The 72,089-nt window shown below is 41.0% G+C and overlaps 2 protein-coding genes across 3 annotated transcripts; one reads left to right on the plus strand and one right to left on the minus strand.

Annotated features, from left to right (window-relative positions):
- The first annotated feature begins 557 nt into the window (after positions 1–557).
- atg5 (ATG5 autophagy related 5 homolog (S. cerevisiae)) lies at positions 558–21,896 on the plus strand. 2 transcript variants are annotated; one of them, XM_053651231.1, is made up of 9 exons: positions 558–795; positions 1,298–1,342; positions 3,399–3,552; positions 4,048–4,175; positions 4,397–4,475; positions 4,578–4,740; positions 6,475–6,569; positions 12,431–12,548; positions 19,376–21,896. In XM_053651231.1, exons 3-9 carry the CDS (start codon positions 3,445–3,447, stop codon positions 19,510–19,512), a joined length of 828 nt encoding a protein of 275 aa, XP_053507206.1. In that variant the 5' UTR covers positions 558–795; positions 1,298–1,342; positions 3,399–3,444; the 3' UTR covers positions 19,513–21,896. The 2 variants fall into 2 exon arrangements, with proteins under 2 accessions (XP_053507206.1, XP_053507205.1); XM_053651230.1 differs by lacking the exon at positions 1,298–1,342 and having other exon boundaries at positions 560–795.
- Positions 21,897–28,308: 6,412 nt separating this feature from the next.
- Positions 28,309–40,222, minus strand: prdm1a (PR domain containing 1a, with ZNF domain). The gene is made up of 7 exons (XM_053651229.1): positions 38,978–40,222; positions 37,136–37,384; positions 35,486–35,605; positions 33,994–34,246; positions 30,893–31,809; positions 30,646–30,774; positions 28,309–30,540 (listed from the first exon to the last, which is right to left on the minus strand). Exons 1-7 carry the CDS (start codon positions 39,002–39,004, stop codon positions 29,977–29,979), a joined length of 2,259 nt encoding a protein of 752 aa, XP_053507204.1. The 5' UTR covers positions 39,005–40,222; the 3' UTR covers positions 28,309–29,976.
- Between the last annotated feature and the right edge of the window lie 31,867 nt (positions 40,223–72,089).

The following is a 72,089-nucleotide window of genomic DNA, read 5'->3' on the forward strand; positions in this document are numbered from 1 at the left end:
AAGGTAGAGTAATAATTCATTAAACAATTTTAGGCATAGTTACGCAACGAAGAAGAATTTGTTCAAACTTTGGTTTAGCCAAAAAAAAAAAAAAAAAAATGGAAATGAGCCGTTTCCGAGAATGAAAGAGTCGACTCCTTCTTGTTGAGCCGAATCAAATGATGTGACTCACTGTATAGAGTCGGAATTCCCATCATGACTACACACACATTGAAGCTCGCGAGTCTGACGAGAATAAAGAGGTCACTGAAGATGGATGGATTGCTGAATGAATGAATGAATCAATCAATCAATCAATCAATCAAGCAATCAACCCGTCAATGAATCAGTGCTCTCGGTATTCTGTATAAACAGTGAATAGGGTGCAGTTTCTGACCTTGACCTCTAGATGGCGGTATTATTACAACCATCCTGTTTACACGTTACCAAAACGTCGGCGAAGAAGAAAAAGGGCGTACCGAAGGCTGAATCCAAAATCGGTTCTTATTGGACTACATAGTGAGTGGTCCACTACATTCCAAGTACCCTATGTAGTGCACTTGCATAGGGAATATGTAACAATTTGGAACTAATCTTGACACCTCTCTGCTAATGGATTAGCAAGCGTTCGTTACCTTCCTTTAGCTTAGCCTAGTTACAAAAACCTTACGGATGAACACAGAGCTGTTCGGTGTTTATTGTTTAGGTAAATATGTCGTAAATGTTTCCAACTAGCCATGTTTGCATTTTTTCGCTCTGTTTGTAAATAAAGGAGGTTCGGAAGCTCGCGGAGAAGATAAGAAGAAACGGTTGGAGGTAAGCACGCACGCGACGCGAGTCGATTAGCCATTGCTAGCTAGCAACGCTTTGCTCAACCAGCGTTCATTCTTCCGCAGAGACGAAGCTCGGCTGTTTGTTTGTTTGTTTGTTTATTTATTTATTTATTTATTTATTTATCTATCTATCTATCTATCTATCTATCTATCTATCTATCTTTAAGCTAGCAAACTTGGTTTCGTTGTTAGTAACCTGACTAACTAGCAGCCCTTAGCTTGATTTGGCCGGTTCACGGAAGTAAAAAGTTAAAAACTGACGAGTTTCATTAAACATCCAGCCAGAATTATTACCTGTAACTCACTAGCATCAGCTTTGTGATATTGTGTATATATATGTAATATTTAAGAAGGAAATGTTGAGTGTTTGCTAATTGTGTGCCTGTTTTTAAGTTGTATCCTGGACACTTTGTCATGCAAACCCTTATCATCATATATGAATCACTTTTTTATAAATTTGTAACTTTAACTTTCTCCGTCTACAGCCTTAATTAAAGGAAAACCTCATCCAAAAACTCCAAACACATTAGGTATGTGTATACTGAAGGGTTGTGATGTGTTTAGTGATTCACGTTGGTTGCTTGGTGGTGTATTTTCATTGTTTCTGTGAGAAGTTAGTACTAGGGTTGTCCTGATACCGTAAACATACATTGCGATACTACACCAGATGAAGTATCACGATACCACACAGTATTGTGTTCATTCATAACTCAAAGCTACAAAATGAACCAGATTTTACACAAACGTGTCGATTTTTAAATCAATGAAAACACACAAACCGGTTTTTCCTTTTGTAATTAATCATTCATAAGTGTCGCGTATTTCATCTGTTGTTCCCCAGAGCCGTGAAATCATGCGACTGGATTTCTGAATTGTCGTCAGAGAACTAAGAACGAACACAAGGTTAGAAATACGTAACTGAGTTTGGAAAAAAAATTCGGGGAGGTTAGATCGCTTATTAGAAAAGAGGAAATCTTTACAGGTTAAGGTGAAGAATTTCGGTTAAAATGATGTCTCTGAGCTTTGTGGATTCTGCAAAAGCAACGATGCGTGTCGTTTTAGCGAAAATAGTACTAGCTGACGAACGTATGACATAATTTGCGGTACGGACGGTTAAAAATATACAGTGGCATCGGCGGTATTTTGACGCTTTAGTATCGCGAAACTACCGTAGTACCGGTGTACCGTACAACCCTAGTTTAGTGTTTGTGTGCCGCTCTGACATCATGGGGTGAAGTTCGAGAACGCAGCGCGCTTATGTGACGTATTTTCAGTTTTGTTTCCACTTTGTTGCTCAAACACGCTCAAAAATGAGGCACGATTCCGACTTTCGAGTTACGTCAAATGCAGAATAAGACTAGTATCCGCCTTTTTTTCTACGCTCCGTGACTCTTTGTGTGAATTATGGCAGGTGTGTTCGTGTCAACCGGACATCGGGGTGCTCATGTATAGTATCGCTGGGCATTGTGACCAATTTGACGATTCCGATTCTTGTTTATATGGTTTCGTTTCGATTCAATATCGATTAATTATCAATATTTCATCTAAAATGTTAGTTTTGCAGACATGGAATCCATGTTTTAATATAAATGCTGATAACTGAAACCCTCCTGCTTAGCTATCTTACTGAAATCCACATTTACATTAACAATAGGGCCCACCCAATTATGTTTAATTACTTCTTATTTTTACTTTTGAGTATCATTGTAACAAGAAATCATAAATATGTGCATACAATACACACAACGTAAGTACAAACTGCACATTACTGTAAAAAAAATAAATAAAACATTGTAAATGTGCAACAGAAAAATTTAACAGCTTGAAACGTTTAAAAAATAAAACCGTATTCAAAACACGAGATGGCGACATCTTCAGGACGAGAGGCGAACTACAGATAATATTCACGTCCTCAAATAAAGCATGCGCATTAATGAATCAATTCAGGGATTTCCCGAATCGATATCATTTCGTTAAATTGTAGATGATTAAAATCGGAGAATCGATATTTTTTACCCAGCCCTAATGTAAAGCAGGTCCAGGGCGCTTTTGTAGTCACACAGCTGCAATACTGTGGACGGTCATTAAATTAAGGATAAAAAAAAAGATTACGACGATGATTAGTAGTAGTAGTAGCAGCGTTATCTGAGCTCTGCTAGTGTTTTATAGCTACAGCCCTAGGGAGATAAATTAATAAAGAGTAAGAAAGACTGTTGTTTCCTCTATAGAGGTAGAGAATGCAGTAAGGTAAAGCAAGACAGGCATGACTGTACAATCGCTCACAGGAAACGTCCACCTTAACCTTAGGTCTGTGTGTGTAGCAACAAATGAAGTTTCGCCTGGTCGTAAGCGCAGCTACGAACAGCACATGTTCCTGAGCTTCGTAACGTAATTTCGTAATGATACGAAGCAACAAACGGTATTCGTTTTTAACGCACACGAATCACGACATAAACAACCCCTACTGCTTTCAGAGCAAGCCAGTCAACGCTGCGCTACTACTTCCGGTATAACTTATAACGTATACCGTAATCGATTTTATTTTTACATAAAAATTTAGTTAGTTTGTTTTTTGTTTTTCAACAGTGTTAAACCTGAGCGTATCATATGTGTCACCTGGAGGGCTGCGACAATGGCAGATGACAAAGATGTACTTCGAGACGTGTGGTTCGGCCGGATACCGGCGTGCTTCATGCTTTATCCAGATGAAGTCACGGAGAGAGAAGCAGAACCGTTTTATGTGAGAATCTCCAGCACTCTGTATAACCCTGGGATCGATGTACTGAATCACTTTAATTGCTCGACCCTTGTACAGGAAAACGAACGTGTGCAGGCATCCCATTTAGGATTCTTTACAGTGAATTCATCGCTGTTGGTATACTGTGCTATTTCATGGTTTCTCAGCTTAAAGAAAAATGATTTTGTCTTTAATTCCTCCATATAGGATTAGTAGAAGCTTCTTATCTTATAAAGATAAGCCTCTAAGATGAGTCTTTGTGTCAAACAAGCTAAGACTAATAGTTCCTTGAAGGCTCTCTTCTCCCGGCATATAAATGGGATGGGGGTTTATTCTCAACACCGAAATCATCTGTCTGCTCTTTGGTAGTTTTATACAAATGAATTGTACAAATATTACTCGTTTTTTTTTTTGATGCATCGTTAACCATGATTGTGTTTTTAGGCTGAAACGATCCTCTAGCTAGCATAATGATCGTTTGTTCCACCCTTTCTGCAGCTCCTCCTTCCGAGGATCAGTTATCTGACGCTAGTGACCGACAAGGTCAAGAAGCACTTTCTGAAAGTCCTAAAAGCCGAAGACGTAGAGGAAATGTGGTTCGAATACGAAGGCACGCCTCTGAAATGGTAGGAAATCCCAGAGTTTCTGATTCATTGCATGATGTGTGTTTAGAGGAGCGTCAGGAAAATATTTAAGCCGGTTATGGATTTATATCAAACACAGAGGTATTACCACAAGGTGGCAGCACAGACCAGGTTTTATAATATTAAAGCAACGATTCCTATTACGCACCAGTTATGTTAATGCTGTTCTGATTCCCTTTGGGCATTTGTTTGTGTTTTTAAAGGCACTATCCAATCGGAGTATTGTTCGATCTCCATGCTTCAAATACTGCTCTCCCTTGGAGTATCACTGTACACTTTAAGGTACGTGATCAGCTATCACTAGATTATAATTGCTTGGTGTTTTTCCCCCCATTAAGCAAGCAATTGCCAAATAATATTTGAACATCATGATGCATATTACAGCATTTTCCTGATCGAGACTTGCTCCGCTGCTCCTCGAGCGTCGTGATAGAAGCCCATTTTATGTCCACCGTTAAAGAAGCAGACGCATTCAAGCACAAGAGCCAGGTCATCAACGACATGCAGAAGAAAGATCACAAGCAGCTGTGGATGGGCCTGCAGAACGGTGAGTCACGTAACTTTAGTAGCGACTTCGTTCACGTCCGCTCTGTTTAGAGCAGTAATTTGTGTCTTTGGGTCGTTTAAAAGGGGACCAATCCCGAAACGCAGACGTGCACAGGCGAAAATCTGCGACCGAAAACTAAAGCAATACAGACGAGGGGAAAACGGAAACAGCTTGCTGTCTAATTTGAATAATTTAATACTCACTGTTGAAAGTGAAAGGGCTAGATGGAGTTTCAGGACACAACTGTCTTGGTGATGTTTAGCTTGGCAGCATGTCGTAAACATACTGACCTTGCATGTCTCCAAAGAACAGGAAGAATCGATAGGGAGGGAAACCGGGACAGGAAATGGAGTGAAAGTTACAGTAGCGGACCTGGGATTGTAACGTAAATCACCAGCTGAGACCCGTCTCTGTTATTTCCTGCATTCACCAGCTGCAGTATAACAAATTGTCAGCCAAAAAACAAACACACACAACAGTGAACACATTGCTAGCTGATTTCTGGCGTGCACCACTTTTATATCGTGACGTTATTTTACATTCGAGTGTTGAGCACTGGATTCTGATTGGTCAGTAGGGCAGAAGTTCTGAGAGTAGTTCTGGCTGCATCTACAGTATACGTTAGGGCTTGGCGATATGACCAAAAAATACCATATCACAGTACTTGGGTACATTTCTATAATATTCGATGCACATCACGATATGTAATTCAGCTAACAAACTGTCTGCAAAACGGTAGTAAAATAAACGAAATAACGTTAAACTGCCTTTGATGGTACTTTTTTTAAATCCCTACAAAGACAAAAAAAGTTGTTGTTTTTTTAATTACGTCAAATCAGTGGCATCTGTTCAATACTGTTGAATTATTAAACACATCAGAAAATACGTCACTATACCAACAATATCTTTGAAAAGTGTATCGTGTAATCGTTTATCACAATATCAATATTGTATCGATATATCGCCCAGCCCTAGTATACATACGTTATTATAATTTTTATTTATAGTAACAATTACACAGTATGGTGGATGCACCACATTAACAGGTTTATGAAAGGGTGGAATCATCGATATGGTGAAGAGACATTTATTTAGCGTTTATAGAAGGAGTCTCCGATGTTAGTCGGAGGTAAAAGCTATACTTTAAAGTTTTACGACACTGTAAAAGTCTTGAGGACGGAAGGCTTTCCGGTTTCTCAGTAACATGGCAAGTTGTGTGTGGTTGGGGTTTTTTTTTGGTCTTAACATTAAAAGAGAGACTGGTGCAGGAAGGACTGTTTATAGCTGCTTTAATGTAAATGGTCATTTGCTTTCACAACATTACATGTAACTCAAAACGGTACAAAGTATGATGTCTTTAATTATTAGTAAAAAAAAATTTAATCATTGGCAAATTGCTGCGGTATAAGAGGAACAGAACGCTTCAGGACACAGTGTTATTGGAAAGTAATAAACTTTAGGATGGTAACAGTGGGTTGGAGGAAACGTCCATGAACATCCACTCAGCACTTGGATGTGGAAGAGTCGCTACGATCCTGCTGTTTATAAGACGTGTAACCAAATGAACAGAAATTTTTATCCCTGGACTTCTGTGAAATTAGTAATTTGGGATTTAGTAATTTTTGTGTTCTTGGTGTGTGTCGTTTAGGGTTTGTTTGTTTTTTTGCACTTTTGTATATTAGTTTAGCAGCTACATATGATGTTTTTTTTTGTTGTTGTTGTTGTTTCTTACAGATAAATTTGACCAGTTCTGGGCCATAAATCGCAAACTGATGGAATATCCAACTGAGGAGGGCGGCTTTCGATATATTCCTTTCAGGATATACCAGGTAATTTATCTTGTATACTGAAGTGCATTTTGCGAGCAGCCTGACACACATGAATGGCATGCCGCAGTACACACGTTACCAGTAGATGGGGCTCTCAGTTGTGTTTTTGCAGTTTGTTATGGTGGAAATTAAAAGGAAACTTGTAGTATTTATTGAATAGGAAATCATCACTGATGGAATTAGTTAGGCCAGGAATAGTCTTCTCTGTCTAGAAAGGTGGTGTTTGATTTAAGACATCTGGTATATGTTTATACTTTAGCGTTGGTCCCCGGAGAAAACGCTAAATGAATGAAGAGCGAATTGCAAACTGCTCTCTCATAATATTGGAAAACCTTTAAAGTCGACTCGTGCATCGGTTAATTATTTCTTAATTTGTACTTGCTTTGAGCGTTTCAAGTAGGACCAGTTCACTTGCCACTGCAGGTGTAATAGGCCATGGGTTTCAGGATTTAAATAAAATGCTTTTTTAAAGGGACGTTTTGGTATAGTTACAAAGTATACGGTAAAATTTTCGTAAGGATTATAAATCGTCTGATCTGTCTGTTTTTACACTGAGTAAACGTGTAGACTTGTGTGCATTTTAGATTTTTTTTATTATTTTTTTTTTTTACACCAGAGTTTCTAAGAAGCTGACATCACTTAAGTTACTGGGAATCCCTAAAAGTGTTAATAATATATTAGAAGTAATTATGTACAAATTTCTAACATACTATATATTTAATAAAGGTAATAATAAAGACCAAAAGCTACAAATATGTGGGGATAGTGTTTCTAATGTGTTGTCATTTAAATGGCTTGCAAATTTACCCATAATCCTCCACATTGTTGCTATGTTCGCTATTATACTAAACCTGTATATCAGCATGGTTCACATTTTACCTGGACAAAAAGGGTAAACAAATGTATTAAGATATAAAAAGTTTTTTTGATTGATTGGTCAAATGCTGTCATACAGAGATCCTGATAAACGTCTCTGGCTGAATTGATGTCTCTACTGGAACAAAAATCTTCAGTAAAAGTCTAGTGGCTGTCTGCCAGCCACAATTTGTTACTCTTGGAAAGTTTAAGCAAGGGATTATCACTGTTGTAATCTGCCATCTTCTAGGGTAAAATTACTTCCATTTGGCCTCCTGTTCACTTTGTTTGCACCCTACGTAGGATAAAATGCATTGGAGCTGACCATCCTAATGAGTGCCCTTATGCATAGTGTTGAACTATATTTGAGATTCAGCCACAGGTGCACAGCTCCATGCGCTTTTGTTTTTAGCATCTGATAGGGTTTGCACTCAAACGAGTATGTATATGAGCCACAAATCACAGATCACGTGATGCTTGTGAACAACTACTCTACCTATGGCTTTTTCATACGAGATTCTTTTTTAGTACACCTTGGTGACTAGGAACAGGAAATTGTTCAACCATGATTTCATGTTTCACAGGGGTATAAATAAGGTAAAGCATAGGCCAAATTTCCTTAGTCATTCGTAACAATGGGTAAGACCGATGAATATAGCTGTGATGTGCGGCAAAAGGATGTTGAGCTTCACAAAATGGGAAGTGTCTAAGAAAATAGCAGAAGAATTGAAAATGCCCATTTCCCCCCATCAGGGCAATAATTAAGAAGTTCCAGTCAACTGGAAATGTTATGCATCGACCTGGAAGAGGGCGTGTGTCTATATCGTCTCAACGCACTGTGAAGAGGACGGTTCGAGTGGACAAAAAATCTCCAAGCATCACAGCTGGAGAATTGCAGAAGTCAGTTGCGTCTTGGGGTCAGAAAGTCTCCAGAACTACAATCCGAAGTCACCTACATCACCACAAGTTGTTTGGAAGGGTTTCAAGAACTCTACTCTCATCCAACAACAAACTCGAGTGTCTTCAGTTTGCCAGACACTACTGGAACTTCAAATGGGATCAGGTTCTATGGTCAGACGAAACCAAAATAGAGCTTTTTGGTAATAAACACCAGAGGTGGTTTTGGCGCACAAAGAGAGGTAGCCATATGGAAAAGTACCTCATGCCCACGGTTAAATATGTTGGTGGCATATTGTAAACCTGCCAGAAAGCTTCAAATGGGCCGTGGTTGGATCTTCCAGCAGGACAATGATCCAAAACTTACATCAAAATCAACACACAAATGGTTTACTGACCACAAAATCAAGGTCCTGCCATGACCATCCCAGTCCCCTGACTCGAACCCCATAGAAAACCTGTGGAGTGAACTGAAGAGGAGAGTCCACCAGCGTGGACGTGTGAAGTGAAGTGTGAAGGATCTGGAGAGATTCTGTATGGACGAATAGTCTCAAATCCCTTGCCGTGTATTCTCCAACCTCATCAGGCATTATAGGAGAAGACTTGGAGCTGTTATCTTGGCAAAGGGAGATGGCATAAAGTAAAAGGGTGCCAATAATTGCTGCACACCTATATTTAACAAAGTTTTTTTGTTTGTTTGTTTTGATAAACCTGTATTGTTTGCAGTTGTTTGAGATCCTTGAGAGCAGAGTATTTTTCTAATAAAGAAAAAATAATTAACAAAAGATCAAAAGGTTAAACAATGAAGACAATTTTTCACAGCTTTCTTTGCTCATATTTACCAAGGGTGCCAATATTAGTGGAGGGCACTGTACATAAATCGCTGTTGAGCCAACTATTTGACTTTGTAGCTGTACTGAGTCGTACCTAATTTGCATAGCACTAAGAGAATCTCAATTCGTATGTTGCTTGTTAACCTGCGGCGTTGTCGCTGTCGCCAGTATGGTGGCACACTTGCAAAGAAAATAAACATGTCAACGCAGGATAAACATTGTCAGTCCTTCAATTATAATTAGATCAATTATAATTAAAGTAATTAAATTCTAAACAGTTTAATAGATGATAAAGCTATGATTGTGTCCTCAGTTAATTTCAGTTGTTGGCAATGCGTCGTTCTAAATCGTCTGATCATTACACCCCGTAGTTTAACATCAAATTAAACTGCTTCGATGCCTTTTAAAAATGAGACGGTTCACTATTGATAATTAATACTTTTTGTTGTTTACCTATTTATAACTTAATTGCTTAAAAACGATTGTTGCCGGTTCGTTTATCGGAACCTTCCGACATGCTGATCTTTTCCAAGACGTCACGTGATATTAGGTGACCTGAAATGGCTTCTAGTTCTGAATCGAGGTCCACATCTTACTCTGAGTGGAAAACGTATGCGATTGTGTTTAGACTAATTACATATAGCGCATCCAAATTTAGTGTGCGTTTTGAAAATTGTTTACACGCTAGTGATGAGCTTGAAATCTTGAATTTTTGTTGATGTTTACAGTACAGACTGGGATCACATGCTTAGGGGACACAATGTTCACAACGTGACTCTCGTTCAACCTCCCTAAGTAGATTTCTACATTAGGATCTCCAAGCAAGAAGCCGAAGCTTTACTTAGGAACAAAAGGTCAGTTTGAAGCGTACCCTTCCCTGCACTCTGTGTTCGGATAAAGACTAACAATGCTTCATTACCCATGTGGTCTCTTGCCAGCTTGTGTGTCTGGGAACTGAAAAGAAAGTGTCTGCACACGCAGTATCACACTTCTCATCAGTATTAATGATCCTCTACGCCAGTATTGGCCTTAATAATTGATTGTGACGTTTTAAAAATGCATCAAAGTAGCTGTCACTTATCGCACTCTCTCCGCTCGGGCCCTACGGATAACCGTACGCAAGTCGCCGCTAACTCATGTGGTGAGTCAGGTTTTCTGGTAAGGCGATCTTGCAACGACGTATCCTGAGCCACCTTCTCTTCCTGGAGCTCGGGGATTTTAGTTACAGTTGCAACACCTGAGCCATCCATGTCGATGGTTTCCTTTTCACACTATTTCACACCGTTGGCTCATATTGTTAGTCAGCCTGCTGTTTGACATCGTCAGTCGCTGACTGCCTGTGAAACCGGGGCGAAAAACTGAACCTTTTCCAGCACTCGACACCTCGGAGATCAAAAGGCAAGGCCTTGCACGGAAGGAGCGTTTTATTTCCAACCAGGCTTCTCAATTCACGCTTGATTGCACCGAGTTGTTTTTAATGCAAATAAATACAGACCATAATTTAAGCCAGCTGTCAAAGTTCAGTTTAATAATTAGTCCCTCTAACGGAAAAACTAATCAACATGAAATTGTATCCTCTATCCTCCTGTGTATGCAAATCTTTCTTCTAGCGATCATACAAATTTTTGTAACTGATGTAAAATCTCCTTACGCAGGCTCATGAAGAGTTCGGTCCAGGTCTCAATATTTTCTCTATGAAACGTAACTGCACTTAAGTCAGGCTGTTTCAATGTGTATGTTATTTGGGGTGTGGTGTTGCCATGGTGTTTTTTTTTTTTTTTTTTTTTGTAAAAGGACATTTCCTCTTTGGATCCCTGATTTAGTTTCAACGCAGGATGAAACCGGTTCTCACACAAATATTGCTAGACACTGTTTAGTCATTGCACAGTGCTAACATGAAGCTGGATAACACACGCCCAGTCACGATGATGTGGGGATCCCCGGCTTCCCGCTCGGCCTGCAGCCGGGGGCGGATCTGGCACATCTGTACGATTACGAATCCACAAATAGTTAACCATTTTCCCCTATGACTTGCCAAATAATGGGGAGCAACGCACTGTGAAATGGATTTACTGATTTGGAAACCAAGCTGCTACTTTTTTTTTTGGTTGGTGTTTTTTTTTTTTTTGATAGACTGATGGGGTGTAAATATGAAACACAAAAGTGTGTGAACGTTGTTCTTTGAAGTGAGAGAACACTTTTGCATTAGATCTGACTAAATGATACTTGAAGCTGGCTCCTCATGTTCTGACAACACCGCTAACGTGTCTGCTCAGAGGAGAGCATCCAGTCTGTATGGTACCCCAGGGTCTGTAAAGAGTAAACTATCCGGACCACCAACATCTGTCCCACTCGGGACAAGGAGGCGTCTTTTCGCTCCGGTCAATCATTTTGCTCCGCCTCTTGCAGTAACATTCCTCCATTCTGGAGTCGGAAGAATAAACGGCGTTGCTCGGAAGAGAATGGTGGATAATGGTGTTATTTTGAGAATCAAGCCGGATAGGGTTAATTAACTTGGACCAAAAAACCTCTGACTACCTTTACGTGTCCTGCTGTCATTCTGACACTCAGAGTCATTCCATAAATGACTCTTTTTATTCCATAAATAATGGAACCCATATTAGACCTTACTTAACATGGCTGTTTTATTTAGTTTATTTATTTTTCGTTTGTTTATTCTTAAAGAACAAAGAGTTCATCAGAAATGATTGAAATCAGTTTAGAATGAAACTTTGGCTTTATCAAAGCCAAACCTTTTAGAGTCAAAGACAATCCAGATCATTGGTCAATCTTGTAGTAAAGTTTTGTGCAAATGTTTTCTTGGACAAAACCCCGAGTTAAAAGTTCCCTCCACGTTCAAAAAGTTTTGTTGATGCTGGCTTTCTTCCTACTGCCATGTGTCAACCCCAGTTGGGCAGAAATTATTACGTGTATTTGTGACACATCAGTTTCGGTGAGCCTTGTACCCTGTTAATGTGGGCGGGTCAATCTAGATGAAGCCACTCCCATCAAGATAGAAATTTTTATTTTTTTTTAACAGGACAAAGGTGAAGTAAAGGTCAGAAGTATTTATTTGCAGTGACTTGTTCAGTCTAGGGAGCCAAATCATGTGAGTAAAAATAAATAAATAGGGAGAACCACCGCTTTTTCCTTTCGTTTGTCCCTCATCCGTATGGTTTTAATTTATTTCTAATAGGATGTAGAAGGGCGTTAAATTCTGTTAGACAGGTAAAGAGCTGCTGAAAGCGCTTACAGATATTTGTGTGTGTTCTGTAGACGCTGAGCGACAGGCCGTTCATTCAGAAGCCGTTCCGGCCCGTTTCTTCTGAAGGCCACGCCCACACCTTGGGAGATCTTCTCAAAGAGATGTGCCCTGCTGCCGTATGCCAGGATGGTAGGTCATCACAGTTAAATACACGTACACACACACGCACGCACACACTGACGTTTGATGGTAATATTTTCTAAGATGTTTTGTTTGACAGGAAGTTCAAAGACTCTCCATAAAGCGTCATCATTTTTATTGTGCAGCAGCCCTGCTTAGATTTGATCCAAAGATTAAAGATATGCGTGACAAAGAGGGTGAGAGAAGAAGAAAAGAGAAGGAAGGAGAAAAAGACGGCAGGAGGTATGAATAAGGGTCAGAGCCAAAACAGGAGCTGTGTGGCTTTCTCCTCAGAGGAAGTCAGATGTGCTCCACCATGCAGGCTGTCCCACCTGCGGGTGCTGTGTTCCTCGCTGCCATTGTCCTCTTATCTGAGACGGCACATGAAAGTAAAGGGACCACTACACACACACACAAACACGGACACACTCTCCATTTCTCCCAGCAGTGGCATTAAAGTGAAAGTGCCTTTGCTGTTTGTTTGGGTTTTTTCACTTCCCTGTTGAGGAGATGGAAGACGCAGATAAACGGTGTGTTTAGATCACGCACTCTCTTTACAAATACAATGTATTCTGTGTCTCCTATGTCTAATTGATGTAACCGTTGAGGAGTAAAGCTGTATTTTTTTTTTTTTGGTGATAAGTGGTCAACCGATCGTTTCCCGTACGTTTTTATATATATATATAGTTCATGGAAAAGCTTTGATGTCAGCGAAACCTCAAGGATGACTTGGTACAACACGCTGGGTTAATTTAGCCGGGGATTCCCAAGAAGAAAACGGCAAGACGGGGCCAAGAATGCTTTTCGCCCACCAATGCTAAGATCAACAATTGCTGTTAATTAGCATCTGGTCTCAGACACAAAAGAGCACTCTACTCATTTGGCTGTAAGCAGTTTCAAGTGGATAAGCAGAGACACGCAGCCGAGTGTAGCCTCTCCTACGCTTTTCAGCATGTGAGATTTCAAAACGTCAACAAGCCAATCTTTGAGAATTGAGAAATCCCCACGCTTTATAAGTCAGTCGGAACAGTGAACGAATTTTTTTTTTGGCTTTATTTTCAAATATTTTTAACCATCCTCTTAGAAACTGAGCAATGGTGGTATTATTTCAAATAAATGATTTGCTCAGAAAAGCCCCCGCCCATCGAACCTTCACATCAGCCCACGCTGTTAGTGGGGAAACCTACAGCTGGCCCACACCCACCTATCCACACTCTGCATCACTACTGTGCTGTCAATCTTCACAGCACACTAAGAGCGTGCTCTCTTTCAGATCTCTCAGACTGAGTGTGTGTGACAGAGATGGGGCATTCCAGTTCGCCACGCGGAGCATTTCATCGATCGTCTCAGACCATAGCAGTGGAAAGGGGTCACTATTAGAAAAGTATTCCGGTCTGGAATAAACAAGACAGATTTATTCAGAAACTTTCTGGGTTCCACAGGATCCCGTCATAGACGTTGCGTATGCGTTCGTCTCGTACAGCTCGTACTCGGCCTCTCGGGCCGTGTAAATGGGCAGAAATGAGGAGTTGTGGTTTGAACAAATAGTGTTGGCCATGCTTGAGCAAGAACATTGTAATGTTTGGGCTCTCGGGCTCTGCAGTACTCGACCGCAGTGTGCTGTGTGTATCAACAGCAACCTCAAGGCACGGCAAGAGAAAGCAGTTAAATGTTCTGCTCTTCTGAGGCCTTTTTTCTTTAGTGTTTATGATTAGCATCTGGATTTAATAATTGTCTGTTGAATGAAGAGCCTGTCTTAGAGAATTCTTCCTGCCAAATATATTTTCAGATATATAGTGATATGAATATTTGTAGATTTTTATCCAAATTTAAATAATTCTGTATTAATTGTTGCCAGATTAAAAAAATAAATCAATAAAAATTGTCACAAATGTAGGACTCCATGTTGGCCATAATACATTTTCAGTAACTCGTTTTCTTTCTGAACCTCCAGTTTATTGTACAAAGTAAAAAAAAAAAAGAGTGTTTTTAATGCTGTCTGTAATAATTAAGGGCTAGAACCCTTTTTTATATATATATTGCTGGGGCAATATAACGAAATAATATTAATTTTGTGATAAATGACATCACAGTACACTTTTTTTGAGATGTTACTATTTGTATTTAGATTATTATTATTTTTTTTTAGATCAAATGGTCAAAAAAAAAAACCCCAGCACTTTCAAAAGAGAAGAGAAGAAAAGATGACATTTTGACCATAAAAACAAAGAGTAAATGTAAATTAGATGATAATTAGAAAGTGATTAATAATCCTGTTTGTCACAATATTCGCAGTTTGATCAAGCGTGAACATCTTTGGCCGTGTGGAACCTTTTCGCAGTCCTTGTTTCAGTCATCAAAAGTACTGTTTTTGTGTGTTTGTTGTTAATTGTTTACTATCTTTTTTTTTCACCTCTTTCTTGTTCTTTTTTTTTTTCTTCAGGGTTGAGAAGTCAAAAAAAAAACAAAAAAAAAAACAAGCCTGACCCTTGACATTCTAGCTTTGCCCTTTAGTTCTCATTTCCATACGAGTGCTACTCATTATGTACTACTTATCTTGGCAGTCTATAGGTACAAGAGAAGGTGATGGGTGTGGCCAGGTAGAAGACGCGTCAGTGTTTTTACTGCAGTTGCAAATAACCTCACAGGTGGGCGGAAGCTCAAAATGACAAACTGCTCCATTGAATACTCAAAACCAATAATGCTTACACGTCAGATGCTTACTCTTTCAGCATTTCTGTGGCCCTATTTGAGATAGTATTGAGCCAGAGTCCAAGTCTCCTGGTTTGGCACGAGCTGTAGGTTTGAATAGACAGACGTTATCTGTAAATAGATGCAAACCCTTCTCCTACTCATACCAGTGCTTTTTTATAAAATAAAAATATCCATATTTGTTCAGAGATGATATGACTGTTTACTCCAAAATGGCCATGTTCTCCCAGTAAATCGCTGAAGGAATAACCATGACGTACTCACTTCCAGATTATCTGCTTTTGTGTTGCTGGCTCATCTCTGTACTCTGTACTCCATGACTTCAGGTTTCAGTTCTGTTATGCCTCTTCTGCTTGTAAGCAAGAAAACTTCGATAAACAAGTAGTAAGGCTGTTCAGTAGAACCGGAGGTGTTAGTGCTCGTCAGTGCATTCCAGGTATAAGGAGACGATGGTTGTATCATTTTAGTTGTGTTGTGATTTAGTGGAATATTCAGAAAGTTTCCTAGCGGAAGGAAGGCCATGCAGTTCAGTCCAAGCATGCGCATAAATAAATACGTCTGTAGTGGGAAGCTGTGCGACCATTTGTCCTCTGTTTGTACAGTGAACGGAGCACCGACGCCACATCCCCTTGCTGCGTTCAGAGCTGGTTTTAAGGTTTCCTGTTTCGGCGGTGCGACCAGTCACTCGCTGCGCAAACGCCATCAACAGGTGTTGTGAAATGTCAACTCTTCATCCGCTCACGCAGCATGATCGTTTCGAATACTGAGAAATTGTTACCCAATCGAGTTTTACTTGTACCACTGCACCCATTTTTATTGGGTTTAATGTTGGAGGTTTCAGAATGTATAGAAAAGAAACTGGTGGGTAGAAAAGACATTCTGATGACTTAATTAGCTTTGACCTGATTGTGTTCAGACTGTGTGCTGTATAGTTTTATGCACAAAAATAAGACGGAAAGTAAAAATGCTGACTCCTACCTTGAGCCCCCCCCCTTCTTCTTCTCTTTTTCCAGACCAAATAGATGTTTTGTGGGGCTCTGTATGACTGATACTGACACCAAAATGAGTAACTTACTTAGTATTAATCAATCAGGGAGTTCACAAGGCATTTAATTTGGCTCTTTTCCCAGTTTACATATAGGCCATGAAAAGAACTGGTTGATTTTAAATGAAGTGCGTTCGTTAGCTACATTAATTACGTTGGATCAATGACGAGCGAGTTTTGTTCCACCTTGGCAAAGCGTTTCTGTACAGCAATAAGCAAAAATAAGTTTTATTTTCTCAGAGCACATTTTACAGTCTATTTTGCCATTATTAATTGTCAAATATGTCTGGAATATGTCCTTTGTAATTAGCATAAGTACATTAGACTTGCACCGTTGTATCACATGATATCAGATGTTGATATTGGACAGTATTGGACCATAACACCATTATAAAAAAATTTTAAAAATCGAGAGTTACGAGAGGTAGCTTCGTCTTACGAGCTCGGGTTACTGTCCGGGCCGAATTTCTGTTCCTCCGTGTTCTCTGGTTTCTACCACCTCCTGAAAACCTGTCAGTAGGTGGCTTGGTTACACTGAATTGCCTTTAGGTGTTAACGTATATGTATGGTTCCATGTGACGAACTGGCATCCCATCCAGAGCCGATTCCCACCTCGCTCCCAGGGATATGTTCTGGATCCACCACAACCCAGACCAGGATAAAGTGCTAGTTGAAGGTGAATTAATCATTTACTATCACTGTAAACAATATTGATGCAAATAGACACCAAAAACCCAACACTTGGCAGGTGGTGGTGAGAGATGGAGGGAATTTGACGAAGAGTTAAATCACAGTTTGGTTTCATATTTACAAAGACCAGTCATTTTAAACATTTTTATTTCACCTAGGAACTTTGGTCAGGTTTCACATCGGAAATATCGTTCTAATATAAGTCCACTATTAAGAATTTTAAATGGTCCGTGAAGAAAATGGTGATGGAATTGATGTGTAGGAACACCTGTGGGTGTCTGCGTTCACTTTAGGATCAACTGTGCGACCGTGCTTTTTTCTTTACTGTCACTGAATTCCCCCTTTGTGTCATATTGAGAGTGAATGAGGCACCCACCCTCCGAGAGAGAAAATATGATGGTTAGCTTCAAGAGAAAAGCTGTTACAACGCCCTTCAACTTTTACTCTCTGTTTTCAGATATTGTGGTTTTGCATTTGCGGATCATTACGTGAATCTTCCTATTACTTTCTCTCTCTCTCTGAAAAGGAATGTTTTTGGAATCCGTTTTTGAACCCATCCCGGTTGTTTATGATTGATTGATAATTCGACGTGTCATAAATTACGTGGTCTCATCCCCCCCCCCAGATAACATCTGTAATGGTTATCATGAATAGCTGTTAAATGTTTTTGGTTTTTTTTGGCTCGCCATTGTTTTACTTCTGTTTAACCTTTCTGTCTCAGTGTCGGGCCTTGTTTAACGGCCAAACCGCCCTTATAACGGTTATCTTGTTATGATGTGTACTTGCATTTTAGTTTTGCACCAGGGCCGGGATTAAAACCGTCAGGCTGTTAGTCATAAAGTGTCGCTAAAGCTCCGCCCCTTGCTTTACACCAAATTGAAGTTTGGTATGAGTGGATGATAAGGTGTGGCCTTCAGGAGTTGGCGCCAACTTTGTCCTGTGTGCGTCTCCGTCGTCGTTCTCGCTCGCTGTGCCCTAGCGTTAACCCCAGGCCCAATACTTGGCTCGTAGCTAAAAGATGTCACAAGTTGATTGATGGAGTCTGATTACCAAGGTGCGATGTATGTGTGTGTGTGTGGGTGTGGGTGTTAATTACAGGTTGTTGCTGTGGACCTCTTGGATGAGAATCAGCCATAAAATAGTCAATTGCCAACATGATATTCAACTTTCATCATACAGGCGCAATATTGCGATATAAAATCAGTATCGTAATAAATAATGCCAGTACGTTTTTCGGTCAAATGTGAACTTAATAGAATAACCAACCCTCTACTTTTTTTAACAAGCAATCAAGTACTAGTGCATTTTTCATATTGGCAGTGGGGTTTTCTTGGAAATGGGCTTTTTGAGAAAAAGGCTTCAAAAATGTGTAGTAAAAACAGTGAATTTGAAGTCAAATTCACGCAAGACCTTAAAACAATAGTAAAATAATAGTGAACAATGAAGTAATAGTCATTGTCTGTCTTAGGCACAGTCATATTTGGTGTGCTGCTATAATTTAGCCACGCCTTGAAATGTCTTATCACTCGTACAGTTTGTCTGGAACTCGTACCAGAACTGTGTAGGATTGTGAAGGAGCGGTTTAGCTTACCAAACCTCTGTGGAAACTGTAGTGGAGTGTATACGGGATACAGACCTCGGGCTATTGGATGTGTCCGAGTCAGTTCAAGCTGGAGCAGATCACAATTCGGGTCAGCAGTAGGAGAAGGTCATCCAGTGTGCGTGTCGGTGGCTGAGCCGGCGTTTTGCTCTCCCCCTGCCGCATTAGCTATTTAACCTCACCTCCTTCCCGTAGGTCAGCAGGCTAATGTTCCGGCCTCCAGCATTCACCCTCAACTTTCCAGCGTGAGCTCAGCGCTGATCGTCATGAGTAAAAGATGATGAAGAGACCGTGGCTGTTGTGCACTTTCCAGCACAAACAGTGGAGCTATTCATGACTTTATCCACAAAAGCCGGCCAGATTTTTGGGTATAAAATGGAGTGATGTGGTTGAGGGGTTACAGTCTACCAGCTTGTTGCACCGAAAGCATGGAAATCTAAATATTACAGCAGTGGGTTTTTCTTTTTTGTTTTTTAGAAGGAAATTTAAATGGTTTACTTTCAGTAATTAAAAAACGAACATGCACAGACTCACTGGAGCAGAGGGAGATTCATTAGTCCTTGTCAGTGACCACTGAACCCCTGAGTGCCCTCCTGTTTCTCAGACAAAATGATGGATAGACTGACTTGCAGGCACATTTAGAAAAGGAGGCAAATGGACACTTCACTGACCGACAAACTGATAAGTCACTCACAGTTCATCGGTTCATCCAACATCTCTCTCTCTCTCTCTCTCTCTCTCTCTCTCTCTCTCTCTCTCTCTCTCTCTCTCTCACTCTCCCCATAATAGATGATCCAAAGAAATACCAAGTGGTGATTCACGGCATTGAGCCGCTGTTCGAGACGCCCATCCAGTGGCTCAGCGAGCACCTGAGCTATCCAGACAACTTCCTTCACATCTGCATCATCCCAGCACCAAACGACTGAACTGCCCAGGTGGCCCGAGAACGACTGCTGCTCCCGTCATCCAGGAGGGACCCTTCCAGAAGTGTATTCACTTTCTCAAACTTCCTGCATTCACATTTGACTACTTGGCCTGCCACGCCCACTGCTCCGAGATTTGGTGGAATGGAAATATCGTTCCTTTCTTATGCATGCCATAGGGATGTAAATAACACCTTTTTCTGTCTCTATATCCGAGTATTACCTTGGTATTTTTATGTAACAAATTAGCCTACTAGTTCAGATGAGATTCAGATATTTTCTCCACACTGTTTACTAAACTAATCTTTTTACATCCCTGGTATGCAGTTCTCTCTCTCTCTCTCTCTCTCTCTCTCTCTCTCTCTCTCTCTCTCTGATGAGATCTCTTTACATGTTGCCTTAGAACTCACTCATCTTCACACCGGCATGATGAGGCACACTCCTGATTTTGTCCTGGTTTTGCTGAGTGATTGGTATCCCTGGGTCAAAAAGGCCAGAGCTTAAGTTTTGATCAGCCAGTCGCCGTTTCGACAGCTCAATATGGTGCTCTGAATACAATAACGATTTCAACATTAAACCGTTAAACCTAACACTGTACTAATGTTAAGGTCTAACATTAAGTAGCTAGGCTTGCTTTTATAATGTGTAATCAACACTAGTAACAAAGTTTACTAGAATGTAAACCAGCATTAAGGGACGAATGATACATTTATTTGTTTATCTAGCCTACCAGGCAAGTGAAAGCTCCAATGTCCTTGCCCAGTCACATGTATTTGTGTAATAGAAACAAACAGTTAGGTAGTTATGTGCAGCAACACGAACTTGACAAGAAGTCACTATGTCATTGGTAATATTTTGGATACGAGATGTGTGTTCAGTACTCGCATCGCAAGTTTAAATGTTATTTGTGTCCTGCTCGAGTGTTTTTACTCGCGAGGTAACTGCGTGTTGTGCTAGCAAGACAATTATATGAGCACTTTGTGCTGGAATGTCAGCAGTGTTTCCACATACCTGCATGCTGCTGATTCAGAGACGATTGTCATCTGTGTACACCACTTAATTCGAAAGAAATGTGAAACATGCACTGTAGTTACCGTATCAATGTGCATGACGTCAATTGCATTTAAACGTGCTTAGGAAAACTTTTGTTTTGCCCAGTCAAAGTTTATCTTCTTTTTCAGGTTGTTGAATCTACATGCAACTATTAATAAAAATCAGTTTGTCCCAGGCGCTCAGGTTACTCGTATATCCATCCCAGTATTATAACGATGCCACAGGATCAAGTTTATGGTTGGATGATCAAATATACATTGAGCTCCGCCCTCATTTCCCCAGGGACACCCGTGATTCTGCAAAATGAGGATGCACATCGGTGCACATTTTTTCAGTATTTACAGCAGCTGACTAACACGCTAATTATTCGTTTATAGCTTCTCTTGGAACTCGTTTATTTATCAGGAACCACTAAACCCAGATTCCCTTGGGGGGTGGGGGAGGATTATGTCTGAGTAGAAAACTGTCATTGCTCAATTCCTGGTTGTAGGTTCAGTCTGGGAACTGGACATGTCATTCAAACAGATTATTTCCATAAATAATGAACTCAGATTCCAACTGTTATAACACCATACAAATATAAAAGCATAGTATGGGCATTCTCATGTTTTTTTTTTCTCGTTTTTATTTGTATATTTTTTTTTATATATATACATATATATAAAAAAAACACGACAGCCAGTTCATCTGTTGCAGTTAACTCTGTATGTACGAGATGTATCATGAGGTGTATGTATCATAAGAGAACTGCAGCATAATCGCCTGATCGAATGCTCAGTAAAGATTTTATCGAATTTAACACATTATAGCTGATCCAGCACAATATTTAATCAACTCTGATTATACAGCCGCTAGACAGAACTGTTTAGGCTGGCAACATTTGTTTGCGTTTATTTCGTTCGGACGGGACGTGACGGAGGAGGTTGGACAGTCGAGCAGACGATTAGCAGCTGAGAATGATTATTTGCTTATAGGAATAAGTGAGTGTACACTCTCAGACAGATGGGGAGAGCGAATACTCAAACCACACCAGGCCACTTCTCAGCAAACCGTCTGGAAGACCTGGGGCTTCGAAGCTTTGAAATGTGCGCGTCGGGGGATTTTATTATTTTGTATTTTAAATCGGACTCCAGATGTGCGCATTGATTGATTGTAATTAATCTACTGAAATGTCGATGCTGAAATCTACACGTTCTTTCGGAACAAGTGTGATCAAACGAATTTTTCTTTCTTTCTTTTCTTTTTATCATGCCATGGCTTGCTTTTCTGTCTTTTGCTACTTAACTTGAAAAAAAAATGCTTAATATATAATTAAAACAATATTTTGTAACTAAGTTACTGTCTTCAATTTAATGCTGGTGTGTGGGGGGAGATACAGTGCTAAATATCTGTTTAAAAATAAAGAAATAAGTTATTTTTGGATTCGATATTGTGTAGAAAAGGGACCAAATATTTCTGGAATCTCCTTTAAATAAAGTTAACAAGATTATAATATACTAACTCACTTTAAGGAAATATTCCATCGTAGGCATGTCATGTGTAGCGACTGTTGTTTGCTTCTCGAGTTCCGCAATGCCGTGAAGTAAATGTAGCTAATAACTACAAAGTAACAAGTCTATTTCACCCAAAATCTGTTCTATAAATATCTACCTCAAACCACATCCAGTCTTCATTGATGTCTACCAACTTGTTCCTGTGGTTTAAGACGCCATGTGACTTTCCTGTAAGCGTGTTTGTAGTGTTTTTGGCCTGAAAAACACTTTTTCTTTGGTCCTCGGTTGAGCTCACATGATGCGTAACAATTCCGTGGCATCGTGACCAAAGACGACCCGATACAAAGTTTTGGCCATGTCAAAAGATTTAGATTAAAATCTACATGGCTAAAAAAAAAATAATAAAAGAATGGCTGCAATGCTAGTCTAAACTCTACCAGTTGAAGGATAGGTTTACGCTACAGATACGGTAGTGGCGATGACAAAAGCATAAATGAAACAAAATGACGTCCTGAAATCTCATTTTCTTTAATCCGAGTTGTATTGTTGGAGGATCTTTAGCACGTTGTCGTATAGTCTGTTACAGGATTCGACTAGGAGTCTATTGGGATCTCATACTTTTAAATCTTCTATAATAACCTGAAAGGTTTACTGTATTTTAATATAGTTCAACGTCTACGTTAATTTGCAAATACTTCCGACTTGACAAAATTGGATCTTTTTAAATAATGGAGCCTTGTAGTGTTACCTCTCAGATCATCAAATACTTGTGTAAGATTTTGGGTGAGTTAGACCTCGGTATGAGTAGACACAGGCCACTGAATGAGGCTGCGCAATGCATGGAGACTATTACAAAACTCCCACCTCTCTGCCTTTACTTGTTGGTGAAGGTGTGTTGAAAACACCCAACACTGACTCGTGTGGATTTAGGTTGTTATTTATGGACAATTGCTCATGTGGATCAGCCAAAAAGAGGCATGTTGTCGGAGCTAAAGTCTTTAGTTTAAGCACTTTGGTTTGTTCCATTACTTCTTGGTTATATTCTCCTCAAGCACAAACTTAAAGATGGCTGATTTGCTTTTGCTAAGCGAGAATGCTGAAAACCAGTGCAGCTACCTGCACCAGAAGCTGGTGCAAAATCCAAAAGAAAATGATTTGTGTCATTCAGTTGAAATGAAAGTCAACTCTTTCTAAGCCAAGCCATGTTTTTCATCATCGCTCTCTTGTTGTGGGGGAAAATGTGAATGGTTTACTCTTCCAGTTACAGAAGATGAGTGTGTGTGTGTGTGTGTGTGTGAAAGGAGTGGGGAGGTGTTCTTTTTCCTTTTTCTTTTTTTTCTTTTTTTTTTTTTTTCCTGTAGTGGACATCAAAGCTCCTCGTCATGACTTCATTAAGTAACGCTGTCCTGGCCTTGCTCTCTCATTCCTGTAAAGCCGTCACTAAAGGAGATCAGAGGGCGCCGTCTCCTCCTTCTCTTCCTCTCTCTCTATCATTCCTCTTTGCTCTCGTAGGTGTCCGTACGTTCTGCGCCGTGCCTTTTCTCGACCTGCCTCACTCCTTCCTGCGTGAGCGAGGAGACTTATGGCGCTTATATCCCGGAAGCACTCTTTGAAGTTCACATAATGATTAAGTGAGTAGACCTCAGGTCGCCCTGTGTGTGTGTGTATGTGTGTGTGTGTGTGTATGTATGTGTGTGTGTGTGCATGCATGCGAGCACGCACTTGCTTCACCCTGTTTGCTGTCATCCACCAATTTCGGAGTGTAAAAGCAAAACAGAGATGGTTGGAAGCCCATAACCCAGTCATGGCCTGTGAACTTATATGAGGTGTTAGGAGAAGAACTTTCCCCTCTGTCTTCCCTTGCTCCCTTCTCTTCATATACACCTGGATAGAAGTAGGATGATGGGGGTTGGACGACTTTCGGGACAAACAACAAAACTCCGTGCTCTTTTCCGAGACGCCCTCTTATTTTCAGACCCCCCCACCCCCACCCTCCCCCACCCACTTACCACTTGGCCAGAGCTAACCTGTCATTAACCCGGGCCCCTAATTGGCAGGTGCTGAGGGGCTCTGAGACACTGTGATCACTTAGAGGAGAGGACAGACCAAGAGGCCTCTTCATTCACGTCCTTGCAATTTGCTGTGCTCTTTGTTTAGGCCCCCCTCTCCTGCCCAGGAGTAGTCATCGCTCTCATTCCTTGGGTTCTACATAGCAAAAAGTGTATCTGTTACTTATGCAGCTGGAAGATTAAAAAAAAAAAAAAAACAAGTCTATGGCCTCTGGTCAAAATAAACACTTCTTGCATTCATTGTGTGTGTGAAAGAGAGAGTATGTGTGTGTACTTGTTTGCCTGTTTAGCAGGCTGGATGTGTGGTTTGTGGCTCCTGGCTGGCTGTGAACAAAGGAAGACTGTAATTTGTTGTACATTGAAATAACACAAGCCTTGGCATTGATGGAAATGGAAGAATCTGAATTCCCCAGCCAGAAAACAAAACGAAACAACTGGAATCTTTTAAAGGGCAATTGAAAGTAATTTCTGAGCTAAATGTGAAACCGCTACATGTTTTTGAACAGTCATGAGCCATCGGAATAATTGCTCGTCAGAGACGTTCTCATGTAACGTGCACCGAACCCAGCCCCGTGTTACCAACCTTTAGAGAATTTCGACTCAAAACACACTCCAGGACATCTTCATTACAGTAAATAACACTCGCTTTATTTAAAAAGAAATGCTCGTATTTGAAAGGGCACGTTTTTCTTGTGGAGTCTGGTGGTTTTACTGACTCATGCTACTGCTTCTGCTGCTGCTGGTGGTGGGACCTGGCAGGAAATGAGGAAAGCCTATTATCACTCATAATTCATAACCTGACGCTTGTGGCCTGTAAATTTACATGGAATTTGAATCGGAAGTCACATTCTCTTTTCTGCTTTAGCCATTGTTTTCTGTATGGGTTTGGTTTTATTCAGCACCATTGAACGTCAGCTGTCTCTTTTTAAGAAACCAAAATGAAATGTAATCGCTGCTCGAGTCATTTCCCCAGATGTAATCAGTCAGCCAAGATGTGTCGGGTGTACACGTTTTCTTTAGATTGCACCGCTAGTACGAGGCTAACATAGCTAACAAGTAATGGAAGCTTCCTTGAAACCAAAAACACAATTCTTTGATTCAAGGACGGCATCAATCCCGCAACATTTGGATTCTGACAACTGTTACTTAAAACAAAGTGCCACCAATGCTCCTTATTTGGATGTGACATTGTACCACATGACCTCTTGCACACACCTAAAGCTCAGAGAACTTTAAAAATAATAGTAATAATAATGTTAATAATAATAAAAAGGGGGAAAACAACGTTGTAAAACTGAGTGAATTTTAAAATGACCCAAACGCCCACTTGTAGTGAGAATGAACGTGTATGCTAAACAGATATTTAGCATTATGTACTGAATGTTAAATTCCAAGTCCGTAAACAAATGACTAAACGTATGAATTGAACAAATGGGGCGAATGAGTCATGGCTGTACATGCCATCTCCCACAAAACTCGCCAGTGACGCGTTACATGTAGAAAGCATTCTACATTAGCATTTGTCACCTACGAGTTGCTTATGAGTCGATCGCCACAAAAACAAACATTGTCACGCTAATTATTTCACCACTTGTTAATATTGCTACACACTGTGCTCTTGCACCATACATTTTATAGTAAATCGCTATATTTAGGTATTTTTTCTCAGGATTACAGCTATTGCTCTAGTAATGGTGACGAGCCGTCATTGATGAACACCAGCTACCACCATATTAATAAATACAGTACAGTGATGCTTGAAAGTTTGTGAATGGTTTATAAAAAATGATAGAATTTTCAATATATCTGCGTAAATATGATCTCAAAGATCGTCAGATTTGTTGTTCAGTGGACACTTGAACATGTGAGAGCAGCTTTTAGTTGCTTAGAAGTTACCCTGGGTTCCTTGTGTGACCTCACAGAGTCTTGCTCTTGGCGTGATCCCTGTTGGCCGACCACTCCTGGGGACGGTAGATTAAATTAATTAATTAAAATGTAAATTTCCTCCATTTGTACATAATCTGTTTGACCGTGGATCGGTGGAGTCCAGACTATTTAGCAATGGTCGTGTAACCTTTTCCAGCCTGATGAGCATCAACAACTTTTTTTTTTTTTTTTTTTTTTTTCCCCCCCCTGAGGTCCTCAGAACACTCCTTTGTTTGTGCCATGATGCACTTCCACAAACATGTGTTGTGAAGGTCAGACTTTGATAGATCCCTGTTTTTTAAATAAAACAGTGTGCTCACTCACACCTGATTGTCATCCCATCGATTGAAAACACCTGACTCTAATTTCGCCTTCAAATTAAACTGCTAATCTTCAAGGTTCATATACTTTTGCCACTCACGGATATGTAAAATTGGATCATTTTCCTCAATAAATAAAATGACCGAGTATAATCATTTTGCCTCATTTGTTTAATTGGGTTCTCTTCGGCTACTTTTAGGATTTATGTGACAATCTGTTGATGTTTTAGGTCATATTTATGATGTGATTTTCTAAAGGGTTCACAAACTTTCAAGCACCACTGTACATATTGTGCCTCATAAAACTGGGCAAAGAATCATGAATGAGAATCCAGGAATCAGGACTCGGATAGCGATGTAGTCCAGTTTGGTTCGTGTAGGTTATATTTAGAATAGACTCGTTCTGCTCATGTGTTAGACAGTGCTAAACTAGCAGCTGTTGATTTATTTATTAAAAACTTTACCCATTGATAAGTTTTTAAACAAACATATTTTGCCTGATCGAACGCTCTTGAGGTAAATTTTGATTGAATTTTTCCTTTAAGAAGAACCCCCATGGCAGGAACCTGTTTGTTCCCTTATTTCAGGACATGTATGTTCAAATTGGTTTGTTTTGAACCACAGCCTTTATCATACATTTATACTGGCCCGTATAAACGCAAGGCCTTTGTTGGGGACGGATGTCCTGAAATTCCCCCCCTGTGTCTGGGCCTGGTTCCCATCTGTTTCTTCTTTAATGCGTATGACCACACTTCAGGCCCGATGGGATGCATGGGCGGCTCATTACAGAAAGCCCCCTGGGTCTTCTTGAGTCACTGTTGATTGTACTGTGTCATTCAGTGTTTAAAAATTCTTTGGTGCAACGTCTGTTTACCGTAAGTGCCATTTGCAGTGGCTGTTTTCCGGAAATTTCTCAGGCGCCCTGAAAGACGAGCATTCTTTCTGGAAGAAAATAAATAAATTGTGTTCGTGTCATGGGCTAGAGGTGGGTGTGAGAACAAACATCACCTCGTGATGCTGGAAACGTGAACCGGATTGGTGATTAGTAACTGCTAGTCGAATACCATTTCCTTTATATGTATTCAAACGGAATCTAAGCAGCTTTGTGAAAATATTCGAAAAAATTCTATAGTCCTAGTCGTAAGTATTAACATGTAACGAATAAAACACTCGGAGGCGTGCTGTAAGAGGAAGATAATCAACAACGGGTTCCTGTGAGGCAGCACGTCGCAAAGTGACGTTTCTCTTGTCGTTCATTTGGTAAAGACCGTAATACATTTAAGCCGTTTATAGTAACGTATAATGTTGTGGAACATCTACGAGACAAGTTAGTTCCTGTTATCACGTACATCGTAGCAACTATAAACAGTCATTTCCTCACAAGCCTCTCCTTTTTCTCTCTTGAAGGTAATGAGACTAAAAAAAATGCAGCTTCTCACGTTATCTACAAAAGACTGCATTTCCAATGTGTAATGAGACAAAAAAAATATGCAGCTTCTCGTGTTATCTACAAAAGACCGCATTTCCGATGTCTGAAAACTCGGTTACGGCATTACCTCTGAGTGTTACAACGCGCTGACACTGGAGACTCCTTCCAAAAATGACAGAAACCTCGTCCTGTGTAAAGTTGCTATTATAGGACCACAAACGTAGCTCTAATAACTATGGGGAATCAGATGCCAAGCTGCACCTCGTCTCCTTATTTTCGGCCATGATTACCGGGGCAGTGGAACCTTCTGTGTTTAAAATCTGAATGTTCCATTTTCCTAGTAGTAGTAGTAATAATAAGATATTGGAAAGAGAACCATGTGTCAGTGCAAAGGCAAATTGAAAACGATGAGTAAGACGATGAATTCCATGATTCGTTCAGTCATTTCAGAGATTTCAAATCAAATCAAACTAAGAATTGGTCTTGCGCGTTTTAGATCGGCAAAAAAAATATAGCCGTAATTGCACGTTCATATTTGTACCGGATTGATCGTAAGGATTCGTCCTATGGCTTTAAGTACTTTGGCGTTTTTCTGACTGAAACATGTATTCTTTTTGTTTTGTTTTGGTTTTTTTTTTAAAAAATGACAAGAAAAGACAAACCATTCCATTATGTCAGTGAACATTTTATATAATTTACATTTTAAACAAGTTGCACTTAAATAACTATGTAAACCTGTATGTAAACGTAGAGACAGAGGAGTTTGTTTTTGTTTTACATTTCGTTTAAAGCTGAAGATATGGGGAAGACTTTGGTCATACTTCAGAACAGAAATGAAGAGATGCTACTGCTTTACGGTACACTTTGGTGCCTTATGGAAAGAAAGTCATTAAGCCATCAAAATGATGACTCTCTCAGAAAAAATCTGGATTTAAAAAAAAAAAGTACAGAAAAAATGATCAATGAAGATAAACCAGTGCATATAAAGACCAAGGCACTTTGACTTGTGCCATCCATGAGTGTAAAAAGGGCAAACAACACAAAAATCTGTAGAACAGACAACATCTAAAGAGCAACTAATACCGCTATAGACACTCACTGCTCTTTAAGTGAACTTTTGGTAACTAGCTCAGTATTCCAGTCCCTTGCGCCAAAATATTAGTGAGTCAATAGAGAAGTACTCTCAGCTTCATAGCCAGTGTGCTACATGCTACCAGGCTCCTGTCTTTTTTTTCTTTTTTTTTTTTTTTTAACCACATAGAGACCTCTACTCCAGGGACATTTGGTTTCTTCTTCAAGTAGAAAAGCAATAAATATCATATATGCCTTTGACTTCCTTCTGAATACACTCACAGCCTACACACACACACACACACACACACACACACACACACTCTCACAGTTTGAGGTAAATTGTTGAAAATATACAAAATGCCCTTTTTGTGTTACACCGAGGTGTGCTCATTAGAAATTAGGGAAAGGCTTGTAGGTTATTTGAAAACAAATCAATCAAATCTCTTACCCTTCCCCCACCCTCCCCCCAGCAAGTAAGACATGGTGATGGTGACACTGTCAAAATTCCACTATTGTTGTATTACAACAGCCTTCCATAAAAGAGCTACTTAAAAAGGAAAAAAAAAAACCTGTCTGCATTAAAAATACAAATAAAAAAACCCCTGAATCAAGGCAAGCTCCTCAACTCTGGTACTCATTAGTTCATCACAATCAGAGGGCAAACAAACTAACGCAGGCTGCAAGAACTATGTACAAAAGAGTGACTAGAAAATATACAGAACAGTGAATTACAATGAATTACCCAGTCATTGTAAACATTGACAATAAATTAAGGAAGTTGCATATCGAACTGAACCAAATATTATTAAGGAATAACAATAGAAAAAAATAATAACAAATACCAATGACATCAACAATAATATTATTATGAAATAAAGAAATAGATGATTGTCTCTAAAGTAAGTGTAGGACACACTGGACCGCTAGTGGCCTGGAGCAGTGTCTCTTAGCCCTGAGTATGGTAACTCCCTGAAAGCAAAGGTCTGCGCCTGTCTCCTTATGAGAAGGATCGTGTACACCTGTGGCTGTCCACAGCCAGACCGGGTGAACCAATGAGGTTGAGGGGCAGCATGTCTTAGTGAGCGTGTGTACTAGGGCTGGGGCTAAGATTCCATTGCCTCCACAGTCTCTTGTTTGACCTTGACAGGTAGGAGCTTGATAACTGATGTTTCACTGCTTGGCTCATACAGGCTGTAGGTGCTAGACGGATGTGATGGAGGAAGCAAATCTCCTCCAGTGCTGCCTTTGTGGTATGATGCCTTGAGGTCCATTTCACGGCAGATCAGACTGAAGATCTGCTTTTCCACCAGCCTCTCCACATCAACACCATCAATCTCCTCCAACCGGTCAGCATTGTCGCTGATGTCGAAGCGCTCAATCTCCTCATTAATGCGGTTCAGTTCGTCGAGGCTGCAGTGGGGGGAAGGCATAGCAGCCAGGCAGTAGCCCTTAAGGTGGAGGCGCAGGCTGCAGAGGTGGATGTAGTTGCGGTGGCAGTGTGTACACTTGTGGGGGCGCTCTCGAGTGTGTAGCCGTTTGTGCAGTTTGAGGTGGACAAACTGTGTGAACTTCGCTGGGCAGAGCTTACACTGATAAGGCTTCTCACCTGAGTGCAGCCTTAGATGGGTCTTCAGATTACTTGTGCTGCTGAAACGCTTGTGGCATACCTGTTGAAACCGGACAAGGAGCTTTAGGACTGGAAAAGAACCTTCAACCTCCAAACCACAGCTAGCTGACAGGTGTTTAGTTAGTTAAGAGGAGATTAGTCTCACCTGGCATTCATGGGGCTTCTCTCCTGTATGGACCAGGTAATGCTTCTGCAGGTGGGCCAACTGAGTGAAGCCCTTATTGCATGTCTGACACTTAAAAGGGCGCTCGCCACTGTGGACACGCAGGTGCACCTGAGAATAGCACAGAGGGGGAGCAAGGTTAGAGACAGTGTCCCATTCATAACAGGAGGTGTATGTGTGTAGAGCTGAAGGATTGAAGAAAAAAAAAAAACGAGAGTTCAGTTTTTACCTTAAGGTTTGACAGCTGTCCAAAAGTCTTGCTGCATACATTGCACTCGTACTTTATCTTGCCATTCTGTTTCTTCAGTGGGTATGGCAGCGTCTTGTATCCTGCAGGGCCTCGCTTCATCTTGCTGAGATTGATTGCCTCATCCTCTGAACGTCGGATGCTCGGCTGCGCTGAGGTTGGGTTGGCAGGCTGCTGATCAACAGAGACTGCAGAACCAGCTGTGGGAGAACCACTGATTGGGGCATGAGGGTGTCTGTGCAGGGGTTTGTCTTTTGGGGTCGTCGCTCTAGAGAAGGCACTCTTGGGTGGTGGAAGCAGGAAGTCCCTGTGGGGTGGCAGCAGGAAATGCCTTCCTCCCTCAGGTGGAAGCATGGTGGGTGGGTGGGGCATGTGAGGGGACAGTAAGCTGTTGTAAATGGGGTACATGCGGGAGAACACATTCCCCACTGGTGGTGTTCTACCCATGGAGTAAGGGGCAAAGAGATAATGTGGGTTGGGGTAGAATGAGGAAAGGGGGTTGGGCAGGGAGTAGCCAGGATAGTGACCCAGGCTGCCATTGTAGAGTGGCAGGGCATCCCTAGGATCTGCTGGAGCAGGACTGTTTCCTGGACTGGTTTCAGGGCTGCTGCGTGCTGATGGGCTAGGGGTGGCTGAGGACAGTGCAGGTGAACAAGTGGCAAAACAGATACTTGGGCTGGTTTTCATGATATCCTCTCTGAGGTGAGGCTGCGGGCGGACTGGGTAGATGACATGGGGGTAGATGGGTCTGTCAGGGCTAACAGTGCAGTGGGGACGTGTGGGCAGTGGCCTTGCAGGCTCCCGCCATGTGTCTTTGAGGATTTCTGACACAGTATGCTCTCTCTTCACAACAGGTTTTTCTTCCGACACCTGCTGCTTTGCTTCTATCAGACTCTGCTCTGTAGAAACACACAAAAGAAGCACATTAGACTACAGAGTAAAGCGCTGACAACATTTTTCAGGCACTGTTATTATGTGTGAGTTCATCTGCTCTCTCTGTCACGCATACATCCTAAATACATCATCATCCACTACTGAAAAATAACCTTACAGTCTATACTTACTGAGCTAGGTAAGATAATGGGCTCCTCCCCACACTACTGGCTCCTCGCTACAGGAGATCTATTGTTACACAGCACATAGATCTTCCCAAAGCAAAGAAGGTTCAGAACACAAAGTAGCCTAGTTGTTCAATTAGGGACGACAGTTTGACAGATTATGCTGAGGTAGGGGCTACAGACAGGATGTGAGGCATGACAGCAGATCCCAGTCAGGGTGGTGGAGTAGGCTGGATTCTGCTCAGAGCACTGATACTATCTAATGGATGTGGCAGCAAATGATTGAAAGTTTCCTTCTAATAGAAAACCCCAAAGCCTTGACTCCACTCACCTCACACACCTCAAAACAAAGTGAACTTGCACAATACTTTTTAGTACTTCAGATGAACCATAAAATTTTGATGATTGTGCGAGAACTGCTCATACAGGATAGGGGTGTTTCATTTTATTTATTTATTTTATTTTTTTTTACAAAGACTTTCAAGAGAAGACCAGATCTTAATGCCCTAATAGTCAGAGTTGCGTTTTCCTATTATTCAATTTTTGATTAAAGAATCTCTTGATGTGGTATTAAATTGAACGATTTACTCCAATCACATTTTCTCTGACAGAACTCATGATAGAACCACCTTTAAAAGAGGAAACCAATAATCATAATGACTTCCTGCTACCTTTTCTGTGACCTTTACAAAAAAGTTCAGCAGTCTTTTTTTTTTTATGCTCTAGGATTTTTTTTGTGTGTGGTTTGCAAGATGAGTATCCTCCTCTAAATCTCCCCATTCTTAGAACCCCCCCGTCCTTCTGCTCCGAGAGCAATGTGTAAACGCAGTTAGAGGTTATCAGTAAACTCCCCCTTCCAATTCCCTTCCACAGATAGCGCCATTCCCCACTCCTCCCCAGAGAACTTGTGCAAAACAAACAGGGAAGCAATCCCAACAGATATCAATCTGTCAGCACAGCCCCGCCGCCAGGAAGTTCAAGTAGTCAATGGAGCTTTTTTTTTTTTTCTTCCTCTGCCTTTCTCGCTCTTTGCCTCTCTTTTAAAGTGCTAAATAAATTATGGAGTTGCGCCAAAGATCTGTCTGCACTTCCCTTGTGTACGCATGTGTGTGAAGGAGAGGTTACAAAATGACTGGATAAAGGTTCTTAAAAGTCTACTTGGCTGAAGCATCAATTTACTTCGGAAATCTGAAGAAGTTTAGTGAACCATGGAGTGAGACAGCTCGAGCTTTTCTAAATCAATCCCATGTGGGAGGCCCTGCCAGTCATCTTGGCCCATTCCATTATACTGAGTCATATGTGCAGTGGCTATAAGCCTGTTCATGCTATGACTCTGTCTGCTTTAAGAGACAGCAATAGATAAGGAGATTGCTCTTACTTTCTGAGGTAGCAGGTAGAAGAGCTTGGGTGTCAGCGGTGGGTCAGAACACCTAATTATAGACTACTTTGTGTGTTTGTGTGTGTGTGTGTGTGTGTGTGTATGGAACTCAGGGGGGATGCCCAAGCTCACATACCCTGAGGGTATGCGCATGACCCAGGGGAGCGGAGTCACCGAGACTGCTCTGTTCCCGCCACACCTGAGTATTGTCTCCTTCCCCTCTCTCTCTTTCTCTCTCTCTCTCTCTCGCTCTCTCTCTCTCTCGCTCTCACAAAACAAAAGGTTTCACTTTGAAACTTTTATTGCTGGTTGAGCAATAACCGATTGAGCGTGTAGAGTTGAAAGACTGTCTAAGGAAAGATGATGGGCAGTCATATCTTCCTCTGTGTAATTACGGTCAACGTTACTACGCCTAAACAGAAACACTACCAAAAATACAGCAACGTCTCAAAGAATTCTGTTCTTCGAGGAGATGAAAGGGAGAAGAGCGTGTACTGTCGGTATGATAATGACAGGCTCGGACCAAGTCAACACGCTTCCTCTCGGTTCGTTCTGAAGTAAAAAAGGGACAGGAAAATATCCCCAGGACCGACACAAACAACTTCAGCGACATTATACTGTATTAAGGACTTTTTTGTTCTACTTACTGAGCTTCTGCATCATGAGATCTCCTGAGGGAGGGTAGTGGAGACGGTGTGCGAAGTCGGTGCAGTACCACACCAGCAACTCCTGGTCAGCAGGGATGGGCTTCACTGTGTAGAAGTAGATGCTCATGCCATTCTGACAAGCAGCCAGGTTCTGCTCCTGCTGTGAGTGGGCTGGATTCACATAGCGCATCCAGTTGCTCTTCTCCTCGTCCAGGCCGTCTACAAAATGATGGAACTGTCCTCCTGCATAAATCTAAAAGGAAAAAAAAAAAAAAAAAGCAAACGACAAGTGAGGTTTTAGCGATTTAACATGGGCGATTGGTAAAGATTATTTTGTCTCGCATCATCTTTACTCAGTTCTCCACTGTGGTCTAAACACTTGCCCTTGAGACGAACAGACAGACAAGTGGGAGACACCAAAGCTAGCTACAATCTCTTATAAAAGCCACATGGCTGACTCAGTAAGCACACCCCCACCAGTACTCACACTCTCATGTTGAATCTGCATGTCTTCTCTCTCTCACTCATACACACTCGCAGATGCACACACACCCACCCTTGTTTGCGCTCTCAGGCTTATGAAGTGGAACGGATTGTTTTGGGGTAGTTCTAAGGTTAGAGACTTGTTCACACTAACTTCACCATTTCCAGGAACCCTTGACATCACCAGCAAGGCTTCCCTCTGTGACACCAATGTTATGCTTCTCATACACATTTTACTGTACCATCCCACCCCCTCCACACGCGCCCGCCCTCTTGTCAGTACTACTCCGATCTCCAGTAACGTAGGAAAGATAGCAGTGTTTGTTAGCAGGTAAAGAGCAGCATCTTTCCACAAGGGGATCTCTGTGGTCTTAAGACCAAAAAAACAATTCTGAGCAAAAAAAAGAAAAGAAAAAAAATTTACGGTCATGGTTTGGATCGCACTAGGATGACTTGACGCTTTCGCCATGACGACATCTGCATGCAACAGCTGAAAGCCACAGGCAGGGAAGAGTGTGCGAGTATACCTCATGCCTTACTGGCAGTAGCTTGGTGACAACCTAATGTCACTGCTTTAAAGCCAGCGGTTTCAAACAGCCAAAGTTTGCGGTACAGCCAAGCGATTGACATCTTCCCATGTCAAAAGGCATCAACCTCAAGAGTGCTGCCAAGTCATTCGCCCTTTCACGACGTTCAGAAAGAGCACAGTCAAAACAAGATCACACAAGACGAAATAAATCTTCACTCTCTCACTCAGCCAGTGCCGCCGACGCAAGCGGTGGTTCTCAAAACACTACACTCTAACTCAGCAAATTTTTTTTTTTCTTCTTTTTTTTTGGTAAGCACGCTCTGCTGTTGCATAAGCCGTGCACCCGTCATGTCACGCAGGAAGTAAGTCAGTGGAACAGGAAGTGACCTGTTCACTTGTGTGTTTTTCTTTTTCTCTCTTGTATTTCTTTTGCTCCCCCTTTACTGAAAGTGAAGCTTCTGAAAAAAAACAACAACTCACCCTCCAGAAGTACTTCCTGTTGGCGTCTTTGGGTACGTTCTCTGCTGTGTAACTTTCTCCCACTAGAGGGCCGAAGCGCGTACCCGTCGGTATGTACTCGCGGCTTACGACACCGATTACCTTGTGGAGAAGAAGAAAGAAAAAGAAATGTCAGGAGATAAACCAACAATTTTATGACCTAACATTAAATTCCATCATGCTATTTGTCAGTCGAGCGATTTACAAGGAGGTTTACAAGGCACTTATGAGGCTAGACGACATCAATTAAAAGAAATTCATGGAGGAGATCCAAATCAAATGCCCTAACATGTCATAAGACTAAAGATGCAGTCAGAAGGTTTTTTTTTTTTTTGACAGCTCTGGGAATTAAGGGTCAGCCAGGTTCTGCCTTGACATCCATTTAGGCTTGAGAAAACGATGTCTCATTTGTCCTCCCTCACCTCTCATTAAGTGCCCAGACCCTCCCTCCTGTACTCATTACCAGGCCTCCTTCCTCACCACATCAAACACTACTACAACCCTCAAAGCATAAATCCACACCTACGATTACAGCTTGCGCTTCTTCCTTTGAGGTAAACGGCATCAAAAAAAAAAAACCCAAAGGCGGATAGAGTGGAGCACTGCAGTCTGGCCTTTTGGATTACAACCGCCAGACTTCAATCTAATCTCCTCGAACCAAGATCCGCTCTTCAACTGCCCCTCCACCTCCCCCAGCACCTTTCTTCCATATACACCCCGAAACACAAACAGCCATGCGGATAAAGCTGTAGGAAATCCCCTCACATTTCTCGAAAGCCTACAGCAGAGTAGCGGTTCAGTGAGGAGATTAGGCCGTCTTTTTGATAACTCATTAACAGAGATTTAGCTTGGCTCCCAAGCTTCGCGCCAGCTCCTTCTCGCTATTTTAATTTAATTTTTTTTTTTGCCACGCTTCCACCTTCTCTTTCATCCTCTCGCCCTCTCTTTTCCCTCCTCGTCGCGCCGTCTTTCATCAGATCATGAACGGATCGCGAAAGTCCGATGGCCGTTTTTGTGTCTTGAGAAGTAAGGGAGACCAGAAAAAGAGGAAAATCTATGCAGCTGATCTGAGGACAGCGCTCGGAGGTGTTCAAAGGTTTCCTCGCTTCAAATCAAGGGGAAGTTTGCGCAGCGTCACTACTACAGTCATCACTGTCTGTCCAAGATAACAGGCGATTTATGTAATGGAAGATGGGAGTTGTGCTGCTCACAGAGACATATGAAATGACACAAAGCGACACTCGAGCTTACAGAGGAAGAGCTCCTATTTTTTTTTTTTTTTTTTTCCCCCAAGAACAGCTAGTGTAGATAAAGAAGATTAATTACAATTCTGTAAGCAGTGTGTTTTGAGAGACATCGTAGACCGATCACAAACATGACCCCCCACCACCCCACTCCCTTTCTGTCTCACTTTTTCTCAAGGCTGATAATTTTACACTTCTTGCGTCATTATGAGCCATCACACTAATAATAGGTACACTCACTTTTTTCTTTTTCTTTTTTTTTCAACACACAGATGGTGTATACGGTACTACGCATGAATCTGACACCACAAGCCCAAACGACATACTGCAGGCAATGAGTTCTTCAGTCTGCTAGTGTATGATGCAGGAGTGAGTCATTACAGCATACCTCTTTGGAGTCAGGGGCATATCTGAATGCCAGGTTTCTCGGCAGCGAGGTCTGGGCACGGGGCAGATCTGTCTTGTCCGCACTCTCCCACGTGTGGTCCTTCACTATGTAGGTGCACTTCTCTTCGAACTCAGCTTCTGTCCAATTGGACATGTCGGCATCCTCGACGGTCATCTTCAGATCCACCTGGTCGGCTGTGTTCGGGGAGCCCTCAGTGGTCAACATGACGGAGCTATGCTGAGAGGCGGCCTGAGAAAAAGACCGAGAGGAAAGAAAGAATGAGTGGAAATTCGTATTCTGAAATCGAGTGAAACTGCTTTGAATTCAATGGAAAATTAAATAACATACAGGACTAACACGCTTACAAATTATTCAACAAGTTTGCCTGATCAGTTAGTTCAGCTAGTATTACTTTATAATGGAAGGATAACAAAATGGAAATTTACAGCTGAGTTAAACGGGGGGGGAAAAAACAGCAAAATCATATGCTGACTCAAAACAAACAATCCAACAACAATCCTCACGCACGTCTTTACGCACAGCAATCACTGTCTTTATCTACACCTAGCATAGGTCTTTCTTTCACTCTCTCCATCATTTCCTTTCTCATCGCAGCCACTCCGTGGAAAAAAACCTCACAGACAGGGACGACAGAGGAAGGAAGTGGCGTCTACGTCTGAATGGAGCTAAAACTGGAATCAGAGTTGTAAAGCGTCAGAGTCTATAAAACGGCCCGGGGAATAACTGTGTGAGTGTGGAAGAACAAAAGGCGAAGAATCACAACTTTTTTCTTTTTTTTCCATAAGGGGGCCACAGCAGCGCAAACAAGCTTCAAACGCTTCCCACCCAAGATAGTCCCACACACAGGCTGAGCCAGGAGACGCTGTCCCTTTCACCAGTGCCTGTTAGGAAGACGGCTCCTTTCAAAATCTACCGTTTTCATTTCGTCTATTACACACATTTTAGATCTACAAATATGTATTAAATAATAATAATAATAATAATAACCCTATTTAATAGCTTTTTTTTTTTTTAATCGAGACTTAATAACTTACCTGTGAAAAATTATTGTCCGCACACATTTGCATCAAATTATCTATTTATACAGCCTTATTTCCATGAGTCAAAAGATAATGAGACGAAAAATCCTGCAAGCTGTCATTTAATTCTGTGTGTAGGACAGCTGCAAGATCAAAACTAATATTGAAACCGAGAAACTGAACATGCACAAACTGGGCAACCGTATTTTTTTTTCTATTTTTCTTTTCTTTTTTTTATTTTCTGACGATTAAACCCAATTCAAACGAAGTCAAATTTAACCTTAAAAGAATTTATTTAAAACGAAACAGTTTTCTTTTCTTGTTAATGGTTTTTTTTTTCTTTCCTTGTTGACATTTGCGTATTATGAACGCAACAGAATTTTATATATTATTATATAAAATTGATATATTAATTACTTTTCCATTTTTATATTTCCTCCAGGCCAATCATTCAAAAAGCTTACTACACCGTATAAATGAATAGAATCTAAGTTTTCAAGCTGAAGTCCTGAAAAGCCTAAGAAGAAAAAAAAAAGCAGTGCGCAAACTGACATGCAAATTGGTAAATAAATAAATAAATAAACAAATATACAAAAGAATCAGAAAAGAAATATCAATGCCATTAATTTTGTAACAGTTCAATTAAAAGAATGATTTCTACTGAACGACTGAACGAAACAATGTTTTTTTGTTGTTGTTGTTTTGTTGTTTTGTTGCTTTAAAGCCAGTAAACAAAAACAGTGCCTTGATTTTTCACGAAGCTCAAAGCAAACAGAAAAATCAGCCAAGCAGTCTCACTCACCGACAGACTTTGGTTCCAGCCACACATAGAGCCGTCTGATCTCTCCCCTGAGTGCGCTTGTGTGTGTGCGCGCGTCTGTGTGTGTGTGTGTGTGCGCGCAATAGAAAGAGTGTGTGTTCGTGGGACAGGTGCAGATCACCCTCGTTCCCTCTCCTGTCCAGCCGCTAGTCCAGATGGCGACTGTGTTCTCCTCTGAGTGTCTCGAGTTTGACTAACTGCCTGAGCATGTTTCTTTCTGACTTGTTGAAGGACTCCTTGTTGGCTCCTCCTACTTTTTCCCCCACCCTTACTCCCTCCCTCACTCACTCCCTCCCTCTTTCTCTCTCTGTCTCTCTCTCTCCACCCTCCAAGGTCATGTCACATGCATCACACACGCAAGAAAAATAATCTAGATTTTATATAATCCGTTCACTCGTTCTCAATAAAAGTAAAGGAGAAGGAAAGGCATGTCTTCATATCTACTGAGGTAGATGAAATCAAGCAGCAGACACAAAGCTGATGAGAGATGGTCTTGTATAAAGAGAGGAGGAGGGAGGTGTTGATCCCTCTTCCTCTGGCTCTCTTCCTGAGAAGGAAGGACATCCTGCGCCAGTGACTCAATAACCTGTTGCTGTTTACTAAGAGCGGAACTGCAGATTGATGGCTGTGTTTCTCCTCACACCTCCTCCTCCTCCTCCTCCTCCTCCTCCTGTTACACAGCTTCTGGAACTTCTCTGATATCCCCTAGGGGGTGCTACATTCTGCCTCTCAACTCTTCTACACCCATACAGTTTGATCAGAATGGAGATCCATAGTAGTGAGGTCCATAATCATAAAAGGGAAGGATGTAACACTCTCCCTAAGTGACGTGATTGAAGTAAAGCTTTGTACACAATCCTAACCATGGCTTCAGATGAAAGAACTCCGATTTGTTTGAAAAAAAAAAAATTAAATAGAATCTGTGCAAAGTCCAAACAGCAGACAGAAAGGATCTCTGGTGGCCTGCCACTATAAGACTCTTCCAAAGCTATGCATGCTTTTTTGTTTAAATAAAAACCTGGAAATCCCCTAGACCTCTCTTCCATCTATCCATCTGTGGGAGGAAGAGTGGCGAAGAAGCGAAAACTGGCCTGGTTGCAACAAGAGAACGGAAGACATTTTGCGCCTTGAACAAACTTAGACGGAAACACATGAAACACACATCCCTACACACACATACACAAAAACCCACCCAAGCTCTGCTGGTGACAAAGATCTGACCACATCATTCGCTCGTTCGCTGCCTCCTACTTCCTGGCAGCGGACGACCCATAAGATCGAGGGCCTGCAGGCCCGTCTCTTCCTCCAGCCTCGACCCGAATCTGGCCTCCAGCTGGGCCCTGACTCAATAACAAGCCACAGAGGAGAAACAACAACAAAGCTCTGAGATTTTTGAGCGAAAAACGGGCGCTTCCTTTTGAAACTGCCATGTGGTCTAGAGTCAGCGACTGGGAACAATCTGGCAAGGAGTGGAGTTTGCGTTTTCCACCATTATCGTCATCACCAGCTCCTACCATCATTTGGTTTACCTCTCTCTCTCTCTTTCTCTCTCTCTCTCTCTCTCTCTCTTTCTTTGCCTGTGTAATAAAGCAAAGAGTAGGCCGGGGGTGAGGGAGGGGTCTCTCAGCTCTGAAGTCGAATTCAAATGGGGGCTTTTTTTGGCTTCTGTAGTGGGTTTTAATGTGGTCTACATGCCTGCGAGGGAAGAAAGGAGCCAAACAAAAGCGACAGAAGGACTTCCAGCAGCTTTGTTAGTTTTGCAGAGGGTCGCTATCAAACCCACTGCTGGGATTTTGGCTGTAGGGCTCCAAGCACAGGTGAGTGACTGAGTGACAGAGTGAAATAGCATGAGAGACTCCATGATGTGAGGGTTTGGCATATCAAGAGTAAAAACAAAACAAAAAAAAACATTTTTAGCAACTTTTTTTCCATCAGGTATCAGTGCAGTCTATTTGCCAGTGGGCATTTTAGGGGCAAACCACATCCCATCTGTGTCTTATGATGTTCATGAAAAAAAAAAGTGGTCGTTTGACTCCTTTTCATTCAAATATCTCAACTGGATTATTTGCATTTATATTTAAACCAACCCCCCCCCCCCCCCCCTGCAAACAAACAGTCCCCAACACGCCCAGGCCGCACACCCCTCCTTTTCCAAACACATTTACAACTGTACGTTATCTCAAAGAAAATGTTTTGCAAAGGTGCACTCAAGTTTAAGACTCTTTCGTTCCCCATATTATCCCAGGATGAGGTTGGAGGTGGTGGCTCTGGAATTGGTGTATGTGTGTGTGTGTGTGTGTGTGAGTGGATAAGTGGGGGGAAATGGCCATTGTTCTGGGAAAGTTAATCCACAATGGTAGCGTAATGTCTGTGTACGTTTAGCTTCACACATGCCTTGCGTGAGGACAGCTTACCCCCTGAAACCCAACCCCCACTTTATGTCATCATTTGGAGGGTTAAAGTCGCAGCCTTGATTATAATCCTGCCGATCCATGCCCGCCATCTGGGGACACGCTCCAGGTCAGCTATGGATAACACGTTTGTTTTGTCAAGTTTTCTACTATTTATCGCTTGCTGGTGTATTACACCTCATCCAGTCTACTCATATCCTCTCTATATGTGATCTGTAGATGTTTCTAGGTTGTACGTTGCACATGTTTTTGGAGTGACAAGCTTAGCCAAATCTGTCCACCCTGTACGTTTGGCAAAACCGTGACCCACTGGCGTTATGGTCACTTTGTCACAAAAGATGATCCTCTACTTTTCATCAAAACGAAATATCATGTTGAACTACCAGGCACAAGAGAGGCGCACTACTTGCTTCTATAGTGATGAACTTCCCGGTACTAGCTAGCTGCATTTATATGCTGTGACGTCACGTAAAACACAACGAAAGCGATTGAACGAAAGCTACAGCCCAGCCCGAATAAGGACCAACCATTAAGTTTATCATCACAGAGGAAATCTAAATTTAGAGGTTTTGTTAGAAGATGGACCTTGATTCAAGAGCACCAATTAAGCCATTTCCTGATTGTTCATTATCCAGTAAACAGACCGGAGCGTGTGGTTAGCCACTCAGACTTTCAGAACAATTACTGCGCATGTAAAATGAACACAAGGAACATAGTCTTACCTTACATCTGTGTGAAACATGTAAACCAAAAACATCTGGCATATAGCATTTGTTCTATATGCTATATATTTATTCTGAACGTACTTAGTGGACCTTGAGGACGAAGTGTTCGTTCATGGTACGTAAGATGTATAATTGGACCTTAAGAATTGCAGTTCTATTGGAAAACTTCAAATCGTGCTCTCATCACATCCTCTAAGATTTCTAACTAAAGGTACAAAATAAGTACCCCCGGTACCGTACCTGGTTTGAAATTTTGGATTTAACTGGGCACCTGGATCCTCTAACAGGGTACTAAACTGGACATTTCCTTGCTGCTGGAGTGGTACTAATACCTTTTGTAGGCCTACCTTTTAATATAGTATATATGTTTCACGTGGAAATGTGGATATAGAGTACCTTACCTTTGGTTGTAAAAGACATATGAAGGTGCAAAAGGTACAAAAGCGTACCAGCGACATGGAATTGTTCAGGTCAGTACCTTTTTTTGTTCTTTTTTTTTTTTTTTTTTTTTTTGAGAGTATACTTTTCATAGCATGTGAGTTTTTGCGAGTGTGTGTTATTGCACGAGTGCACACACACACACTTAACGTCGATAATACACTGTAGATAACATCACCTTACCCAGTGCGGGGTCTCACACACACACACACACACACACACACGCACTTCGAGATCAATAGGGAAACGCTGATAAAGACGGTGTCGAATAAAAACATTTAAAAAAGAAATGAAATTGTTTTTTTTGTTTTTTACCTTATGAGTCTATGGGGAGCTAGAGTATTTGTGTGTGTGTGTGTGTGTGTGTGTGCGTGTGTGTGTGTGTGTGTATCTTCCTATTTTAGGCTATTAGCCTATGTATATAGTGTCTCTCTCTCTCTCTCTCTCTCTCTCTCTCTCTCACACACACACACACACACACACACATGTAGAATTTTTTTTTTTTTTCTTCATCAGAATCGATTAAACAGTTTGAAAGGGGAAAGTCAGACAAACCTCTGAACTTTCCGTTTATCTGAAGTCAAGGCATCGATTCAGACACGTGACCGCGCTCGGAAACGAACCCGCAACAGTTTATTTCATCAGACAAAAAAAAAAAAAAACTACTGACATGTTTACCTACACTTTGTTTCCCCGTATCTGTGTATGATAACACCTTATGCTATCTGATTTGTGTATTCAGTCAAATAAATGAAAAAAGGATAAATGAGCAACATCAAAGAAATGTAAATAATAATAATAATAATAATAATAATAATAATAATAATAATAATACATGACACCGGTAATTCTCTTACCTGTCGGTATGTCCATAAAAGTCTCAAATCCAGGACGAGTTTTAACTCAGTTCAGTTCAGTTCAGCACCTCGCTGATTATTATAGAGGAGAAGAGGAGGACTATGGTCCAGGAAGGAGCTGTGGGATCTCACACACACACACACACACACACATACATACACACAGCGCGCTCCACCCAGCGCGCCGTAATTAAGATCAACACTTCACCAATTACCACCGCAAACCTTTGTGCGCATTGTGCATGAAAATACGCGCATGGATCGAAAAATATATAAATAAACAAACAATAATAATAACAACAATAATAATAATAATAAAGTACCTGGAGAGATGATAGATGTGGGGAAAACAACTGAATAAAACGAGAATAAATGCGAAAACAGTTTTTGGTCAGATTTCTATCATTCTCCGAAATATAAAAATAACAATAATATAAAATAACGGTAGTTTTTGTTTTTTGTTTTTACATTCATTATTTGTTTGTTTGTTTTGTTTTTGCTTAAATTTTAATATGCCCTCTTAAAACAATTTAATCACCACAACCACAGGGGCAAGTTTAAGAAAATCCAAATGCGGTTTTACAGGAATTTCAGCCAGCATGATTTAAAAGTTCAAATATAAATAAATAAATAAAATAAAATAAAAAAGATTTTTAATAAATAAATATAAGAATAATAAGTAAGGTATTTTTCCACACACTGCACTAAGAGGAGTAAAACGAAATCGACCGGTTAATTGATCAATACCTGTGATTAACTCTAACGGTACAGAATGAATTCCTGCACATGTCCGATCTGGTTGGATTTTAAAATCCAACCTCTGAGTTGAAATCTAATCTAATAGGCCTGCTAAAAGATCCGCTTATTAAACCCGTCCCTCAGCCTAATTTCCCCCCTTTCTTTCAGTATTTAACAGTCAAATTCAGCGTTTCAGTGAGACTTTCATTTCCCTTCAAACCCTTCATTTCTAATGTGCAATGAGACTGTTTTGAAATTCTAATGATCTAAAATGTTTCTAGATTCTTTGTCTGATCTACAGTCGTCATTGTGGTGTTTTCACTGTACGAAATGTAGTGTTTCTTCCCTAAATACGATTAGACTCATCAATGGCAAATAAATAAATAAATAATAATAGATTACTTTCTTACTTTATAGGCATCTGGGATGTAAAACAATGCCACAAAACTTGATTCATTATTCCTATAGGGACAGTACACATAAATTAACGGAGATGGAATTTATCCAGATTGATCTACACATCTGCATTTACATCTGTCCTTTACTTTTTCTTAGCTGTATATTGTATAGATTGTGTATTGTAAATAATATAGCGTGTGTGTGTGTGTGTGTGTGTGTAGTCTAAGGGTTTGTGTTCTTTGTGTTTGCTGATCGATGATACCTATAACTCTGTAACACACACACACACACACACACACACACACACACACACACACACACACACACACACACACACACACACACCCCCCCTGTTGAAAGAGAGAGAGAGAAAGAGAGAGAGAGTGTGTTGATCTGTCTTAGTGGTACCACACTTTTTTTTTAAGACTCATTTTGATGAAAGTTCAACATCTCCATAAATAGGTCTGTAGGAAGAAACACGTACTGCATACACACACACACACACACACACATGCACAGAATGACAGAGATTAAAATGACACAGATCTCATCAAAGTAAAGTGTGGGATGAGCAACAAGTTGTCATCTTGAGAGCAGACATGCTTCCTCCTAATCACAAAAGATCTGATAAAAAATACACACACACACACACACACACACACATTTTTCTCATCGTCCATGTCAACATGCACACATTTCTTCTGCTTTTTATATTCTTCTTCTTTTCATTTATCTTTTCACACATTGAGACACATACAAACACACACACACACACACACACACGAACACAGGGAAGCCCTGTGGCTCTGTGGACTTGTATGAGTATGCTCTCATCCAGAAGAAATATTTGGCTTGGCCTGCTGCCAGAAAGCTTTAGCAAAAGCTGCCAAGTATTCAGCCCTTCCACGCGCCACGCGCCAATACGGCCCAGCGCAACAGCGTGTGTGTGTGTGTGTGTGTCTGTGTGTGTGTGTGTGTGTGTGTGTATCAACAAGGATCAGCCGATACAAATATCACCCGCATCCCAGATTATTAATAAACAACTTATAGAAAATGACAAACAATAGGGGTCCAGGCACTTTTTAACGCCCTACTGTATGCTTCCTTTCAGCATTGTGTCTCATGCAACACGATCCTTCTGCATTTCTCTTTATCTGTGTGTGAACAGACGATGGTGGCCTTGCTTTCCGAGACCTTATCGGCTGAATCTCTGGATGAAGCAACCCGAAGGAGAGCACAGAAGTGCAATAAAGCAATTTCACTTTCATAAGTTTCGAGGTCACTGGGTTTGTGTTACAAACTGGCTCTTTTATGGAAGTTCTCGCTAGATAATAGATGTAATAGATGTTTCGTCAGGAAGGAAACCGCTGTACTCTTTGCTATCAGATCTCACCTGAACCAGAGAACCACACGAGCGTGCATAGTGTGTGTTAGAGCAATGTGTGAAGACCTCGTGGTAAGTATCTGTTAATATTTGGCAGGAGGAAAAATCAAAGTTGTGGCCCTGCAGGATTTTGGAAGCTAGAAGGAGCTAAAGGAAAAAGATGAAGTAATATATATATATATATATATATTAGAGCTCTGCTTCCAACATGTCAACTTTGAGAACTGACTGTTGCCTAATAATATATATATATCCATGGCGAAATACGTCCTCAAATTCAGATGTGAAACCAAAGGACGTTGCTGGAGAGCGGGGATGCTTGTAACACATGTTTGTCTTTGACTTAAATACATCATGATCCTTTTAAACCAACCGGTTCTCACTCCCAAGCATGGGTCAGAAGCATGGATAGAAGCCTTTAGCTTCACTGCACGGATGTTAAATGAGCCCTTTGGCTTCACTATATCGGTCTGCTTGCTGATCCTTTTGTTATCAATGAAAGCCAATTTGGTTCATCTCTCCAACCCAAAAGAGCAACGCATTTACTGGCTTAGTGGAAGAACCTTGTACTTAAAAGGTCTGACACAAGAAGATGAATGATTGAATGAACCACGTACAAACTGATGAACTATATGTAGAAACATAGGGGCATACGAATTTCTACTCGTTTATATAAGTCTCTTCATATCCCATGTATCTCTTGAGAAATCCCTTCACATTTAAACTGTTAAAGGTTGTAGCTCACGCCAGGCGAGTTCCCTCTGAGCTTCTCATGGACACTTTGGGATGCCTTTACATAAAGGCAGAGGGAATGAGTCTGGAACGAGCTCCAACCTTGAACAGCTCAAATGTGGAGAGACAGTCAGAACCTGGCATAGATTTTTCATCTAAAGACCGAGGGTGTTTGTGGGTATACAAACCCATGATATGAAAACTTACTGACGTAAAAACGTAGAATAAAGACGAAACATGGAGGATCGAATGAGCCTTAGTGACAGAAATGACTGATTTCTCCTGTCGGACCTTTTTCAAGATGTTTGCAGGCACACCCCTGTTTGTCTTCCTTTTCCACCGTGTTTACTGTCTATAGCGTGCCGAAAAATAATGGAAATCTTTTTTTTTTTTTTTCTTAAATATATCCTTTGTCATCACTGGGGGTTAGTTGTAACGATTCCCACCAATCCCTAGGTCTCCCCTACATAACAGTTTGGGTTTAATCTGGTAAATGTTCCATAAGAGCTGTTGCTGTAATCATAAAGACCTGTATCCTGTGATCATCTCAGGACTCGTATTCACAATCCACTCATACTGAACCTCCTTTCAACACACTTAGTACTGTTTTTATAATCCCACTATCGGGCCTCGCCCAGAAGAGTCCGGTTCCTCTCCAGGTTTCTTCCTCGTGTCATGTCAGGTCTGCTCATTTCGGGACGTAAACCTACGTCTGGATTACAGTAAAGCTGCTGTGTGACAAAGTCTTTTCTTAAAAGTGCTACAGTATATAAACACAATTAGACCGAAGCCGTGTACGGCGTCAGTCTGAGTTCTGGATCTCACACAAACCTTACTGCACATGTATGGCCAAAAAAGCAAATCTGCTTGGTAGCTCTGTAGTTATGGTTCTGAATTAGTGACCAGAAGGTATGTGAGTCAGTCAAATTCGCTTATAAGCTCTTGAGCAAGACCTTTAACCCTAAACTGCTAAACAGCTCTGTGCTTAAATTGTTTTCTGTCTGACTTCACTGCAATAAAACAACAACAACAATATCTCAGCAAGTGAAGATATCTTGAATAAAGGGAAAGTATTTAATATTTCTCATTATGAGATTATTATATGACAAATCTAAGACAATGAAGCCGGTTTATAGACATATTTACTTTAATTTACTTTATTTAAAGCGTAAAATCTAATACAGAGAAACATGAGGGACTATATTTATGATATTTTAACTTGCTAAATTCTCTTTTTTTGTTGTTGTTGTTGTTGTTTGTTTGTTTGTTTGTTTTGTTTGCTGCGGTGTGCATAAAATCGTCTGCTCAATCTGACCGTGTAATGCTCTTATCAATATATCGGAGGTGCCAGTCATCAGCCTTGACTCGTAGGAACATACAGATTAACTGTCTTTATCTTATTTGACCCGATTAAACATACGAAGCTTAAATTGCACTGTAACTGCCAGCTGGAGAGCCACAACAAGAAGACAGAATTTAAATTATCGATTTTTGTATTACAAGGAGCCTGGACGTAAATTAGACCGAGACATGAAGTCATCCACGTCCTTCCTAAGCTCCTTGCGGCGCATCCTGGGCTCGTTTCAACCGCAAACTGGGTGATAAATTAAGTCTTGGATGGATATGACAGGAGAGGGGAGCGGAGACCCCACCGTCCCAGAGTCCCTGCTTAATCAGCATCAGAGGGACAATGAGCCTATTTAACCTACTGGTGGCCCCTAATGAGTGACACTCAATCACTGCCCCATTACACACACACACACACACGCATGCACGCCACGTGCTCACGTGGTCAGACACGCGTGCCCGCTGGATCACCTACCACCAGGTCAGCTCATAGATTAATGATTTATTCTTTGCGATAGACTTAACTGAATTGTCGGAATCATTCTTTCATTTATTTGTCAGCCGCAGTAGATTTCATCAACAGGTTTTCTCTAACTCTGACCGTGTGTTTCCAATCAACAGCAACTGACCCTGATATTCAAACTCAATGTTGCTCAGTTAAATATATATAGCAATATTACACATTTCTGTTTATTTCATCAAAGTGTAGAAAAAAATGTAAATAATATATGACCGTCATATTGTAGAATTGATCAATATGTTAAATTAATACAAATGACACTAATATTAGTTCAGGCCATTTAAATCAGTCCATCAAATAAAGAAAAGTAGAAAAAAAAAATGTAGATAATAAATAAATAAATAAATAATAAAAATTCACACTTTTATACATTTTCTTCAATAAATGTAAAAACAAATAAAAACCACACCAGAATTATTGACACTGTAGCTCATGAATATGAAAATAAAATCGAAATGAAATGTATAATATTCATTTTAGTATTAATGTAGGACTATTATGCAGCATGTTAAAAACACTGATCCATAATGTTTAAAAAAAAATTATAATAATAACGTATAATGAATTCTTAAGATTTTTAGGATTTTTTTCCATCTATCTCGACTCTCTTCCCTCTGTTTTCCTCCTCCTCCTCCTCCTCCTCCTTTTCTGAAGAGAGTCTCATGGGGTTCTATTGTCTGTGGAAGCGTCAGGTCCCTCACACTTTTGTATTTCTGCTCCACTTGGCAAGAAAACCCCCCAATCCAATATACCCCACCCAGTGTGTGTGTGTGTGTGTGTGTGTGTGTGTGTGTGTGTGTGTGTGTGTGTGTGTGTTTACTTACTACTCAGTCTTAAGTGACTCTGCGAGTGGATTACTTGTTGTCAGTGGACTGCTCAGACTCTGACAACTGTTGTACCACACACACACACACACACACACACACACACACACATTTACAGATGCATCTGTAGTAACAGTGATCTATCCATTAGAATACACACAGTTGGATTTGGAGCCAGTGTGTTTAACACTGCTGGCTCCGATGGTGGCCCGCCATGTGTGTGTCTGTCCCTCTCTCTCCTCGCCTGTTTAAAAGCCACTTCCTCTCCACAACCTCAACATGTTTCACTCATTTATTTTGGAAAAAATCCCAATGAAGTGTTGGGAGAATAATAAAAAAAAAAACCCTCGTTGCACTTTCCCTTTTTCTGGATCTGGCCTCTTTTTTAGGAAAGAAGATGGAAATTTCTAGATCCATCGAGGACTTGAAAAGGAGCTCATTCCTCATTGCTTGAAGCATTTTTTTGGTCAGCCATGTTAACTGCTGAAACCCTGAAGGTGTTGTTTTGGTGAGTCCGTGGCATTGCTCAAGGTGTGAATTCAGTGAAAATTACAGCTGCATTTTTCTATATTCACAACATCACGTGGATCTACGGCACGGTCCAATAACAAGACCTGTTTTGATGCCGTCCTTCTGTTGTACTCTGTTGAAACTTATTGCATAATAATGCCTCCTTTTCAAACGCGACAGTTTCATTGTTGTGGATTTTTCTGTGTGAATTTCCGAACTGAATATCCTATTCTCACTTCATTTTTTTCCCCACACTGTCATGTTGCCTCAACTAGCATTGACATAACACGTAATTGATCAATATTGTAGATTTAAGTTGTGTGTAAATGTTTCTGTCGACTGTACTAAACTATATCAAAAATATGTGTGTTTGCTGATAAAAGCCAATCCCTCGTTAATTAATAAGCATATTTATATTTACTGATATAAAACACCACGAGTGCAGCAAGTGCTAAACCTTCCAATGCAGCTCAGCCACTGCAGCGCATCAGCTTCCATTAACTCTTCCTTCTTTTACAGGGCGCTATTACTTATTTCCTAACTGTACTTCTATATCTTGTTTGTCTTAATGTATAAATTAAGAATCACATTGCTGAGTCGTTTTAGATTTAGATGTAAATTCACACAAACTGAGGAGAGAAAGCAGGACACGAACGTTTTTTTTTTTTTTTTTCTTCATGAATTTCTTGCGTGAGCAATTTACAAATAAATTCGTTCGTGTCCACTTTTCTAAATGAAGCCCAGTGTTAATGATCATTTTTTTTAACCTTTATTAGTGTAAACAGAAACATTTATATTCGAGAATTTTAACGTGATCATTTCGCTTTCGATTCATGATGAAATAAAGACGAAAAAAGAAAACAAAACATTCTCCTTAAACTCTCCATAAAACATTCACACATCTCCTTACTCAAAGTCATTTATTGGGCTTGTTAAACTGATTCTTATTCATTGTATAATTTGGCTCTCAGGCTGGACGTCTTGGATGTCCTCCACTCCGCTCTGAGGCTACAACGGCGACATCCTCGGATGATTAGGCCTCGTTTTGTAAATATTTGCAGGAAGTGGCGAGGAGCTCTCCTGCCTCCATGGAGACAAATAGGCACTATCCGTCACTGCGCGAGTGTGTCCGGAGTGGCCGACGTGAACGATCCAGCATGTTGATACACCCCCACACCCACCCTGTGTGCCCTGTGCATGACCTCAGCAGGTCACTGCCCCAATCACGGGCATCCAGCGTTCACTGGCTGGGTTCACACCAATCAAGCGCTTCATGTTGGAGAAAATATGGCAGCATTCCAACTTTTGCAGATTGTGCTGATTTGATCAAATTCTCAATGAGTAGCACTTTTGTCTCTAATGAGATTATTTTACTCTGTCTTGCCTTCCCTTTCCGTAGTGAAAGTCGGAAGCCGGCTCGATGTAGTCATCTCTCTTATGTCACTACATTCCATGGCACTAATTATAGCTAGTGTAGTACAGTGTGTGTGTGTGTGTGTGTGTGTGTGTGTGTGTGTGTGTGTGTGTGCTTGGATGCGCTACCTCTGACTTGTTAGCAGCACAGTTTCACAGATCAAGACAGCAATGCATGAGGAGTGATGACTCTCTCCTTCCTCATCGGCTGACATTCCTGCTGTTTTTTCTTTTTCTTTTCCCAAACCAGACAGACCGCAACAGAACAAAGACAAAAGCGGGAATCATGGAAAGGGCCGGAACACCAGAACAAGGGGACAGAAAGCAGTTTGTCTGCCTGAAAGAAAATGGCCATAATTTGGGAATGTTTGTCCTTTTGTGCCAGACTGAAAACAACCGGACGTAAACAGAGCCAGAACCAGAACCTCTGAGGCGTCTAGTGAAGTGTGTGAATAGAAGCGTGTGATCTCATGACGTCTGACTGAAAGGAGAATGAAGAATTTGGTTTCTTTTTCTAATCAGAGACAGAAGCTGAAGTTTAGCCTCCTTTAGCGCTCTAAATATTCATATCTGTATGCGGATTTCAGCCCAAAGTGGGTGTGGCCTAAACGATAAGGGTCGTTTTTCTTTTTTGTTTTGTTTTTTTGCACTTAGCAAGTAGAAATATCTTCAATATAGTCCAAATGTATCTAGTATTTCTCATAAGGTTCCAATAAACCAAATATAAGATCATTTAACCTATTTCTAGACATTAGTACTCGTTTCAAGCTTGTCGTTTTCTTATTCTATTGGCAGATTATTTTGCTTCTTTCTAGAAATAAATGCTTCAAATGAGCAAAATGATCTGCCAATAGAGCAAGACGATATTTCAAGCTTGAATTGAAGACAAATGGCTTGAAATAGGTTTAATAATCTTAGATTTGCTTTATTGTGCTCTTATACTAGTTAAATCTGACTATTTCTACTTGCTAAGATGTCTTCTTTTTTTTATTAAACAGGACTGTTTATAATCCTGCTCTTACAGTTTCTATCTGTCCATGATCTCCTAACAAATTCAGTTAGCTCCCCAAAATATAAACAGACTTATAGGCTAATTTAAACCACAACCCTGACCAGGCAGTTACTATGGATGAATGGATAGATAGATAGATAGAGAGAGAGAGAGAGAGAGAGAGAGACAATAGTTGTGGAGTTGGATAGGTAGATAGATAGATAGATAGACAGATAGATAGATAGATAGAGAGAGAGAGAGAGAGAGAGAGAGAGAGAGACAATAGTTGTGGAGTTAGATAGGTAGATAGATAGATAGATAGATAGACAGATAGACAGAGTGCAGTTGGATAGACAGACAGATAGATAGATAGATAGATAGATAGATAGATAGATAGATAGAGTGCCAATAGTTGTGGAGTTGGATAGATAGGTAGATAGATAGATAGATAGATAGATAGATAGATAGATAGATAGACAGACAGATAGATATACAGAGTGCAGTTGGATAGATAGATAGATAGATAGACAGATAGCTAGATAGAGGATAGAGTGCCAATAGTTGTGGAGTTGGATAGATAGATAGGTAGATAGATAGATAGATAGATAGATAGAGTGCCAATAGTTGTGGAGTTGGATAGATAGGTAGATAGATAGATAGATAGATAGATAGATAGATAGATAGAGTGCCAATAGTTGTGGAGTTGGATAGATAGGTAGATAGATAGATAGATAGATAGAGTGCCAATAGTTGTGGAGTTGGATAGATAGGTAGATAGATAGATAGATAGATAGATAGATAGAGTGCCAATAGTTGTGGAGTTGGATAGATAGGTAGATAGATAGATAGATAGATAGAGTGCCAATAGTTGTGGAGTTGGATAGATAGGTAGATAGATAGATAGATAGATAGATAGATAGATAGATAGACAGACAGATAGATAGACAGAGTGCAGTTGGATAGATAGATAGATAGATAGATAGATAGATAGATAGATAGAGAGTGCAGTTGGATAGATAGATAGATAGATAGATAGACAGATAGATAGATAGATAGATAGATAGACAGATAGATAGATAGAGGATAGAGTGCCAATAGTTGTGGAGTTGGATAGATAGATAGGTAGATAGATAGATAGATAGATAGATAGATAGATAGATAGATAGATAGACAGAGTGCAGTTGGATAGATAGATAGATAGATAGATAGACAGATAGATAGATAGATAGATAGATAGACAGATAGATAGATAGAGGATAGAGTGCCAATAGTTGTGGAGTTGGATAGATAGATAGGTAGATAGATAGATAGATAGATAGATAGATAGATAGATAGAAACTTTTCTTATCCTGAGGGAAGTTTCAGCATTACAGTAGTGGTAACCATGGTAATAAGATAGCACAGTGCAAAAAAAGAGAATCTAATGGAATAAATGCATATTGCATGTTAATAAATGGGGTCTTTCTCTGCCCTGTGTGCTTCATATCAGACCGCTCGCCCACACACAAGTCAATCCCTTCGCTACATACCATATAGTGTACATATATTAGTATAATAATCTGCTGGTCTGATATGTAACATGCACAATTGGTCATATGGGGATGTTCCGTTTGGAATGAGTCTCCAGTCCAAGCGCTTTGTAACTCTCAGAGATAAAAAAAAATATATATATAGTTTTTTTTTACTTTGTTTCTGTAACATAACAAGCTACCCATTGTCTTTAATATAATAAAGATAAAGAGACGCCGGTGAGGGAACCACTGTCTATAGCGATACACTGAACTTATTTTCTGGATGCTCCACAACATGAAATGTAACTAGAAATGGATAAAAAGTGACTAAAACAGTTCAGGATGTGCTGTTACAGGAAAATTATATCATAGGAAAACCTTTGGGTAAGTCTGTTTCATCTCACCTCCTCGTCATTGAAGATTTTCCTATAACGGCATGCTCCTGATATTAATACATATTAATTTTTTTTTTTTCTTGTAAAATGAACAGCCTTCAGATGCAAAACAGACACACCCTGCCTTTAAACTATACACACACACACACACACACACACACACACACACTTATATGCAGATATTATAATTAGAACTGGCACAACAATTTTCACATATGAAAGTTGTAAGAAAGTTTAGGAGAGACTGAATATTTGTGCTATTTGTGTGTATGGGAGAGAGAGAGCGAGAGAGAGAGAGCGAGAGAGCGAGAGAGAGAGAGAGCAGAGTGTTATCCTCTAATTTGTCGAACGCTGACATTAGGCCTGTAATTACTACACTGTTCAGACACACACACTCACACAGACACTACCCCTGCGGGACAGGGAGGGGCGGATGTCCCAATCTCTCTGAGACTCATCTACCACCACTGAATCCTACGCACACGCAGAAAGAGAGAGAGAGAGAGAGAGAGAGAGAGAGAGAGAGAAAGCATGTGTACACAATAACACTTTCATATCTATATTCAGCTGTGAAAACTGAAAACATGGTATGTGCAAACACGCACACACACGCACACACGCACACGCACACACGCACACACGCACACACACGCACACGCACACACACGCACACACAGACTTTTCAAACTTTAATCTCTCTGTTGATTTTGCTGTAAGAAGACAACCCAAGACAAACAAATCTGGAGACCGCTTGACTGGCCACTGTAACTCTGTTTAAAAAACACCTTTACCTGAATGACTCACACTCCTCCCTGAGAGGCACCGTGACGCCATACACTCACACTCACACACACACTCACACACACACACTCACGCCCCAAGGCCTAATAACACAGGAAGTCGCAGAGCCAAACCTGCAATCATTAGCGTGACTCACCACAACAAAGTCCTGAAGAAGCACTGACCTGGAGGACAGGAGACAATCTCTCTCTCTCTCTCTTCATCTCTATCTATCTCTCTCTCTCACACACGCACACACACACACAAACACACGTACACAAAAAAGTATGCAATCCTAAATGTGTGTTTGTCCACTTGGAGCCAGCTGTGATGCAGATAAAGATATGAAGACAGGCAAACACACATGACTAAGTATGAGTGAAACCTATGTACTGTAAACACACACACACACACACACACACACACACACACACACCCCAATTATTTTTGAATCAGAATGTATCAGGGCCAAAGGTCGCAGTCGATTATCGTGAAAAGATGGCTGAAAATATTGAGAGACATTGTTATGATCATGACATGACGCGTGCACGGAGTAAACACTCCATGTCATGCCGTTCCTGGAAAATAATCAACAACAGGGTGCTATAATGAATTGGAGCTACTGCGTTAGACCCTGAAGTTGATTATTTTCCAATCATGGCACGTCCCGGAGTATTTTATTCCTTTTATACCACAGTAATCGATCAATTACGAATCGCATTTATTAAGAACATGATGGCGTACTTTTTATCCATTTATAGTTACATTCAGTGTCATGGAACGTTAACTTAAGTCTTGTTACTTAATTACTTAGGGATTAGCCAAATGTCCACACAAGCTCAAAACTGCTAGATATTTCTATAATCGTGGGGACATTTAAAGCCCACCAATAAATAAAAACACCCCCCCCACCCCACCCCATACACACACACACACACACACACACACACACACACACCTTTTGCTGAACTGCATTTCTATCGACTGCTTTACTTTTCGCTGACAATGTTCACATCTGATAAATCATAGAGATGTCAACTACACCCATAATCCAGTGGCCTAGAGAACAAGGTGTCAAAAAGAACAAACACCCCCCCCCCCATATACCCCCAACCCCCCTCCCCCCACCACCTCTACCACACACACTGACCAAAGCTGTCCTGCAATAACAGCGTTTCGGAGACGTGTGTATGTTGACCGGCAGCTGCCCGAGTGCCACCAGCAGCTGAATTCGCAAATTGATTTAGTTTCACACACACACACACACACACACACACACACACACACAGAGAAGAGTCCAATGTTTAAGAGTTGGTTATTTGAGAGCCTTCGTCTCAGGTCGAACCAGTCTGGCCATTCCCTTCTCTTCGTTCACTCACGTGACTGATGCTGGATGTTTTTAGCTTTTCGCACCATTCTGTGCTCAGCAGTTTCTAAAATACTTCAATCAGCCTGTCTGACTCATTACTGCTTAAAGTCAGCCAGAGCCAATCCCCCCCCGCCCCCCCCCCCCCAGCCCCTATTTTAATCTCTGATGTGCATATTACCTGAAGCGCATCGCCTGTATCTGCATGACTTTAAGCATTGCGCTGCTGCCACATGTTTGGAAGCATTATCTGTGTTAAAGAATGTTTCCTGAAAGCTACTTCAATGAAGACGCCCAGGAATCGAAGAGAGCGTTGGCTGAATGCGCGTCGTGATGATGTCGCGTCACATGACGTGTCTTGGCCCAAATCTGCTTTAATTTTGCAGTCTCCTCCGAATATTCTGGCATTTCCTTGATGTTGCGCTAATTTCTGCTAGCGCTAACTCCCGGAGGGAGTGATCTAAACCTGCGATTTGCCTGCTGCTGTTAAAGAAAATGAATCAACACCTGCTGACCAATCCGAATTGAGTATTCAGTAGCGCTGAGGTATTATAGAATTGAAATTCCACTCATTTATTGGCAGTGTCGGTAGGTGAGAGTGGTAAGCATGTGATAATGTTATCACTCAGAGCTGTAGTATTCACTGGATGCCTGCCAAAGTTCGTGCGTGCGTGCGTGCGTGCGTGTGTGTGTGTGTGTGTGTGTGTGTGTGTGTGTGTACACGTGCGTGCTCACTGAATATGGGCTTTTACTCATACTTACACACCCTCCATTTTACACTTTACATAACACGCAGCGGTTGCGAGAGGTTGAAAGCGTTCAGAACACGCACACCTGCTTTCCTTTGTATTTTTAGTGTGTGTTGCTAAGCCTGTGACAACGCATGAAGAAAGTGTTCATGTACGCATATATACGTTTATGTATGTGTGTGTGTGTGTGTGTGTGTGTGTGTATGACCCTGTCCTTGTGTAGTCACTCCAGCCATCCCAAGCTGGCAAACGTTCGAGTGGCACCTGTCGGCCAGCGGTGTGTGGAAAGCAAGCGAGGCAACAGCTGAGTGGTCAGGGGTCACGCGACACACTCATCACACCCTCGCATTGTCCCCTTTAACTTCCGCCATTGTTTTTCTTGGGCCTTTTCTTGCTCTTGCGCTCAGTAACTCAACCCGTTTAGCCTGCTCCCTCTTTCCCTCCCTCACACACACACTGTTTAAGGGCAGTGAAAGCTGCTACCTTTCAGTCACTGTCATTTTTTTTTTTTTTGAGAACACACACACACACACACACACACACACGCACACAATGTCTGTCTCTCTTTTTTAACCATTATTTGCCATAGCAGGGATCAGCTTTCAGGGCCACCCGTCTGCTAGCTACTGTATAATACTGTAGAAGCCACACACACACACACACACACATGATCATGCACAGGTTAATAATAATGATATTTATTGCATAACCTTAAAGCCAGGGATTATCCATGCTAGTTCAGAAGGGCTGTGTGATATGGCAAAAAAAATACCATATCACGATATTGGAGAATAGTTTTAATAGCAAAACCAGTGGTGCAATTTTTACATGGAGCAAGAGAAGAAAAAAAAAAGCAAGAATCTTGAAATAAGCACTCGGCTCGTCTGCGTTTCCGTCATGAATGCGACGATCTATCCACCTGTGGATTCTTTGGGAACTATTTTTACTGGCGGAGGAGAATCTTTTACAAATATTTGCCCATATTGTGTCTGAAATTGTTTGTTTATTGCGTCAGCTACTTACCAGTGACGGAAAAGCAATGTCACGCTCACTATCGTGCTGTATTCTGCGTACTGAATACCGGCACGGCTGTGCTTACCTGCGGCCGAATCACAGCCGTGCCGATATTCAGTACAACAGCTCTAAACACGGCCCTGAAGTAAATAAAACATAACCTTTAGCTGATGCTAAAACTATGCTTTAGTCTGAAACAAGGCTTAATCCAACTTAATCTGAGAAGAGGATTAGCCCCCCTATCCCCCCCTGCCCTCTACACACACGAAAGCTTTCCACTACCTGACCCCAGACTGTGAGTGACTCTATTCCTAACGTGCAGGTTAAAGGTCTCCGGAGCACCATGCCTCTTTTAGAGGCAGTAAAAGCTGAAACTGAATCCAGCTCTCAAGGTGAGAGGGGAGACAGAAAAACAGAAAGAATGAGGGAATGTAACAGAGGAGGAGAGACGAGCGGAAAGCTTTGAGCTTGCAGGAATTCCTGTAGCTCTTTTTATGTACGAGGCGAATGTGGCGAAGACACCTGTCCTAACAACAGCTGCTGAAGAGAATCGATTGGTACCATTGTTTTCTGTGTGTGTGTGTGTGTGTGTGTGTAGTGTTGTCGTGAACGAGTATGCGGTACCGCAGGGAGTCTTTATGACTCTCCTGGCTGGTATTTTAGATTCCCCTGGGCGACTGAACAACTGACAGAACCATGCCTGTGTCAGCATCGCTTCTGACCTGCAAAGCATCCGTGCGTACGCTCATGTACTCATGTGTGCACTTGATATCACTGTCCCATCTCGCGCTATAGACATGTTCTTCGCATGATGAAGGATGCAGGTTGACACGGACGTGACAAATGTTTCATTTGTATCTCAGCTGTCACGAGGAGGTCAAGCACACGCACATGCTCACACACACCTCCCGGCTATAAATCGGACCAAGACAAGAACCGATCCCACTGACAATGTTCCACCGAGATCAGACGATGTTTCGTCTCTTCACGGATGCTAGAACCCTTTCACCGGTCAGGACACACACTCTCACACACACTTGCTTAGTATCTATGAGTGTGGATTTTCCCGGTTATGATGTTTATTACTAAGTAACATAGGAAACGCCTGACTCGCTTGGTTTTTCAAGCTTTCTCTCAATCAGTGTTAATGTAGCACTATGGTTAAACAGTAAGCTCCTGTGCTAAATCTCCAACCTTCTCTCGGACAACGTACCCCGTCTGCTATCTGACAGCCACTAATTACCCTTAATTAAATAAAGGAGCGTCCTGGAAGTCTGAGCTCTGATTAGGGTGCAACAGAAGGGGCCACGGTTATCAAGGTCTCACCAACTGACTCAAGCTATGTGTGTGTGTGTGTGTGTGTGTGTGTGTGTGTGTGCTGGGGAGGGGTTGTTTCCCCTGAGGAGTACATCAAGGCAATAACTGCACCCTGGGGAAATCTCTTCCGCCCCGTCACTTCTACCTTTCTGTTTTTCATCCACCTTTCTCTCCTTCCATCTTTTTGAGATTTTTTTTTTTTTTTAATAAGAAACTTTTCAAAATTGTCCCTATGACTGCAACCAGATCATCAACATAAGAAGATGCAAGACCCTCATCAAGATTTACGAAAAAAACAAAACAAAAAAAAACCCCTTAATGCTAATCAATGTAGAAAAAAGAGAAGAGAAGAGAAGAGAAGAGAAGAGAAACGAGTGATGTCTTGGGCCTTGTTGGCCTTCACTGGGTGTGAACTGTTTCATTAGTGTGTGTGAGACAGCCCAAGGACGTAGCTTGGACAGATGAATTAGAGAAGGGGGCCACAAATTTTTCCACCACAAGGCCTTCCTTGATTAAACCCAACGAATGGTCACGTAATCTAAGGGGCTTCACTTCACCTACTCACCCCAACCCTGAGCACATCCGATCTGTCTTCATTGTTCAGACGTGTATACACATATATACACGTGTGTGAAGAAATGTATGGCATAGAGAGCAAGAGTGTGTAGGAGACAACATAATGAGGAAAAGAGTGTGGGAAATTTTGGGAAGCCTGTAGCAGAAGACATAAAGAAGCGTTGAGATACGGACACAAAGTCTCCTATCTCCTATTGTAAATGCCAATCAAAACACCAAACACCATACCAGTTCAAAAGTTTATTTCACAACAATTCTGAAACCTTTGGGTTCTTTCACATTTCTAGCGTTTGAATTGGTGCATTTTACTCTTGAAGTGGCTCTTTAGACAGGTCAGAACACTTCAGCCCACTTCCACAACTTGATAGCAGGGAGAAACACAGTGCAAAAACAATTCCTGTATGAGTTTCTGGTTTTCCTCAAACTGAATAGCATGTTGGAACATCAAATAAGTTGCATATACGATGTTAATATTAATACACTCTGTACGGCAAGCTCAACAGTTAGTTCCTGCTTCCAGACAGGTTCCTGGAGCTTTGGATCTAGTAGAGTCTCTAGTTTTACCAGTGGAAAGACCAATCATGAAAAAGTTTCTGTGTTCCTGAAAAGGTTCCTGCACTTGAAACCTACAAGTGAAGCCTCAGGACACCCTGAGCATGTTCTCCATTCACTTGCCCCATATCCCAGACATATTTTGTACTTTTCTACCACAATTAATGCACAAATACATTCAGTACTGCAGAAAAGTTCCCTACTCTACAATGGGACAGAATTAAAATGTTCCTGGAGCTTTGGCGTAGGAACTAAAATCTGGTTTCTCCGGTTGAAACACACCTAAAGTTGTGTTACATGTTGTTGTTGTTGTTGTTGTTGTTGTTGATAATGCACTGTTTGAAAGACTCTGTAATGGATGACTTTGTTAATGAGATGACTAGATGAGAACAGTAATGTATATGTATTAGATACATTCATTCATTCATTTATCTACAGCAAATGCCTCGTCCTACAAGGGTTGTGGAGATTCTGGAGATTATCCCAGGGATACCAGAGGCAAGATGGAAATACACTCTGGATGGGATGCCAGTCCATCACAGTTCTTTGAGGAATTTGTGCTTAATGAACAATTGTTAAGTGAAGTATCTGGGTACACTGGGTCATAGCTTGGCAATGTACTTCAATAATGGAGGTGATTTGTTCCTTTCGAAGAAAGTCTTTTTCACTTCGATCTCACTGATAACGGCATTGGGAATGGGAGAGTGTTCTGTGGTAGCGTGGTTTGTCCTCCCAGCAGCCCGAGGGCTAAAAGAGAGAGAAAGAGAGGGAGATAGGGACAAGAGAGAAAGAGGGAGGCTGATAAAAAGGAGCTAAGCTGTTAAGAGGCTTAGAGCTTAAAGAGAGAATGGTGACCATGAGCTAGGCTAAAACTGTTTCACAGACCATCACATCGGCACCTAGTTATCTCTATACACAGGTAGCCAGAAAAGTGTGAGTGTATGTGTGTGTGTGTGTCCATCACTGTGTCCACCACACGAATGTGGAGTGGACAGGATCCCCATCACAAGCCAGGGTAGGTGAGAGAGGGAGGGTGGAAGACAGAGAGACATAGTTGATTTATAAAAGTGCATTTCCTTCATTGCTAATTTCAATAAATCAGACGTCACTTTGTTTGCACTGAGTGGGATGTTAAGAGGGTCCTTTCTCCAAACAAACCCCAAATAAACGCCACAGCTGGAGCCTGAAGAAACAAGGGGGGGCAGTGGATAAACCGACACTAATGGAGGGCTCCAGGCTTGAGCAGTGGGGGGGGGGGGGGGGGGGTCAAGCTTTACCTGAGGGCCCTGCGACTGAGATAGATGACCTGAGGACTGGATAGAAGGGGGGATACTTTGGAGGGTGATAAAGAAATAAGAGAGAAGGAAAGTGAACTGTATGAGAAAGGAGAACATCCGCAGCAAGAGAGATCATCATTATGATTCCTTTCTTTGAAATTTCTGTCTGGGGATTTTTCTCTTCCCCCCCCCTCTTGTTCCCACGCTTGCTGTTTGCATGATACCATCTCTCGCTCGTTCCACAGGCATTTCCTTTTCAAATTTGCCCTAGGTTCCAAGGTCGGGCCTGCTTGGAACTGAATCCTCCTCTGTTTATTTACTTCTCTTTTTATCCCCAAATTACAGTAAGAGACAGTTAATAAACCAGTGAATCAAAACTGGTACTGTGATCCATTTAGTCGGAGCCAGCGAAAAAACAGAGATGGCAAGGCTTTGTACAAATCCTGTCCTGCACACATTCAAGTGACAGAGAGGCAGACAGAACGTCTACCTCTCTACAAAGACATACTGTAATTATGCATCTGGTCAAGCAAAATTCCGTCACTGGTAAATTATGTGCATTTCCTGAACAATATTCAAGTCACCACTGCATGCAAAACACCCTAAATTATACCCTGTCTTCTGACAGACTGGAAGATTCATTGATTTTGTAGATCAGCTAGCTTGTTGATTGATTGATGAACTGCATTAACGGTAGTCCAGGAGAGCAGTAAAGGGGTCGTAATCCTCTGTCGATTAGTGCCGGACAATCACAGCTCTGGAAGACAGGGTGGACCAAGACTGGGACAAGCTGTCCCCCCAGCAGGGAGCAGATCAGGCCATAAAAACAGCCTCAGAGACAGAGAGAGATTGGCGACCAAGAGAGGGAAGATAAGAAGGGAGAGAGTGACAAAGGCGAGTGTGTTGGGGGACCATCCTGAGTGGCTCCACTGTAAATTCCACAAAGCTCATAAAAAAGGTAACATAGCACAGACAGCTCTGATAGCCAACAAGAAGCAAACAAAACACAGTGGACACCGCCCAGTCAATGGCAAATACACTGCACAATTACACCTAAAGCAGTCAGTTAATGTTCTACCATCTACAAGCCAAGACAGACTAAGGAAGTACTCCAACTTGATACGTCCATCCATCAGTCATGTTGTAAATTAAGGAAGATTAAGGAATTCTCAATATAGTCATATCAGTAGAGTTGATCAAGCTAGCTAAAAGAACTGCATATTTGAAGATTGCAGAAATGCTTTTTAGTGTCATCTTGATTTCTTTAACCAACTTTATCAGTGGTTCAATTCTGTTCATGAAAAAATCCCTGTCCTTCCCCAATACCTTCCTTGATTCAAGTGATTCATCTAAATAGTTAATGAACCAGCCCTTTCTGAGATAATGTAGAGCAAGGAAAATTCCCCAGGGGTAGTCCCAGAACCATTGGTCTGTGGTGTGTGTATTCTTCATGGCCATGGGGGAAGTAAATCCCTAAATTCTCATAGCCATTTCCTCTTACTTCATGTATGAAAGAGCAGGACCAGGAATTTAGATAACACACCCTACCTGTCCAACCTACTGCCATTAGCTTCAGCATTCCCAAGGAGCAGTTTGGTATATGGAGGGGTAGTTAGCCAAGCCTGTCCCTTTTATTACAGCTCCTTATGATTTCCCGAGAGCAGCACCACGGGAACATACACCCACACAACTATGAGTTTTACCAAGGGCCAACGTGTACCTTGAGGTATTCTGAACCTTGAGGTATTCTATACTTTATCATTGACTGGCCCTCTTGTGTGGGTGACACAGAATCAGGCAAAATGACCAAAGACATGCTTCATCTTTTACTCCTATGTCTGCTAACATCTGGATTTAGATGTTACACCACAATAAACGGACTTAGTTGCATTCATCTGCAGGGGGCAAGGAAACCACATTTTACATTCTTCCTTAAAACTTGAAAGATGTCCCCTCTTCCCAGAACTAGTCTCAAAAAGTCAGAAGACAACATTACCCATCATCCATTGTATTGAATAGAAAGCACTGGGTCCGGTTAGCAGTACGCAAATGGGATTATGCTATTTGGAATGGACTCATGCTGAGACACATTAGCATTTTTGAATGAATTATTCCTTTAAGGTGTGAAGGAGGTTTTAATGATCTCCTTAGCTCTCAGATGGACGCTGACCCTCTTATCGCCCTTCAGGGTGTATTAAGACAGGGACATTAAAGCAAACAAATAGGTGAATCAATGTGATGGCTTGCATGGAGCCCTCGGGAGACAACAACTCCGTCCTCTAATCCATCAGAGCTGAGAGCGTGCCCGAGGGTGAGAGAGCAAGAGGTGGAGACCGCCAGGGGGTTGAGGACCTGGGCACATGAGGTAGGGGTGAGGATGGAGTGTAAATAAGGGCAAAAGAAGTGTGTATCGGAACACAAAGAGGTAAGGAGAAGGCCAGGGTGACAGGTCGAGAGGGCAAAAGAGTAACTAATGAAACATGAGAAGGTGTTCAAGACTGTGTAAATTTCCTCATACTATTACACACCAGGCATGCTCTTCCACTTGTTTTCATGACAGCTGACTCTCCGTCTCTTGTGTTTTGTTTCTGGTACTTATTGACCAGTGCCGTCTGCAGAACGCCTCTGGGTCATCATAAAGTCAGCATGAACAGGACGGAGACCTGGAACAGTGGCACTGTGGCTGAATGAGTGTTATGGCCTCCTCAGTAGAGACATATGTTTTAGTGTCTGCACCCTTTTCAAATCCTTTTTTCAAATCTGCCCAACAAATTCCACCCCAGGCCCCGTGGAGGGTAGGAGGGGTTAAGACCACACCTTTCATTATGGGGGTGTATGCTTAGTACAATGGAATTAATCAACGTCCCAAAGGACTCACACACACTTCCTCTGGTGCTGTACAGACAGTGTAATCCAAAATCTTAGCGGCTTAAACATCTGATGATCTCTCTCTCTCTCTCTCTTTCTTTCTTTCTTTCTCTGTCTCAAACGGTTTGACGCTACACAATAGTGGCTGCATATTTAGAATTAGGAAAGTTCTGTAGGTCTTACCATTAGAGGCTGAAATTGCTAGAGGAAACTCACGACTAAGGCAATTTCAGAACCCACACAGAGAATTATTTCAGGGTAACTGCCCCCGGAAAAGCCACATTTACTTTTGGAAGAGCTTTGGGAAGTGGAGAAAGGCCAGCGACTCTGACCAGAGGGCAAAAAAATAAGATTGAGATGGAGATAGCACTCCCACTCTATAGTGACGGAAACTGTATTTGTCTGGGCCACATTAAAATTAAGTTCCAGCATGATGGAGGTCGAGTTACACTGTATTAGGCTAATTTCCTTAAGAAGAACTGGGAAGGTGGTCCAGCTACCATGAAATCCCTAAGCCGCTCAGATTAGTCTGAGAAAGGTTCTCTTGTCACTACTTTGCGTAGGTGTTACTTTCTAGACACACACATGAAAAGTTCTGGCCAGGTTAAGATGTCCACCTTAATTGAAAAAATTGAATTCAACAAATATTATGTTCACCCCATTTCCATGTCAGAGGAACATAAATATCAAATGTTTTAAGTTCGTGTTACAATTTTTTATTATTATTATTATTTGCATTCACACCTGTGTACTAACACCTGCCAACAGGAAGCGCATGTTATCTCATTTTGTGCATTTTCTCTAAATAAATATTGTTAATAATGCTTATAACAGAAATTAATTTAAGCTGTCATGGGTATTTAACATGATGCAGACTCCAAAGAGATGTCCATGCATGGGATATTCATGGATACACGAGGAATTAAATGGGAAGGGGGATCCTGATGGTCTAAGATAGACAGCGCTTGGGGCTAACAGTAGTTTTTTTTTTTCTTTTTCAGGAAAGGGGGGGGGGGGGTTGGGGGTTAGAGGGAGTGTGTTAATTATAGATCTAATGGGGCTCCCCCATGGAGCATGCAAGGTCAAAAAAAAAAAAAGCCTGGAGGCTTGACGTGGGCAGCCATGCCCCCCAGCCTGCCCCCACTGGTCAGTGTAGACACAGTCCTGCTGAGAGCGGGATACACACAATGGGTCCAGGGCCCAGGGGTGAGCCAGGAGGGACACCCAGCAATGAGCTACAGGTTAGCATGACAAAGCCACCATAATGGGGGCTACCACACCCCAGCCTTCAGCTAGATAAACAGCCAACCTCAGATTCCATTAAGATAAGAGGCTATCACACATTCACTTCCGCATAACACACACTTAGCCAAGGCATACACTGCACTTACTTACATACAATGTTTTTCTAATACTACGCATGCACTTGTGTCTAAATAATAAATGTGTGATTATCTAACTCGCACGTAGTATGACAATGTAATCTTGTGAATGTGAAAGCATAAAAGTATTTTAACTTTACATAAACTTCATTTGGAACGCTCTTAGGGGTATATTCACTAATTATATACATAGGCACAAATGCAAAATCAGAGACATTTAGACCTGCTTTAATGAGCTATATGATTGTGTTTTTCCATTTATCATTAAAGCATTAAGATTTATACACACACACACACACGCACACACACACATACACACAAGGAGATGTGTTCCTGTCTCAAAAGTGTCGAGTAAACCTCTATCTGTTGGCCCATCAGTCTCCTGTCACCCTGTTTGTTTAAAGAGCACCTCTCTTTTTCTTTTCCTCTTCTCTTCCTCCTTCAGTTGCTTCCATGACCCTCATCCATCCATCGCACTCCACTCTCTTCCTGCTGTCAGCATACCCGAGCAAGATTAAGAAAAAGAGAGAAAAGATAGAGAGATTGTGTCAACAAGATGAAGTAGAAAAATTAAATCAATTCAAATCACCTCATTTTAATTATAACTGAATACACCATATTCAATACACGCAGTACATCAGGGCTGTCGAATTCTCAGTTCTGATTGGTCAGAAGGTCTTGATGCATTTTCTATAACGGCAGCTTGTTGTAATATGTTATTGATTCTATATTAAGGGGCTTGTATGTCCCTGATGTGGTGTATATGTATAACTGTTGATATGGTGAAGTTTTCTATAGATATAGAAAATGCTTGTTTAACATTTATGGAAGGAGTCTCCAGTGTCAGTGCTTTGTAACAGTCAGAGATAAAGCTGTAAGTTTAAGTTTTCCGCCATGGTAAAGTCTATGGATGGAGAACTTTCCACTTGGCGGTTTCTCGTTCACACAATAATTTTTTAATTAATAATTAATAATTAAATGTAATTCTTGGCAAATTGCTGTTACGAGTATAAGACTATAAAACACTTCATGACATGCTCTGCTTCGCATCAGGCTGCATCACACCACCGTGTCGTTAATTATTTTCCTGTAACTGCATGCCAGGTACTGTTTTTTTTTCTATTATTGCTAATTAGTGAGCTAGATTAGATAGTTAGCTAAAATGACTTTTTCTATACTGTACATCCCTTGGGTTAATCCAAATATTTTTGAACCGATTGAATTGAACTGGATGAAACTGGAGGTCTGGAATAATTGTAATAATCATTTTCCCTCAGGAAAAGTACACCATGTCCTCCTACTTGTTTTATATTTCATTTCTAGTTCAAGATTATGATTATATTAAACTAAACTAAACTGATGCAATGTTGAAACTCAAACAAGCAAGAGAGATTAGATTAGATTAGATTCTGTTTCATTTCATACGTGCGAACCACGTCGTATCGATCACGTCGTGTCGAGTGCAGGTGTGTCGTGTCCTCCTCGTCCGACCGTCGCCGATTCCATTATCCACTTCCTGTGCTTGTCAAACAGGCATCACCAATCATCCTTAAACCAATGGTGAAGACCTGCCAGATAATGGAGGCTCTGTATACACCCATGCAGGAACACACAAACTCTTCATGCATTCGCACACTCTCAATGCTAAGCACGTCCGAGTGGTTGATGACCTCCTTGTGGTTGGAGGTCAGAAAGAGGAAAGAGGAAGAGCCTCAATTTTTCTCCCCGCAAACCAAATGTTTGAGACTAGTTACATTCATTATGCTGTGACAATGAGGCACCAACTTGCCCCCTCAAAACACACACCTCTCCAAAACACACGCTTCCTTCTGGGTCTATACACACAAAGAACTTCTGTAATAGACTGATTAATTCACAATTCCTTTTCATAAGGTATCCAATGCTTTTTTTTTCTTTTTTTTTTTAGTGCAAGGCGGAAGGTTCAATGGAGCGCAGGTCATTAGGACAAAAGGAATTTCCTAACCCTCTCTTTTTCTTTCTCTCTCTCTCACTCACTCTCTCTCTCACACACACACACACACAGGTACTGTGTTGCTTCAAAGCAGACTCACGGCCCTTGGCTTGAAAGGGTAACACACTTGCTCAAAGGAAAGACAGGAGAAAAGAAAAGAAGCGAAGGAGGGAGGAATGTAGCTGGGGGTCAAAACAGGTGAGTGAACAGATGCTTTCCCTTTCATGGTAATGTGGGTCAAACATAAACAAACACACCAATCAGTGGAGCCAAACACACACAATATGCACTAGAATACAGTGATATTAAATCGCTCTGGATTTATTATATTATACAATCCTGCTGATAAGAAATCCGATGGAATTCGATTTCCCGTTAGTTTCTCTATGCGTGGTTGTTTCTGCTTCTACGTGTATAAGTGTGTGCGTGTGTGTGTGTTGTTGTTATAGGGTCAGTGCTGCAAGGTGAAGGGTCAGGCCCTTAGAACCCTTTCATAGCCTTAACCCCTCCTCCTTTTCTCATCTAAACAAAGCTCAGGAGAAAGACATCATTTACCTGAGCCGAGTTTCTTAAACCTCGACCCGAGCGCCACCTTCCTCACAGCTAGCCCAACCTCAACCTCCACCCTTCCTGCTCCTCAACACCCTATTGTCATCTGGAACAAAAGGAAGGTAGCAGCAAAAGATAAACGAGCTACTTCATCTGATAACACCTGACAAGAATAACTTAATGAAACAGTGAATGAATGAATGAATGAATGAATGATTGAAAGAATGCCTAGCCTTCTTTGACAAATGAAGTGATATCAACAGAAATCCAGAACCTTCTCAACATCAATTCCTGTCTTATTTGCTTAACCCAAAACATGAAATAACTGCATTTTCTCTTTCCGGGATCCTGAGAGAAAAATGTGCTCACAGCGAGATCGTTATCTCGCGTTCGGATCTTTCATGTTAGAAAAAGTGCGGAAAAATAAATAGTTTCTAGTATTCCTCATCCTAGCCAAGGTCTTTTGCATAAAGCTGAAGGCGTACTAGTTCTTTTTGTTTTTTTTTTTAATCTCGCCTCATTTGCTGTGTGAAAAGGGCCAAGATGCAAAGTGGCTCATTTTGGGTCTCTCTGTAGCGTTGCGGAAACCTGTTCACCGAGTGTCACTGCTTTCTTTATCAAATGCACGTCTTGAATGTCAAATTACCGACCAACATCTACAGCTGAAAGTTAAACACAGGCAGAGAAGTGTTTCCAGTGAACGAGCGACTGAAAGGTCAACGTTGAAAAGTGAGGAGGCACTTCAATGGAAAGAGTTGAAGCCTTGATTGACAGAATGAAAGCTCTTCTCAATATAGCATGATGAGTACTTAAGATCAGAGTTGAAAAAAGCCGTGCGGCCGGTCGGCTCGCTTCGTAATGGCAGTGTTATGTTTGTTTTAACAATGAGCATACATCTTACATCAAGTGTAAGTGCAGTATAATAACTTTCTTTGTACTTGCTTCACATGAGAGCACTCGTAGGAGAGATAAATAACGTACGATTGACAGTGTTAGTATGGTTTTCTTAATAAGTCGAATGAGTAAGAGTAGAAGTTGGAAGGACATGTAGGTATATTAAATGTCAAACATGCCTTTAGTTAAGTTTGAAAAATGGTACTAGTTTCAGCAGAGAATTGAAAAAAATTATTTTTAATTAAAAAAAAAAAAAAAGCACAGGAAACCTTTACATTTATGTCTAATCATTTGGCGTAGACTTTTATTCAAAATGTTATTTAAAAGTTAGATTAAAATCTAAGTATACAGTAATCTAAGATCTATTTATAAGTTATATGGATTGATAAATTAGCCAAGTGGTTGCATAATCAGTTCTCAAAGTGTAAGTAAGGAATAAAAAACAACAGTGCGTTATGAATGGAGATACAGTTACCAGGCACTGATCATTTTCCTATAACAATTACAATTTTCAATCCCTTAAAAAATGATGCATACTTTTTATCCATTAATAGTTCCATTCAAGCGTGTTGATCATCCACGAAACAAGTTATTTCTTTGCACTATTTACATTATAGTAGCTACAAACATTCGCTCCCTCACTTCTCTTGAAGTTAATAAGACCAAAAAAAGAAAGAAAGAAAGAAACAAATTAAAAAAAAACACAGTTTGTCACGTTATGGACAAACCAGAAAGTGCAAAGTCCTCTGTCCTGAAGACTTTCCCATTACGGAAAACTGACTGTTACGAAGCACTGACACTGGAGACTCGTTATAGAAAACGTCACCGTATCAAGAATTTTTTTATCCATCCATCCATCCATCTTCTATACCGCTTACTCCTTTTCAGGGTCACGGGGAAACCTGGAGCCTATCCCAGGGAGCATCGGGCACAAGGCGGGGTACACCCTGGACAGGGTGCCAATAGATTTTTTTTAGTTTTTTGTAAAAATTTCAACAGGTTTCTAATCTGTTTATTATCAGATATAGATTATTAGGACAGTCCATCTGTGAATGAGTTGTTTCTATAGAAATGATAATATATTAGAACGAGTGCACTAATTTGAACTAGCCTTGCAGCTAGAACTACTGTTAGAGCCGCTGTTATAGAAAATGAATCAACACTTTTTGAATAATAATGAGATTTGCTAAATCCACAGCTCTGTGCAGGACTCGGTTCCACTGTGTCTAGATCACGTAAGTGTTAATACTGTATGCGTGAGACATGAAAAAGCTTGTACACCTCATCAAGAACTTTACTTGCTTTTCGTTTGCAAATTCATTTTCGTAAAATTATGTTCACATACTATAGTAAGTATCACATATGCAGTAAGATTATGCTTTGGTGACATGATTTCGTTTGGCTTAACAGCAGCGTTGTGTTGGTCAAGAGCACACTGGCCGTATCTTAAACCCGAATCCTGGAGAGCAAACATTACAACATGCCGAAAGTCATGACGGTGAACAAAAACCTGAGAGCAATGGAATAAAGAAGTGAGGAGAAAGCCAAAGAAAGGCAAGGCCGGGTGACTTGTGTTTTACAAGCTCACCTCTTTGGGCTGTTTACATGTAAAAGCCTTTTAATAAGAGGTTGGCGGGGAACAGACGACAGAAGCAGGCTTTCATCTCCGCCTGTCATGCAGGCTTATTTACGAGCACTTCGGCTGTACCGGGTAAACAGTGAACTTACTGAGCGACAGGCAGTAGAGCGGTCTAGTGGAACAGCCACGCTGAGGATGCAGGAACGCTATGCACACTTACTGTACACAAGGTTATTGACATGCGGCGTTGTATCACGGCGAGGTTTCTACTTCATTATAGTCTATGGGAGATGCCATGATTGGAGCTCTCGAAACGTAAAAAAAAATGCACTTTTTAAAAAAATATTTTTTCCAACTTTGAATCTAAGAAAATGCGCGTTTAACAATTCCAGAAATGTTTTTTTTTTTTTTTTTTTTTTTTTTTTTTAAATCTCAGTCAACAACAACAACCCATTTTTTTTTAGAAGTTTTACATGGTACATTTTGCACTTAAATGATTAACAGGGTTGAGTTTTTAGCATAAGATTATCAAATACGCGAATTGTGGTCACTTAGCATCCATACGAATGGCAAGAGGATCATTCTAATTGTTCTAAATCAATCTAATGATTTACTTAAAGTTTATTTTTACAATGAAAATAAAATAGAATAAAATAAAATAATATACTTTCAATCTATAATTTGGGACTCTACTTATAAAGTGACCTCCTCAGTCGATAACGCAATGTTACTGAAAAAGAAAAAAAAAAAAAGGAATAAGAGAACTTACTTTTCTTCTTCTCGTGATCCTCGGGAAATTTCAATGCAATTTTGAATATGATGAATATCTGACTTTTTCATATAATATTCCAAATTCACTCCTTCATAGGGGTGAAAGTGTTCAGGTAACAAGGTTGAGTGCGTGTTGTAGTACATTTTAGCTCTATAATATTTCATAACCTATAATGACGTTTTGGAAAAAGATGTTTCAAGCATGAGATATTAATGCAAATTTTTTTGATTTTTGTAAAATATATTTTATATC

This window comes from Ictalurus furcatus, chromosome 20 (assembly GCF_023375685.1).
Source record: "Ictalurus furcatus strain D&B chromosome 20, Billie_1.0, whole genome shotgun sequence".
Lineage (NCBI taxonomy): Eukaryota > Metazoa > Chordata > Actinopteri > Siluriformes > Ictaluridae > Ictalurus > Ictalurus furcatus.

Bases quoted from the DNA above. Each gene is read 5' to 3' on its own strand.
- atg5 (XM_053651231.1), top strand. From the start codon at position 3,445: ATGGCAGATGACAAAGATGTACTTCGAGACGTGTGGTTCGGCCGGATA. The intron at 4,176-4,396 runs GTAGGAAATCCC...GTGTTTTTAAAG, and splicing joins GAAGGCACGCCTCTGAAATG to GCACTATCCAATCGGAGTAT. The intron at 4,741-6,474 runs GTGAGTCACGTA...TGTTTCTTACAG, and splicing joins GTGGATGGGCCTGCAGAACG to ATAAATTTGACCAGTTCTGG.
- prdm1a (XM_053651229.1), bottom strand. From the start codon at position 39,004: ATGTGTGGCTGGAACCAAAGTCTGTCG. The intron at 35,606-37,135 runs GTATGCTGTAAT...CTTCTCCACAAG, and splicing joins ATGCCCCTGACTCCAAAGAG to GTAATCGGTGTCGTAAGCCG. The intron at 31,810-33,993 runs GTAAGTAGAACA...GTGTTTCTACAG, and splicing joins TCTCATGATGCAGAAGCTCA to AGCAGAGTCTGATAGAAGCA.